The sequence below is a fragment of the Salmo trutta genome, chromosome 22 (genome assembly GCF_901001165.1).
Source record: "Salmo trutta chromosome 22, fSalTru1.1, whole genome shotgun sequence".
Classification (NCBI taxonomy): domain Eukaryota; kingdom Metazoa; phylum Chordata; class Actinopteri; order Salmoniformes; family Salmonidae; genus Salmo; species Salmo trutta.
Genome location: NC_042978.1, coordinates 31,609,014 through 31,680,616, shown reverse-complemented (window position 1 = coordinate 31,680,616; position 71,603 = coordinate 31,609,014). Strand labels below are relative to the sequence as shown.

General features: G+C 44.3%; 3 protein-coding genes across 9 annotated transcripts; 1 reads left to right on the top strand and 2 right to left on the bottom strand.

Annotated features, from left to right (window-relative positions):
• The first annotated feature begins 32,333 nt into the window (after positions 1-32,333).
• On the top strand, positions 32,334-46,555 carry LOC115158586 (glomulin-like). Its single transcript, XM_029707733.1, has 18 exons — positions 32,334-32,530; positions 32,722-32,850; positions 37,255-37,368; positions 37,489-37,597; positions 40,453-40,705; positions 40,875-40,977; positions 41,173-41,351; positions 41,459-41,512; positions 41,611-41,641; positions 41,742-41,831; positions 41,935-41,976; positions 42,072-42,145; positions 42,399-42,483; positions 44,241-44,350; positions 45,731-45,794; positions 45,906-46,041; positions 46,190-46,278; positions 46,372-46,555. The coding sequence occupies exons 1-18, from the start codon at positions 32,495-32,497 to the stop codon at positions 46,471-46,473; spliced, it is 1,800 nt and encodes a 599-aa protein (XP_029563593.1). The 5' UTR covers positions 32,334-32,494; the 3' UTR covers positions 46,474-46,555.
• Positions 46,556-46,575: 20 nt separating this feature from the next.
• On the bottom strand, positions 46,576-52,181 carry c22h1orf146 (chromosome 22 C1orf146 homolog). Its single transcript, XM_029707751.1, has 5 exons — positions 52,072-52,181; positions 51,778-51,871; positions 47,890-48,061; positions 47,544-47,622; positions 46,576-46,949 (listed from the first exon to the last, which is right to left on the bottom strand). Exons 1-5 carry the CDS (start codon positions 52,138-52,140, stop codon positions 46,836-46,838), a joined length of 528 nt encoding a protein of 175 aa, XP_029563611.1. The 5' UTR covers positions 52,141-52,181; the 3' UTR covers positions 46,576-46,835.
• A 312-nt stretch (positions 52,182-52,493) lies between these two features.
• On the bottom strand, positions 52,494-66,455 carry LOC115158582 (AP2-interacting clathrin-endocytosis protein). Of its 7 annotated transcripts, XM_029707722.1 has the most exons (8): positions 66,340-66,455; positions 64,905-64,966; positions 63,686-64,331; positions 58,783-58,870; positions 58,282-58,418; positions 56,140-58,134; positions 54,173-54,254; positions 52,494-53,841 (listed from the first exon to the last, which is right to left on the bottom strand). In XM_029707722.1, exons 3-8 carry the CDS (start codon positions 64,200-64,202, stop codon positions 53,832-53,834), a joined length of 2,829 nt encoding a protein of 942 aa, XP_029563582.1. In that variant the 5' UTR covers positions 64,203-64,331; positions 64,905-64,966; positions 66,340-66,455; the 3' UTR covers positions 52,494-53,831. The 7 variants fall into 7 exon arrangements, with proteins under 7 accessions (XP_029563582.1, XP_029563581.1, XP_029563583.1 ...); XM_029707721.1 differs by having other exon boundaries at positions 52,494-54,254; XM_029707723.1 differs by lacking the exon at positions 54,173-54,254.
• Between the last annotated feature and the right edge of the window lie 5,148 nt (positions 66,456-71,603).

Genomic DNA, 71,603 nt, shown 5'->3' with positions numbered 1-71,603 from the left:
CAGTGACCGTGGCTGTGTGGTCCCAAATCTGGGATTAAGGGGCTCTTTTCCAAGTTTAAAATTATAAGCATTCAACATTGGCCATTCTGTCAATGAAGCATGATTTGTGCCATGCTCAAAACAACTGTTAACTCGGAGGACCGCCGCTCCACCTTCCTGTTCAAGTGAGCACAGCATAAACAATGTGAGTCCAAAAATCTATTGTACGCTGCTTCATAAATTATGTAATATGCCAGAGAGATATGTATACTGTAGCTAAGAAAGTAATACTAAGTGTATGTTGTGTAGTAAAATGTTAGTAGCCCATGTGCCTCACCCTAATAATTTGGTCTATTTACCCCTCTTAATTTCATCAACTGTTTTGACTGTTCTACTGTAGCCTATAACCTATTTTAGAGAAATGTAATCATCGAATATTGTAAGAGCTTTCATTGTCTACTTATATGCCGCCTTTATTTATCCTACGGTTCTGACTTGGTGTACAGGGAGAACACTGTAAGATAGGCCCATGTTCTGAATTATGTCTCTGTACATTTCAAAAGTGCTAAACAAATAGTTATATTGACTAACGTTACGCCTATCCTAGCTCGCTCATTAATGTCTTAATCGAAATTATGGATTGCCTCTTATCCGCTTGTCGTCCCTTTATGCCATAGTTTGTACATCTCAATTGTCATTAGAAACCACATTTGTTTAAGCAAGTTTAAGCACGTTTTTTTTAAAGGCAGTAAATGAGTCTGAATGAACTGTTTTTCTGCCAAACAAGGCTCAGCTGATAGCCAGGTGTAGCAGTGGTAAAGTGTTGGGACTGCTGTTGGGACAGCTTTATGTAGGCCCTAACAGTTTGTGGGCACCGTTTGTCACCGTTATAGTACAATTAATGTATTGTTTAGTGTTGTGTTGTGTAGTGGCTTTGCTGGCATGCATTCCACTTTTATTTTTTTGCTCCACCAAGATTTCCTGGTAGAATTGCCACTGAAGGGAAGCATAACCATTGCTTTTGGCCAGCTGTTCTTCCAGGTAGAGTTTACTTGTGAAAGAATGATGATTAACCTGTGAGTATTTGTTCATGACTTTCCTCTTTTAAATCCATGGAAAAAGACCAGCACTTATCACGACAGCTACTGCATGTAATAAGTATTCCCTAGTTCCTATATCAATAATAATAATTCCGATTTGTCTATGTTTTATAAATGGCCAATAGAGAAGCGACCAATTGTGGACCTGCATTGAGGGAAAGATCATTCAAGTGTGCACCTATTACATAGGAAAGTCATAGTAAAACAAAGCAAAGAAATACAAAGTAAACTGTCAAGACTGATCCTACTCTACACAGATGATTCTTTCATCATCTGCCAAGTGACAGGATCCCTCTCCACCAGGGTGACCTTCTGATATCTCACTCTGACTGTTCTGATTGAGACACTATATCTGGTCTGAGCTGTGTCTGGCTCTAGGGACTTCTGGCAGAATGAACAGTAGTAAGCAGCTAACTAGCGCTCTATTATTATGTACCTTTAACACTTAGAGGCAGCCTGAAGCTACCAGGCTATTAAATGCTCCCATCCCACTATCATGCAGCTATACAGTATAACCCAGCCCATGTCCTATAGCGCCTAATGCCAAATGGATTCCTTAGGCATTAGTTAGTGATTCAGTTTACCTAAGTCAAAGGGCCTTACTGTCAGCCAGGTCAAGAGGAAAGTTTCATGGGTTGACTTTGAGTGAAAGTCAAAATGGCCAAGAACTTGATTGAATTTGCTAAGCACTCAATCCTGTGATGAATATGCAAGTCACACAATATCCTAAATACAACGTCACATTTCTTTGGGATGAATTGAATGAATTGCTGTTTCGCTCCACATAGCGCTGGTAGAGTTAAAAATGCTGTGAGATATGTTTGCATCAGCAGAAAGCATTGATAATAACTGAGTACAGTAAAGGATGTATTACTATGAGAAGGGAGAGCAGTCCTTCACCATCTTTTAGGCTGACTGACTGACTGATTGGCTGACTGATTGGCTGACTGACTGGCTGGCTGGCTGGCTGGCTGACTGGCTGGCTGGGTCTAAAAAAGACTCAGTTGCTTCTGTCCTGTATGGTTCATTCTGAAAGTAGACCGAGGAAGCTTTTCAAGCAAAGCCTTCAAATGAGCCATTAGTCTACCCAGATTTTCCTTCCAGGCCTCTGGCTGCTGCCTGGGCTAGAGTTTTAAAGCATTACCCCACTGCCCCGAGGCATATCAAATATGAATAGAATAAGTCCTGAAATTGTCTGATCGATTCGAGTGGGAAAAAAATCAGAGCACATTATGTTGATCAAATCTAGACCTGCTCTGAAGTTGTGTTTCTCTCGCTCGCTCGCTCGCACGCACGCACGCACGCACGCACGCACGCACGCACGCACGCACGCACGCACACACACACACACACACACACACACACACACACACACACAAAACACACACACACTTTCAATAGACAGCTGAGATTAACTCATTTAATCTCTCTTGACAAATAAAACATAGTTGTTCAATTAGAGAGTTGAGTGTGGTGGTTTTGGGCAGTTTTATTATTGATGTCAGATAACAAATGAAATATAAAAGTCATGCTTTGGTTTTGGATAAGAATCTTTGCATCGCTTATACGTCTAGAGCACAGCAGTAGCTGAGTTGGAGGGATGAAACAGCCTGTCACGCCCTGACCAGAGAGAGAGGGTTTGTTTCTCTATGTGGTTAGGTCAGGGTGTGGGGTGGGCATTCTATGTTTTGTATTTCTTTGTGTTGGGCCGAGTATGGTTCCCAACCAGAGGCAGCTGTCTATTGTTGTCTCTGATTAGGAATCATACTTAGGCAGCCTTTTTTCATCCTATGTTTGTGGGATCTTATTTTTGTATTGCTTTGTGTGCCTACAGAACGTGACGGTCGTATTTTCTTTGTTCTTTACATTTTATCGTGTTCTGAGTAAATAAATCACAAGATGAACATATTCCACGCTGCACCTTGGTCTACCTTGAACGACGGACGTCACACAGCCTCCATAACAGCTCAGTTTTGGGTTAAAACACTGTTCTTTCCAGGATCTGTTTCTCCCTTATCCATGTACAGTGAGGTCTGAAATTATTGACAACCTTGATAAAGACGAGCATAAATAATTCAAATACTGAGCTACATTGTATGCACACAAAAAACATACAGTAAAAACATAATTTCCCAATATTTTTGGAGCATACAATAAAAGGCCACTTTAAAATGTACAGTTTTATCACACAACACAATGCTACAGACGTCTCAACGTCGTTTTAGAGAATTTGGCAGTAAGTCTGTGTCACGCCCTGACCATAGAGAGCCCTTGGTTCTCTATGGTGTTGTAGGTTAGGGCCTGACCATAGAGAGCCCTTGGTTCTCTATGGTGTTGTAGGTCAGGGCCTGACCATAGAGAGCCCTTGGTTCTCTATGGTGTTGTAGGTTAGGGCCTGACCATAGATACCCCTTGGTTCTCTATGGTGTTGTAGGTTAGGGCCTGACCATAGAGAGCCCTTGGTTCTCTATGGTGTTGTAGGTTAGGGCCTGACCATAGATACCCCTTGGTTCTCTATGGTGTTGTAGGTCAGGGCCTGACCATAGATACCCCTTGGTTCTCTATGGTGTTGTAGGTCAGGGCCTGACCATAGATACCCCTTGGTTCTCTATGGTGTTGTAGGTTAGGGCCTGACCATAGATACCCCTTGGTTCTCTATGGTGTTGTAGGTCAGGGCCTGACCATAGAGAGCCCTTGGTTCTCTATGGTGTTGTAGGTCAGGGCCCTGACCATAGATACCCCTTGGTTCTCTATGGTGTTGTAGGTTAGGGCCTGACCATAGAGAGCCCTTGGTTCTCTATGGTGTTGTAGGTTAGGGCCTGACCATAGAGAGCCCTTGGTTCTCTATGGTGTTGTAGGTCAGGGCCTGACCATAGAGAGCCCTTGGTTCTCTATGGTGTTGTAGGTTAGGGCCTGACCATAGAGAGCCCTTGGTTCTCTATGGTGTTGTAGGTTAGGGCCTGACCATAGAGAGCCCTTGGTTCTCTATGGTGTTGTAGGTTAGGGCCTGACCATAGAGAGCCCTTGGTTCTCTATGGTGTTGTAGGTTAGGGCCTGACCATAGATACCCCTTGGTTCTCTATGGTGTTGTAGGTCAGGGCCTGACCATAGATACCCCTTGGTTCTCTATGGTGTTGTAGGTCAGGGCCTGACCATAGAGAGCCCTTGGTTCTCTATGGTGTTGTAGGTTAGGGCCTGACCATAGATACCCCTTGGTTCTCTATGGTGTTGTAGGTTAGGGCCTGACCATAGAGAGCCCTTGGTTCTCTATGGTGTTGTAGGTTAGGGCCTGACCATAGAGAGCCCTTGGTTCTCTATGGTGTTGTAGGTTAGGGCCTGACCATAGAGAGCCCTTGGTTCTCTATGGTGTTGTAGGTTAGGGCCTGACCATAGAGAGCCCTTGGTTCTCTATGGTGTTGTAGGTCAGGGCCTGACCATAGAGAGCCCTTGGTTCTCTATGGTGTTGTAGGTTAGGGCCTGACCATAGAGAGCCCTTGGTTCTCTATGGTGTTGTAGGTCAGGGCCTGACCATAGAGAGCCCTTGGTTCTCTATGGTGTTGTAGGTTAGGGCCTGACCATAGATACCCCTTGGTTCTCTATGGTGTTGTAGGTTAGGGCCTGACCATAGAGAGCCCTTGGTTCTCTATGGTGTTGTAGGTCAGGGCCTGACCATAGAGAGCCCTTGGTTCTCTAAGGTGTTGTAGGTTAGGGCCTGACCATAGAGAGCCCTTGGTTCTCTATGGTGTTGTAGGTTAGGGCCTGACCATAGAGAGCCCTTGGTTCTCTATGGTGTTGTAGGTTAGGGCCTGACCATAGATACCCCTTGGTTCTCTATGGTGTTGTAGGTTAGGGCCTGACCATAGAGAGCCCTTGGTTCTCTATGGTGTTGTAGGTCAGGGCCTGACCATAGAGAGCCCTTGGTTCTCTATGGTGTTGTAGGTTAGGGCCTGACCATAGAGAGCCCTTGGTTCTCTATGGTGTTGTAGGTCAGGGCGTGACTAGGGGGTGTTCTAGTCTTTTCATCTCTATGTTGGTGCTCTTGGTATGATTCCCAATTAGGGGCAGCTGATGTTCGTTGTCTCTAATTGGGGATCATTCTTAAGTTCTCCATTGTTCCCACCTGGGTTGTGGGATATTGTTTTGTGTTTGTGCATGTAGCACCATTACGTCCACGCTTCGTTGTTGGTTTATTTTTATTTAGAAGTTTCACTGTTTATTAAAAGATGTGGAACTCTAATCATGCTGTGCCTTGGTCCGTCTCTCATCACGATCGTGACAGAACATCCCACCACAAAAGGACCAAGCAGAGTGCAACGGAGGGAAAAGTGAGTTGGACCTGGGAAGAGATCATGGGAGGATGCGAGACCCTTCCTTGGCGGGAGTCACCAGGAAACCAGGAAGAACCGCGACGACGCCGGGGGCCGCGGCCACAGAAACCCCAAGATTTATTTTGGGGGGGGGCACGAGGGGTGGTCGGCCGAGCCAAGGAGAGAGCCAGAGCCCGCCTGGGAGTCGATGGAGCAGTGTGAGGAGGGATATCGGAGAATGACTTTGGCGAGGAGTATGCTGCAGCGCAGGCGTGCTGAAGAGCGTGACACCAGTCCGGTACGTCCTGTGCCAGCTCTCTGCACCCTCCCTGAAGAGCATGTCACCAGTCCGGTGCCACCTGTACCGGCTCCACGCACCAGGCCTCCAGTGCGGCTCCCCAGTCCGGTATGTCCTGTGCCAGCTCCCCGCACTCGCCCTGAAGTGTGTGTCACCAGTCCGGTGCACCTGTGCCGGCTCCACACATCAGGCCTCCAGTGCGCCTCCCCAGTCCGGTACGTCCTGTGCCAGCTCCCCGCACTCGCCCTGAGGAGTGTGTCATCAGTCCGGTGCAACCTGCGCCGATGCCCAGTCCAGGCACGGTGTCCAGTCCCGCTCCCTGGCAGGAGCCTTCCTTTGCGCCGGTGCCCAGTTCAGGCATGGCGGCCATCCCAGCTCCATGGCCGGAGCCTTCCTCTGCACCGATGCTCAGCCCAGGCACGGCGTCCAACCCAGCTCCATTGCCCGAGCCCTCCTCTGCGCCGGTGCCCAGTCCAGGCACGGTGTCCAGTCCCACTCCATGGCAGGAGCCTTCCTCTGCACCGGTGTCCAGTCCAGGCACGGCGTCCAGTCCCGCTCCATGGCAGGAGCCTTCCTCTGCACCGGTGTCCAGTCCAGGCACGGAGTCCAGTCCCGCTCCATGGCCGGAGCCTTCCTCTGCGCCGGTGCCCAGTCTAGGCATGGCGCAGTGAGTTGTTTAAAAGCAGGATTCATCTAAAAAATTAAACTCTTACATCTAGGCGTTCCGCTAGCGGTACCCCGTTCCGCCAGCGGAACACCTAGCCAACAGCCAATGGGATCGCATGGCGCAAAATACAAAAACAACTAAAATACCACAATTCAATTTTCTCAAACATACGACTATTTTACACCATTTGAAAGATAAACCTCTCCTGAATCCAACCACGTTGTCTGATTTCAAAAAGGCTTTACAGCGAAAGCAAAACATTAGATTATGTAAGGAGAGTACATAGACCAAAATAACCCCACAGCCATTTTCCAAGCAAGCATATATGTCAATAAAACCCAAAACACAGCTAAGTGAAGCACTAACCTTTGATGATCTTCATCAGATGACACTCCTAGGACATTATGTTATACAATACATGTATGTTTTGTTCAATCAAGCTCATATTTATATCCAAAAACAGCTTTTTACATTGGCGCGTGATGTTCAGAAAATGTATTCTCACCAAAAACTTCCGGTGAATATTCAAAAATACTCATCATAAACGTTGACAAAATACATAACAATTACTTTAAGAATTATAGATACAGAACTCCTTTATGCAATCGCTGTGTCAGATTTTAAAATACACATTTTTCAATATTCTGAGTACATAGCTCGCCGTGATGGCGAGCTATTCAGACACCCGCCAAGTTCGGGGCAACCTAAACTCAGAATTTGTATTAGAAATATTGTATTACCTTTGCTGATCTTCGTCAGAATGCACTCCCAGGACTGCTACTTCAACAAGAAATGTTGTTTTTGTTTGAAATAATCCATAGTTATGTCCAAATACCTCCGTTTTGTTCGTGCGTTCAGGTCACTATACAAAGGGTAACGCGCAAGCGCAATTCGAGACACAAAAAGTCAAATTGTTCCATTACCGTACATAGAAGCATATCAAACGCTGTTTAAAATCAGTTTTTATAGTATTTTTAACGTCAAATTGCGATAATATTCCAAACGGACAATAGTGTATTCATTCAAGGAGGAAAAGAAAAAACGGCGTGCTCGCGGGAACGTACATATCCAATCTCTTTGTCCTCAGGCAGACCACTCAGTAACTGAGCTCCTATACTCTGCCCAGAGACAGGAGAAGGCTCAATCCACTTTCTGAAGGCTTTAGACAGCCAATGGAAGCCTTAGAAAGTGCAACGTAACAGCACAGATACTGTAGTTTCGAAAGGGACTAGAAAGAAGAACTACATTTCTCAGATCCTACACTTCCTGGTTGAATTTTTCTCAGGTTTTTGCCTGCCATATGAGTTCTGTTATACTCACAGACACCATTCAAACAGTTTTAGGAACTTCAGAGTGTTTTCTATCCAAATCTACTGATAATATTCATATTCTCATTTCTGGGCAAGAGTAGTAATCAGTTTAAATCGGGTACGTTTTTTCATCCGGTCGTGAAAATACTGCCCCCTATCAATATCAGGTTAACAAGGTCACACACTATGTTACTCCCAGTGAACAGAGGTAAGACTTACTCAGACTGAAGGCCAGAATGATAGACAACAATCCTATCAAACTGTACTCTGCCTCAGACACAGAAGCCACACTGGAAAGAACATCTTTGCAAGCCTAAATCACTAGAAGGTGATGATGGACAGAAGAGTGGTACCTGGGACAGTACTATATCAACAGAGAACTGAACAATACAGACAGATAGTCATATTGTGTCTGGGCAAACATATTGTTGACAACCACACAATACAATTTTTACCAACGTGTCACATATGCAACCAGGGGGAAAAAAATCCTAGACCACCTTTACTCCACACACAGAGATGCATACAAAGCTCTCCCCCGCCCTCCACTTGGCAAATCTGACCATAATTCTATCCTCCTGATTCCTGCTTACATGGAAAAACTAAAACAGGAAGTACCAGTGACTCGTTCAATATGGAAGTGGTCAGATGACGCGGATGCTACACTACAGGACTGTTTTGCTAGCACAGACTGGGATATGTTCCGGGATTCATCCAATGGCATTGAGGAATACACCACCTCAGTCATCGGCTTCATAAATAAGTGCCTCGATGACGTCGTCGATGACGTACTGTACATATCCCAACCAGAAGCCATGGATTACAGGCAACATCCACATCGAGCTAAAGGCTAGAGCTGCCGCTTTCAAGGAGCGGGAGACTAATCCGGATGCTTATAAGAAATCCCACTATGCCCTCAGATGAACCATCAAACAGGCAAAGCGTCAATACAGGATTAAGATTGAATCCTACTACACCGGCTCCGACGCTCGTCGGATGTGGCAGTGCATGAAAACTATTACGGACTACAAAGGGAAACCCAGACGTGAGCTGCCCAGTGACGCGAGCCTACCAGACGAGCTAAATGCCATTTATGCTCGCTTCGAGGCAAGCAACACTGAAGCATGCACAAGAGCACCAGCTGTTCTGGAAGACTGTGTGATAACGCTCTCAGTTGCCGATGTGAACAAAACCTTTAAACAGGTCAACATTCACAAAGCCGCTGGGCCAGATGGATTACCAGGACGTGAACTCAAAGCATGTGCGGACCAACTGTCAAGTGTCTTCACTGACATTTTCAACATCTCCCTGACTGAGTCTGTAATACCTACATGTTTCAAGCAGACCACCATAGTCCCTGTGCCCAAGGAAGCGAAGGTAACCTGCCTAAATGATTACCGCCTCGTGGTACTCAAGTCGGTAGCCATGAAGTGCATTGAAAGGCTGGTCATGGCTCACATCAACAGCACCCTCCTGGACACCCTAGACCCACTCCGATTCGCATACCACCCCAACAGATACACAGATGACGCAATCTCAATTGCACTCCACACTGCCCTTTCTCACCTGGACAAAAGGAACACCTATGTGAGAATGCTGTTCATTGACTTCAGCTCAGTGTTCAACACCATAGTGCCCACGAAGCTCGTCACTAAGCTAAGGACTCTGGGACTAAACACCTCCATCTGCAACTGGATCCTGGACTTCCTGATGGGCCACCCCCAGGTGGTAAGAGTAGGCAACAACACGTCTGCCACGCTGATCCATAACATTGGGGCCCCTCAGGGGTGTGTACTTAGTCCCCTCCTGTATTCCCTATTCACCCACGACTGCGTGGCCAAACACGACTCCAACACCATCATTAAGTTTGCTGACGACACAACAGTGGTAGGCCTGATCACCGACAATGATGAGATGGCCTATAGGGAGGAGATCAGAGAACTGGCAGAGTGGTGCCAGGACAACAATCTCTCCCTCAATGTGAGCAAGACAAAGGAGCTGATCATGGACTACAGGAAAAAGCAGGCCGAACAGGCCCCCATTAACATCGACGGGGCTGTAGTGGAGCGGGTCGAGAGTTTCAAGTTCCTTGGTGTTGCATCACCGCCTGGTATGGCAACTGCTCGGCATCTGACCGTAAAGCGCTACAGAGAGTAGTGCGTACAGCCCAGTACATCACTGGGGCCAAGCTCCCTGCCATCTAGGACCTATATAATAGATGGTGTCAGAGAAAAGCCCATAAAATTGTCAGAGACTCCAGTCACCCAAGTTATAGACTGTTCTGTCTGCTACCGCACGGCAAGAGGTACCGGAGCGAAAGGCTCCTCAACAGCTTCTACCCCCAAGCCATAAGAATGCTGAACAATTCATAAAATTGCCACCGGACAATTTACATTGACACCACCTCCCCTCTGTACACTGCTGCTACTCGCTGTTTGTTTGTTACCTATGCATAGTCACTTCTCCCCCACCTACATGTACAGATTACCTCAACTAGCCTGTATCCCTGCACACTGACTCAGTATATAGCCTTGTTATTGTTATTGTTATTCTTATTGTGTTACTATTTATTATTACTTTTTATTTTAGTCTACTTGGTAAATATTTTCTTCTTCTTGAACTGCACTGTTGGTTAAGGGCTTGTAAGTAAGCATTTCACGGTAAAGTCTACACTTGTTGTATTCGGCGCATGTGACAAATAAAGTTTGATTTAATTTGAATACCATAATATGACTGTTTCAGTGTTATTATACGAAACAACAAAAGGGACATACATTTTACCCACAGTTGTAATTGTTAGACCTTTGCAAATCATCCTACATGTCAGAGAGTAAGAGAAGGTGACTTTTCTCTTCACCTGCCTCCTCCCCCCTGACACAAGAGGTAGGATGGGGGAGGACGGGGAGGTAGGATGGAGGAGGGAGGGCTCGTATAGAAGAACGACTCTGACTTCTTTTGTTGCAAGAGGTTATTCATTATTCACCTGATCTGAAAAATAGACTGAAGCCAACTGCACAGCTGTCATCAAGCAGCAAGTCTAAGGCACAAATTATTAATGATTCTGGAACGATAAAGGGAGGAGAATGAGAGAAAAATGATAACAAGAGAGGGTAGGGTGTGTGGGGAAAGCTGGCATCTACAGGGTATAAAGGCTTCTCTGCTCTGACAGGGCTTGGGTCAAACTCCATCTTTACTGGCTTAGACTGGAGTGGGCTTTATGCACTCTGAAACTCAAAATAAAAATGTAAATCTCCACGCAATTCAGCAGTCAATTAACATTATACAGCAGTGTTTTTAAGTCTACAGCAGTGTTTTAATGTCATGTATTGTGGAAAGATTTACATCTAAATCCATTACGTGATTTGCAATACAATAGCTTCAGAAAGGTCAGAGATGCTCAAGATTGTCTATAAAGTAAAGATGGCTATGAACCAGTGTCTCTCTATGGGTCTCCCTTGACGTGACGCCTACCTGCCTTCTCAAGAGGAATGGGGGACTTTCCAGTCAGCCTGCTCTGGGTCTGGTATGTCCAATGTGCACATGATGTGATCTACAATTTAGTTCTGAAGCTCTTGTTCTTTTCAGGCCTGTTTAACATGGCAAGTCCCCTGTGTGTGTGTGTGTGTGTGTGTGTGTGTGTGTGTGTGTGTGTGTGTGTGTGTGTGTGTGTGTGTGTGTGTGTGTGTGTGTGTGTGTGTGTGTGTGTGTGTGTGTGTGTGTGTGAGTGTGTGCGTGCGTGCGTGCGTGCGTGCGTGCGTGCGTGCGTGCGTGCGTGCGTTTTTGTTTGTGTGCATGCATTCGAGCCTGGGGGGCTGTCAAGCCAGAAGAATGGGCTGAGCCAGTGGCCAATGCCCGTCTGCAAGCAGCCAGTGACATCACATCAGAGCCAGGCAAGCAGAGGCCAAATGAGAGTGGACGTTTTTGTGGAGCATCATGCCTTGAAAGCTTTCCATTAGCCCTGCTGGGAGGGCTGAGATGGGGCCGAGAGTGGCCCTGAACAGCACGGCTCCTTAAGGAAAGACCCAACCCTCCCCCACTAGGCTGACTTATAAAAGGTGGAGGTCAGACTGTCTGCATCCCAAATAACACTCTATTTTCTTTATAGTGCACTACTTTTGACCAGATCCCTATGAGTCCTGGTCAAAAGTAGTGCACCATAAAGGGAATAGGGATGTTATTTGTGACACAGCTCTGACTGACTACAAGGTCGTCTGCTCATTTAAAGACATGTTTATCTGCTTGATTTACCATTACATATCACTACACTATTTGGATGTGAGCTGTCACTCACTCAGCCTGAAGAAAAGAGGGGGTTGGTCCTTCTGCTCAGCTTGCAGTCTACTGTATATCTTAGTCAGATTCCTTAGGTCTCACTGCTGCAGACACTAACAGTCAGGCCCTTTTACACGTTCATTCTCATATTATATTCTGTGTCATCATATTTCACAAAGCATAGATACAAACTTCATAACATGGGCGAGTAAAAGTGTAATGCGAAAAAGCTTTTTATTTGTCCAAATCCTTTTACCTTGTCTACAGTCGCACAATTTCTATCTCAGTGTCATGTAGGCTTTGTTTCATCTTTATTTTAAGTCCTGTTTAATGTGAGATGAATTCTGACTGTGGTGTTACATTTACATTTTAGTCATTTAGCAGACGCTCTTATCCAGAGCGACTTACAGTAGTGAATGCATACATTTCATATATTTTTTTCCATACTGTGTTAAAAGGATTAACATTGATTAAAAGGCTTAATAACAAAGTGTTTCTCTTCAGGGGATAAATAGCACACGGTAAGGAAATCCAGAACACATCAAAGTGTCAGTCAGGGAAAAGACCTTGAAACGCCTTTTGTTAGAGTCAGGGCAGTAGCTTGCTCATCATTCATAGCATAGATACAACTGGCACTCACACACCACTTACAATGGTGTGACTGCTCCCGAGTGGAGCAGCGGTCTAAGGCACTGCATCTCAGTGCTAGAGGCGTCACTACAGACCCTGGTTCGATTCCAGGCTGTATCACAACCAGCTGTGATTGGGAGTCCCATAGGGCAGTGCACAATTGGCCCAGTGTCGTCTGGATTAGGGTTTGGCCGGGGTAGGCCGTCATTGTAAATAAGAATTTGTTCTTAACTGACTTGCCTTGTTAAATAAAGATTAAATAAATAAAAAGAAACAATGTAATCTACCAGAGATCTCCCTGGGGTTCATCCCAACCTTATTTAATTACACAGCACATTACATTTCTGATCTTCACACACAGAGCACATCATGGTATTTCAACCCCCCCACACACCTCTTTCTCTCCATACCTGTAAAAATCCTGTCTATGCAAACAGCATGTGATTTGCAGAGAGAGAGAGAGAGAGCGAGATAGATAGGGAGAGAGAGAAAGAGGGAGAGAGAGCAGCAGAAGATGTTGCTTTGTGATACAATTAACCAGGCCTGATTGCAGCTATGAATCCTTTTGAAAAATTCATAGGATCCATTTCACAAACGTCCAAGCCAAGTGTGTGCGCGTAGGGGAGCTATAAGAGAAGAGAGATAAACAACTTTAGGAAGGAAGGAGAACAAAATCAGCTATTGATCAAATATTAATGCAGAGGCGTTCAAGTAAAGTAACTTTTTGTGCTCTAATGGCCGTTCAGGGGGCTGTGTGACTGAATCAAATCAAATCAAATCAAATTTATTTATATAGCCCTTCGTACATCAGCTGATATCTCAAAGTGCTGTACAGAAACCCAGCCTAAAACCCCAAACAGCAAGCAATGCATGTGAAAGAAGCACGGTGGCTAGGAAAAACTCCCTAGGAAAAACTCCCTAGAAAGGCCAAAAACCTAGGAAGAAACCTAGAGAGGAACCAGGCTATGAGGGGTGGCCAGTCCTCTTCTGGCTGTGCCGGGTGGATATTATAACAGAACATGGTCAAGATGTTAAAATGTTCATAAATGACCAGCATGGTCAAATAATAATAATCATAGTAGTTGTCGAGGGTGCAACAAGCACGTCTGGTGAACAGGTCAGGGTTCCATAGCCGCAGGCAGAACAGTTGAAACTGGAGCAGCAGCACGGCCAGGTGGACTGGGGACAGCAAGGAGTCATCATGCCAGGTAGTCCTGAGGCATGGTCCTAGGGCTCAGGTCCTCCGAGAGAAAGAAAGAAAGAGAGAAAGAGAGAATTAGAGAGAGCATATTTAAATTCACACAGGACACCGGATAAGACAAGAGAAATACCCCAGATGTAACAGACTGACCCTAGCCCCTCGACACATAAACTACTGCAGCATAAATACTGGAGGCTGAGACAGGAGGGATCAGGAGACACTGTGGCCCCATCCGATGAAACCCCCGGACAGGGCCAAACAGGCAGGATATAACCCCGCCCACTTTGACAAAGCACAGCCCCCACACCACTAGAGGGATGTCTCCAACCACCAACTTACCGTCCTAAGACAAGGCCGAGTATAGCCCACAAAGATCTCCGCCACGGCACAACCCAAGGGGGGGGCGCCAACCCAGACAGGAAGACCACGTCAGTGACTCAGCCCACTCAAGTGACGCACCCCTCCCATGGACGGCATGGAAGAACACCAGTATGCCAGTAACTCAGCCCCTGTAATAGGGTTAGAGGCAGAGAATCCCAGTGGAGAGAGGGGAAGCCTGCTCTAATGGCCGTTCAGGGGAAGCCTGCTCTAATGGCCGTTCAGGGGGCTGTGTGACTGAAGCCTGCTCTAATGGCCGTTCAGGGGGCTGTGTGACTGAAGTCTGCTCTAATGGCCGTTCAGGGGGCTGTGTGACTGAAGCTTGCTCTAATGGCCGTTCAGGGGGCTGTGTGACTGAAGCCTGCTCTAATGGCCGTTCAGGGGGCTGTGTGGTGATGTGTCTGACTGAGGAAGGATCAAAGCAGTGTAATGCCAGGGACCAGGCCGCGTGGGGAGCAGAGCGGAGCGGAGACGCACATCCGGTAAGTACTTCCACAGCCCCAAAGGCCCTTTCCTTTCTGCCTTGGCTCATGCAAAGCAGTAGAGAGGAGAGAGCACCCCTGAAAAACTGCCATGTTGGCTATAAGTCACCCACATGAATTGAGACACGCGTGCACACACACACACACACACACACACACACACACACACACACACACACACACACACACACACACACACACACACACACACACACACACACACACACACACACACACACACACACACACACACACACACACACACACACACACACACAGGAACAACAAACAATGCAATGGACACCAGTGAATTGAATCAATGTTGTGCAGTCATAGCAAAGAAGCGTTACCCCAGCCCTTCCCAAATATTGTCATTGTGACTAGGTCAAGGCAGCTTTAACATTTAAAAAAATATATATATTTAACATTTATTTAATGAGGCAAGTCAGTTAAAAACAAATTCTTTACAATTACGGCCTACCCCGGGCCAATTGGCACCGCCCTATAGGAGTCCCAATCACGGCCGGATGTGATACAGCTGAAGGAAGCTGAACTGAAGGCAGCTGAACTGAAGGCAGCTGAACTGAAGGCAGCTGAACTGAAGGCAGCTGAAAGCTGAAGGCATGTGGGGAGCAACAGCAGTGTTGCAGGACAGGAGGCATATCTCAGGTCACTGCTATCGTATAGCCATGTATATTTAATAGGCAGAACAACAACATTAAACAGCTGTGTAACCTGGCCATGCAGCTAACAGATTCAGCATGGCTCTGCAGGGTTACGCTCAAAGATGTGTGACTAGGATTTATTTTTTTATCTCTCCTGAAAATAACAATTAAAATATTTGAAAGAACAATTTCTTTATTAGGATGTGCGATTGATTAAGGAATTACAGTGATATAGATGAGTAATACATTGTTGAAGTTATAAGGTGTTTATAACATAATTTTATTTGTATATACAGTATAGTCTCTCCATGGAGAGATTCCCCCTTTTTCTTACTTTCTCCTTAGTGACCTCTTAGAGAACGTACACACAGTGGACCATTTACTAGCCAGCCAGCCACCCTAGCCCAACTCAGTGTGAAGGACCAGGCTCCCAGGGGCCCCTAACAGACTGCCTCTGCTACCACTCCTGCCTGCCCCAGACCCCCCCCCGAATGATGCGTCTGATTTCAAACCGATATTCTTCTGACATGCTGGCCTTGATTTGCTTCTTTGATTGGATGGCTTTTTCCCATTTAATCTCAGAGTACTGTAACCTAAAGGAGAGGTGTAGTAATTGACCACAGAGTCAATTAGCAGGAACCTCGCAGTTTCCTCTTCAATTCGTAGTTCCTTTTTAGCACTGATTACCTAAATAATGCGTAGAAATTGCCCACAGAGTAAATTGGAAATTTGTTGAATACCACAGGCTCTTCCTATTGCACAAGTAAAAGGAGAGAAGTTCCCCATAGTCAAATATGAACCCATAGATCACATTTTCTCAAGAATCTCCCTGCTTCAGTAGGTTTATAGCTATTTAGAATTGTGTAGGAGAAAGTGCTTTCTTGTACTTCCCAAATTGTGCTAATATACAGTGTCTTTGGAAAGTATTCAGACCCCTTGACTTTTTCAACATTTTGTTATGTTACAGCCTTATTCTAAAATTGATTAAATTGTTTTTTTCCCTCATCAATCTACACACAATACCAAATAATGACAAAGCAAAAGCTGGTTATTATACATTTTTGCAAATGTATTAAAAATAAAAAACTGAAATATCACATTTACATAGGTATTCAGATCCTTTACTCAGTACTTTGTTGAAGTACCTTTGGCAGCGATTACAGCATTGAGTCTTTTTGGGTATGACGCTACAAGCTTGGCACAACTGTATTTGGGGAGTTTCTCCCATTCTTCTCTGCAGATCCTCTCAAGCTCTGTCAGGTTGGATGGGGTGCATCGCTGCACATCTATTTTCAGGTCTCTTCAAATATGTTAGATCGGGTTCAAGTCCGGCCTCTGGCTGGGCCACTCAAGGACATTCGGAGACTTGTCCCGAAGCCACTCCTGCGTTGCCTTGGCAGTGTACTTAGGGTTGTTATCCTGTTGGAAGGTGAACCTTCACCCAAGTCTGAGGTCCTGAGTGCTCTGGAGTACGTTTTCATCAAGTATTTCATCAGTCCCTGCCACTGAAAAACAACCCCACACCATGATGCTGCCACCACCATGCTTCACTGTAGGGATGGTGCCAGGTTTCCTCCAGACGTGACGCTTGGTATTCAGGCCAAAGAGTTCAATCTTGGTTTCATCAGATCAGAGGATCTTGTTTCTCATGGTCTGAGAGTTTTTAGGTGCCTTTTGGCAAACTCCATGCGGGCTGTCATGTGCCTTTTACTGAGGAGTGGCTTCCGTCTGGCCTCTCTACCATAAAAGGCCTGATTGGTAGAGTGCTGCAGAGATGGTTGCCCTTCTGTAATGTTCTCCCATCTCCACAGAGGAACTCTAGAGCTCTGTCAGAGTGACCATCGGGTTCTTGCTCACCTCCCTGACAAAGGCTCTGTTTGGCCGGGCGGCCAGCTCTAGGAAGGGTCTTGGTGGTTCAAACCTTCTTCCATTTAAGAATGATGGAGGCCACTGTGTTCTTGGGGATCTTCAATGCTGAAGAAATGTTTTGGTACCCTTCCCGAGATCTGTGCCTAGATACAATCCTATCTCAGAGCTCTACGGACAATTCTACGGACAATTCCTTTGACCTCATGGCTTGGTTTTTGCTCTGACATGCACTGTCAACTGTGGGACCTTATATAGACAGGTGTGTGCCTTTCGAAATCATGACCAATCAATTGAATTTACCACAGGTGGACTCCAGATAAGTTGTAATAACATCTGAAGGATGATAAATGCAAACAGGATGCACCTGAGCTTATGTAAAAAGCTATTTCAGTTTTTTATTTTAAATACATTTGCAAAAAAAATCAAAAAACTTGTTTTTGCTTTGTCATTATGGGGTATTGTGTGTAGATTGCTGAGGATTTTATTTAATCAATTTTAGAATAAGGCTGTAAAGTAACAAAATGTGGAAAAATTGAAGGGGTCTGAATACTTTCTGAAGGCACAGTGAGCTCAAAAATTACTGGGACAGTGTCACATTTTGTTGTTTTGACTCTGTACTCCAGCACTTTGGATTTTAAATAATACAATGACTATGAGGTTAAAGTGCAGACTGTCAGCTTTCATTTTAGTGTATTTTCATCCATTTTGGGGAAACCGTTTAGAAATTACACTATTTAGTTTAGTATTTGATCCCTTATTCCTAGCGCACAATGATTACATTAAGATTGTGACTCTACAAACTTGTTGGATGCATTCATGTATTGTGTCATTTTGGAGTCACTTTTATTGTGTAAGAATATAATATGTTTCTAAACACTTCTACATTAATGTGGATGCTACCATGATTACAGATGGTGCTGAATGAATCGTGAATAATGATACACTATATATACAAAAGTATGTGGACACCACTTCAAAGTAGTGGATTTGGCTATTTCAGCCACACGCGTTGCTGACAGGGGTATAAAGTGAAGCGCACAGCCATGAACTCTCCATAGACAAACATTGGCAGTAGAATGGCCTTACTAAAGAGCTCAGTGACTTTCAAAGTGACTTCCAACAAGTCAGTTCGTCAAATTTCTGCCCTGGTCAACTGTAAGTGCTGTTATTATGAAGGAGCAACATTTTGTCTAGAAGCAACAACGGCTTAGCCGCAAAGTGGTAGGCCACACAAGCTCACAGAACAGGACTGCCGAGTGCTGAAGAGTGTAGCGCGTAAAAATTGTCTTTCCTTGGCTGCAACACTCCAAACTGCCTCTGGAAGCAACGTCAACACAAGAACTGTTTGTTGGGAGCTTCATGAAATGGGTTTCCATGGCCGAGTATGGGTTTCCATGGCCGCACAAAAGCCTAAGATCACCATGCGCAATGCCAAGCGTCAGCTGGAGTGGTGTAAAGCTCACCGCCATTGGGCTCTGGAGCAGTGGAAACGCGTTCTCTGTAGTGATGAATCACGCTTCACCATCTGGCAGTCCGACGGACAAATCTGGGTTTAGCGGATGCCAGGAGAACCAAACCTGCCCCAATGCATAGAGCCAACTGTAAAGTTGGGTGGAGAAGGAATAATGGTCTGGGACTGTTTTTCGTGGTTCGGGCTTGGCGGCCCCTTAGTTCCAGTGAAGGGAAATCTTAACGCTACAGCATACAATGACATTCTAGACGATTCAGTGCTTCCAACTTTGTGGCAACAGTTTGGGGAAGGCCCTTTCCTGTTTCAGCATGACAATGCCCCCGTGTACAAAGAGAGGTCCATACAGAAATGGTTTGTTGAGAGCAGTGTGGAAGAACTTGACTGGCCTGCACAGAGCCCTGACCTCAACCCCATCAAACACCTTTGGGATGAATTGGAACGCTGACTGCAAGCCAGGCCTAATCGCCCAACATCATTGCCCGACCTGACTAATGCTCTTGTGGCTGAATGGAAGCAAGTCTCCGCAGCAATGTTACAACATCTAGTAGAAAGCCTTCGAAGAAAAGTGGAGGCTGTTATAACAGCAAAGGGGGGACCAACTCCATTTTATTGCCAATGGTTTTGAAATGAGATGTTCGACAAGAAGATGTCCCCATACTTTTGGTCATGTAGTGTATCATACTCCCAAGACATGCTAACCTCTCACCATTACAATAACAGCGGAGGTAAGCATTTTTGGGCGGGTATGATATTAATGCCTCTGTAACTTTCTCACTCATCATTATTCACGATTTATTCAAGATTATCCGTAATCAAGGTAGCATCCACATGAATGTAGAAGTGTTCATAAACATATTTTATTCTTATTTACAATAAAAGTGACTCCAAAATGACACAATACATTATCTACCATTAATTTCTATTGGGCACTAAATACATACAAAAAGTGCTGTCATTTCTAAACGGTTCATCCAATATGTATCATTTCAAATCCAAAGTGCAGAGCCAAAACAACAAATGTGTCACTGTCCCAATACTTTTGGATCTCACTGTAGGAAGAATTGTGAGTTTCACTGTCAAGGTAGGTTTTACGAATAGGGTTTTGAAGGGCAGGACTAGTTTTAACAGGGATAAAGAGAGATTCCCAAGTGGACTGAATTAATGGAGCTCCAGGTCTCACAAGGGAACATCCTGACCCTCCCTGGGCCCATTTTGTAAAAGCTTTGCCCCCCATATGGCCCATACCAAACAATTAAAGGGAGGGGCTGTGCTGCTGTGAGGGAGCAGAGCACAGCTCTAAGTGTGTCAATGTGTTTGTGCGCATTTCTGTGTACTTTGGTGAAGGCTACCGTGCCATGGTGCGCATGTTGTCTGGCCTTTTTTTCACATCTTTCAACAGGCCTTAATGCTGCTTTATCCCGCAGAGTAGAGAGTAGACAGCACCCAAGGCACAGGGAAACCCAGATGACGAAGCAGGCCTCACTGTTTCCTGGACACTAGCATCTGCCTGTTGGCTTGTTGTCTGGGGCTGCTGGGGGTAACACACAACAACAGATCCATACTGACTGTCACTGTCACTGTACTGCGCTTCCTCTACCAGCCTCTGCTCTGCTCACCTGTTTGTAAATCGGCATATTGATGACAATTACCAGTTTTTAGTTGTTCCCCAATCAATACAGACAGAGAGGGGACTTTAATTGACAGGGATAGACACACGGCTGTCTGTCGGCTGTGTCTCTGAGACTGACACACTGTCTGGCTGTGATCAATAATCTACTGTGTGTCTCGATTCCCAGACAGGGGCTACAATCAAGACCGGCCTCTCTCTCTGCTATGGTATGCACAGCAACTTTGGCGTGCACAGTGCACACCAGTCCCGTCTCCCCGGCATGTCCCCAAGGTGGAAGCATTGGAGATGTTACATGTGATCCGGCTGTCAAAGCAATTTTGACAGCCGTATCACAATTCCAGTGTTTTGAGATGCTGACACTCTATGTTCGGGGTTCCACTGTCTTGTTGGAAGTGATGGAGGCTTTTAGCCTTTTAGAAAAAAAACTCTTTATCTGTTTAAGTGCTCGCTCAAGTGTTAAAACATCTATTAGACCTGTCACAGACGTTTTCCAGCCCCTTCCTATCTCCTCTGTGACAGACAGACAGACAGACAGACAGACAGACAGACAGACAGACAGACAGACAGACAGACAGACAGTGTGGCAGAGTTACATATTCTGAAATATCTTTCATTTAGGTATTGGTGAGTAATATCACAATCTGCATTTTGAGCATGTATGCCTATATCTATAATATATAACTTAATAATGCAGTATAACATTTTATTTGTCAAAACACTTAAATGACTAAGCTTATTGACTTTCCTGCTATTTTGTAAATATATCAGATGTCATTCATAGTTTTCTAAATAAAAGTCTATCATCAACACAAAGTGCTGTATTTTCAGTACAACTCATCCTGGCCCACAGGCTTCCTATCCACTGGCCTCCTTTCCAAGCAGTGATGTTGTCAGAAGAGAAGGCTGTAGCTGGGTGGGGCGGTGGTTGGGAGGAGAGCTGTGAGTTGCGGTGGCCAGGCAGATCACATTCTCCTGGTGATCATTAATGTTTCAGGCCATGCCAGAGGGGGAATGGGAGAGTCACTGCACTGCCAGAGACACAGGGAGACCCTGCCTGGATCACTTTCCTCTACTGGTCTATTGTCATCTGGGAAGAATCCTAACAGTAGGCCTACACAGTGGACTACACAGTGGCAATCATGGCAACAGCCATGGCAACCAAACCTAGTCCAACCTTTGACTGTTTCAGGGCACTTTTCAAGACAGATAATCTGTTTGTCGCATTTCACTAAGCCTGTGATTTGACAGCCACAAAAAGAAAGTTTCCAATAACACAGTTGGTTTATATAATGACAATTGTGAATAATATTGACAGTTTATTATATAGGTGGATAACCAACACTTTACCAGAACTACAAATACAATTAAACTTTTCAGCAGCTCATCTTACTTATGTCTGTCTCAGTGTATTCCATGTGTCACCTTTATAAGGTTGCTTGAGATGAACAATCATTGGTCACCAACACAATAGCTAGAGGACTCTCAATGTCTATGTGTTTTAACATATCTCATCAAGCTCTTCAAATCACTGTACAAACTGATTTATATTCTGAAATCACGAGCTGAATTTATCTTACACATACAGCACCGGTCAAAAGTTTGGACACACCTACTCATTCAAGAGTTTTCTTTATTTTTACTATTTTCTACATTGTAGAATAATAGTGAAGACATCAAAACTATGAAATAACACACATGGAATCATGTAGTAACCAAAAAAGTGTTTCAAAAATCCAAATATATTTGAGATTCTTCAAAGTAGCCACCCTTTGCCTTTATGACAGCTTTGCACACTCTTGGCATTCTCTCAATCAGCTTCATGAGGTAGTCACCAGGAATGCATTTCAATTAACTTGTTAAAAGTTAATTTGTGGAATTTCTTTCCTTCTTAATGCGTTTGAGCCAATCAGTTGTGTTGTGACAAGGTGTCACGACTTCCGCCGAAGTCGGTCCCTCTCCTTGTTCGGGCGGCGTTCGGCAGTCAACGTCACCGGTCTTCTAGCCATTGCCGATCCACCTTTCATTTTCCATTTGTTTTGTCTTGTCTTCCCAAACACCTGGTTTCAATTCCATCATTACATGTTGTGTATTTAACCCTCTGTTCCCCCCCATGTCCTTGTCCGGAATTGTTTATTTGTAGTGCTTGTACACGCTATGCTGGAGTGTAATGAGTTTTGTTTACCCATTCATTTATTGTTCTGTTTACGGTGGTTTTATTTATTAAACTGCGCCGTTGTAAATCAGTTTTTGCTCTCCTGCGCCTGACTTCTCTGCCGCCAGTACGCACCCCCTACAGAATTCCGGACCAAACTTATGGAGTCAGCAGGAGCAGGTACCCCGGGTATAGGGGTGGAGGAGCCTGTCCGGAAGCACGCAGAAATGCTCCACCATCTTGGCACCGCCATGGACCGCGTTGTCCAGACAATGGACCGCTGGGAGAGACAGTTCTCCCAGCGCCTCCACCAGCACAACCGGGGTCTCCACGACGCGCCCCTCCTTCTCCTGGACCCAGTGGGATTCGTCTCTCCCTTCCCCAGGAATACGACGGGACGGCTTCGAACTGCCAGGTGTTCTTGTTGCTGCTGGACTTATACCTGGCAACCGTCCACCCGGCTCCTTCGGGCCGTGAGAGGGTGTCCGCCCTCGTCTCGTGCCTCACCGGGAAAGCCCTGGAGTGGGCCAACGCCGTGTGGAGAGAGGGAGATGCGGTGTTGGACCAGTTTGAGGAGTTCACCCGCCGCTTCCGGGCAGTCTTCGACCACCTGCCCGAGGGTAGAGCGGCGGGTGAATGTCTCTTCCATCTGAGGCAGGGGACGAGGAGTGCCCAGGAGTTCGCCCTGGAGTTTCGGACCCTGGCTGCCAGCGTGGGATGGAACGACAGGGCCCTGATCGACCATTATCGCTTAACCCTGTGCGAGGACGTCCGTCGGGAGTTGGCCTGCAGAGACACCACCCTCACGTTTGACCAGCTGGTGGACCTGTCCATCCGGTTGGATAACCTGCTGGCTACCTGCGGACATTCAGATCGGGGTCTGTTGGTGCCATCCCCCCGTACCCCGTCTCCAATACCCATGGAGCTGGGAGGGGCTGGGAGGGGCGGTGCGCAGGGAGACCGGAGGGGGTTCCAGCTCGTGCACCTTCTGTGGCCGCAGAGGTCACACTGCCGGTCGGTGCCGGGTTGGTTCCTCTGGGTATCGAGGCAGCAGGCAGGGCACTCTGGTGTCCCCCCAGGTGAGCCGGCACCATTCTCACCCAGAGCCCTCTGTTGCACATATGTTTGTGTATGTCACTTTTCCTGAGTTTTCCCCGCATTCCCAGCACACGGCGCTCGTCGAATAAGGCGCGGCTGGGAATTTTATAGATAGATCGTTCACCCATAGCTTAGGGATCCCCATTGTTCCCGTGGCTGTGCCCTTCCCCGTTCACACCTTAGATAGTCGACCATTAGGGTCAGGGTTGATCAGGGAGCCCACCGCTCCTCTGGGCATGGTGACGCAGGGGGGGTCACAAGGAGAGAATTAGTCTCTCCCTTATTGACTCTCCTGCGTTTCCCGTGGTGCTAGGCCTACCCTGGTTAGCTTGTCATGACCCCACTATTTCTTGGCCACAGAGGGCTCTCACGAGTGCTCGGGTAGGTCTTTAGGGGTTTCCGTTGGTGCTACTACGGTGGAAAGTCCAGACCAGGTCTCCACCGTGCGCATTCCCCCTGAATATGCCGATTTGGCTCTCGGCATCTCCAAAAAGAAGGCGACTCAATTACCACCACATTGACGGGGCGATTGTGCGATAAATCTCCTGGTAGACGCTGCACCTCCCAGGAGTCATGTGTATCCCCTCTCCCAGGCGGAGACGGAGACTATGGAAACATACAGTGCCTTGCGAAAGTATTCGGCCCCCTTGAACTTTTCGACCTTTTGCCACATTTCAGGCTTCAAACATAAAGATATAAAACTGTAATTTTGTGTGAAGAATCAACAACAAGTGGGACACAATTATGAAGTGGAACGAAATTTATTGGATATTTCAAACTTTTTTAACAAATAAAAAACTGAAAAATTGGCCGTGCAAAATTATTCAGCCCCCTTAAGTTAATACTTTGTAGCGCCACCTTTTGCTGCGATTACAGCTGTAAGTCGCTTGGGGTATGTCTCTATCAGTTTTGCACATCAAGAGACTGACATTTTTGCCCATTCCTCCTTGCAAAACAGCTCGAGCTCAGTGATTGTGTCCCACTTGTTGTTGATTCTTCACAAAAAAATACAGTTTTATATCTTTATGTTTGAAGCCTGAAATGTGGCAAAAGGTCGAAAAGTTCAAGGGGGCCGAATACTTTCGCAAGGCACTGTATGTCTCCGAATCCCTGCGTCAGGGTTACACTTCACCCGCCTCCTTGAGTTTCTTTTTTGTGAAGAAGAAGGAGGGAGGTCTGTGCCCGTGTATTGACTATTGGGGTCTGAACCAGATCACTGTGAGGTATAGTTACCCACTACCGCGCATAGCCACAGCGATTCAGTCACTGCACGGGGTGCGCTTCTTCACCAAACTAGATCTCAGGAGCGCTTACAACCTGGTGCGTATCCGGAAGGGAGACGAGTGGAAGACGGCTTTCAGTACCACCTCAGGGCACTATGAGTACCTCGTCATGCCGTACGGGTTGATGAATGCGCCACCAGTCTTCCAAGCCTTTGTAGACAAGATTTTCAGGGACCTGCACGGGCAGGGTGTAGTGGTGTATATTGATGACATTCTGATATACTCCGCTACACCCGCCGAGCATGTGTCCCTGGTGCGCAGGGTGCTTGGTCGCCTGTTGGAGCATGACCTGTACGTCAAGGCTGAGAAATGCCTGTTCTTCCAGCAGTCCGTCTCCTTCCTAGGGTATCACATTTCCACCTCAGGGGTGGAGATGGAGAGTGACCGCATTTCAGCCGTGCGTAATTGGCCGACTCCCACCATGGTAAAGGAGGTGCAGCGGTTCTTAGGGTTTGCCAACTACTACCGGAGGTTTATCCGGGGTTTTGGTCAGGTAGCGGCTCCCATTACCTCACTGCTGAAGGGGGGCCCGGTACGTTTGCAGTGGTCAGCTGAGGCGGACAAGGCTTTTGGTCACCGAGGGCTCTGTTTACCTCGGCTCCCGTGCTGGCCCATCTGGATCCCTCTTTGGCGTTCATAGTGGAGGTGGACGCGTCCGAGGCTGGGATAGGAGCTGTGCTCTCTCAGCGCTCGGGTACGCCACCGAAGCTCCGCCCCTGTGCCTTCTTCTCGAGGAAGCTCAGCCCGGCGGAGCGAAACTATGACGTGGGGGACCGGGAGCTGTTGGCTGTCGCCAAGGCCTTGAAGGCGTGGAGACATTGGCTTGAGGGGGCTAAACACCCATTTCTCATCTGGACTGACCACCGCAATCTGAAGTACATCCGGGCAGCGAGGAGACTGAACCCTCGCCAGGCAAGTTGGGCCATGTTTTTCACCCGTTTTGTGTTCACCCTTTCCTACAGACCAGGCTCCCAGAACGTGAAGGCAGACGCATTGTCCCGGCTGTATGACACAGAGGAGCGGCCCATGGATCCCACTCCCATACTCCCCGCCTCCTGCCTGGTGGCGCCGGTAATGTGGGAGCTGGACGCGGACATTGAGCAGGCGTTACGTGCAGAGCCCGCTCCCGTCCAGTGTCCCACTGGGCATCTGTACGTCCTGTCTGCTGTTCGTGACCGGTTGATCTATTGGGCCCACACGTCACCCTCCTCTGGTCATCCTGGGATCGGTCGGACAGTGCACAGTTTGAGTGGGAGGTACTGGTGGCCTACCTTGGCTAAGGACGTGAGGGTTTATGTTTCCTCCTGCTCGGTGTGCGCCCAGTGTAAGGCTCCTAGGCACCTGCCCAGAGGGAAGCTACACCCCTTACCCGTTCCACAACGGCCTTGGTCGCACCTGTCGATGGACTTTCTTACCAATCTTCCCCCCTCACAGGGTAACACCGCGATCCTAGTCGTTGTGGATCGGTTCTCTAAGTCCTGTTGTCTGGGTTCTGGTCGAGGACATGTTGGATCCTTTAATGCTGCAGGAGTTCCACCGTCTTTGTCCGGATCGCCCTGCGCCTCGCCCTCCGGGTCGTCCCCGAGGCCGTTGTTGGCGCACTGCTGGAGCCGCCCGTCAAGGGGGGGTACTGTCATGACTTCCGCCGAAGTCGGTCCCTCTCCTTGTTTGGGCGGCGTTCGGCGGTCGACGTCACTGGTCTTCTAGCCACCTTTCATTTTCCATTTGTTTTGTCTTGTCTTCCCACACACCTGGTTTCAACTCCATCATTACATGTTGTGTATTTAACCCTCTGTTGCCCCCATGTCCTTGTCCGGAATTGTTTATTGTAGTACTTGTGCACGTTATGCTGGAGTGTAACGGGTTTTGTTTACCCATTCATTTATTGTTCTGTTTATGGTGGTTTTATTTATTAAACTGCGCTGTTGTAAATCAGTTTTTGTTCTCCTGCGCCTGACTTCTCTGCCGCCAGTACGCACCCCCTACACAAGGTAGGGGTGCTACACAGAAGATAGCTCTATTTGGTAAAATACCAAGTCGATATTACGGCAAGAACAGCTCAAATAAGCAAAGAGAAATTACTTTAAGACATGAAGGTCAGTCAATCCGGAAAATCTCAAGAACTTTGAAAGTTTCTTCAAGTGCAGTCACAAAAACAATCAAGCGCTATGATGAAACTGGCTCTCACGAGGACCGCCACAGGAAAGGAAGACCCAGAGTTACCTCTGCTGCATAGGACACGTTCATTAGAGTTAACTGCACCTCAGAAATTGCAGCCCAAATAAATGTTTCACAGAGTTCAAGTAACAGACACATCTCAACATCAACTGTTCAGAAGAGACTGCATGAATCAGGCATTCACGGTCAAATTGCTGCAAAGAAACCACTACTAAAGTACACCAATAAGAAGAAGAGACTTGTGCCAAGAAACACGAGCAATGGACATGAGACCGGTGGAAATCTGTCCTTTGATCTGACTAGTCCAAATTTGAAATTTTTGGTTCCAGCCGCCGTGTCTTTGTGAGACGCAGAGTAGGTGAACGGATGATCTCCGCTTGTGTGGTTCCCACCGTGAAGCATGGAAGAGGATGATGCGGGGTGCTTTGCTGGTGACACTGTCAGTGATTTATTTAGAATTCAAGGCACACTTAACCAGCATGGCTACCACAGCATTCTGCAGCGATATGCCATCCCATCTGGTTTGCGCTTAGTGGGACTATCATTTGTTTTTCAACAGGACAATGACCCAAAACAGACCTCCAGGCTGTGTAAGGGCTATTACACCAGGAATGAGAGTGATGGAGTGCTGCATCAGATGACCTGGCCTCCACAATCACCCGACCTCAATGCAATTGAGATGGTTTGGGATGAGTTGGACCCCGGAGTGCTCAGCATATGTGGGAACTCCTTCAAGACTGTTGGAAAAGCATTCCTCATGAAGCTGGTTGAGAGAATGCCAAGAGTGTGCAAAGCTGTCATCGAGGCAAAGGATGGCTACTTTGAAGAATCTCAAATATAAAATATATTTTGATTTGTTTGACACTTTTTTGGTTAATACATGATTCCATGTGTTATTTCATAGTTTTGATGTCTTCACTATTATTCTACAATGTAAAAAATAGTAAAAATAAAGAAAAACCCTTGAATGAGTAGGTGTGTCCAAACTTTTGATTGGTACTGTATATTTCTCCCTTATGGCTCTACACTCAGCTCCACTTGAACCCCCACAGCTTACATGTTGAAAACAGTGCCCTCTACAGTGGAGTTTAGTCATAGGTTTCTATTGCGCAGAAAAGAGTCTGGCTTTTTACTTAGGTACAATAAAATATTGATGTGAAGTTGAGATGATTTCCCCTCTGGAAAAGAGAACAATTCTTCAGTGTCAATCTTTATTGTGTCCAGGAGTGTGAAGACACCAAGTGATACTGGGCATTGCATTGCATTTCAATGCAAATAATTCATAATTTGGCTCCACTTCTCAACGCAACATGTAAAGTTTTGCTTCCATGTTTCATGAGCTGAAATAAAAGATCCCAGAAATTTCCATATGCACAAAAAGCTTATTTATCTCAAATTTGGTGCACAAATTTGTTTACATCCCTGTTAGTGAGCATTTCTTTACAAAGATAATCCATCCACCTGACAGGTGTGGCATATCAAGAAGCTGATTAAACAGCATGATCATTACACAAGTGCACCTTGTGCTGGGGACAATAAAAGGCCACTCTAAAATGTTCAGTTTTGTCACACAACACAATGCCACAGATGTCTCAAGTTTTGAGTGAGCGTTCAATTGGCATGCGGACTGCAGTAATGTCCACCAAAGCTGTTGCCAGAAAATTGAATAGTAAAATTTAAATGTTAATTTCTCTGATCTAAGCCGCCTCCAACGTCGTTTTAGAGAATTTGGTAGCACATCCAACCTGCCTCACATCACAACAGACTACGTGCAACCACGCCAGCCCAGGACCTCCATATCCGGCTTCTTCAGCTGTGGTCTGAGACGAGCCACCCAGACAGGTTATGAAACTGTGGGTTTGCACAACCAAAGAATTTCTGTTAGAAACCGTCTCACGGAAGCTCATGTGCGTGCTGGTCGTCCTCACCTGGGTCTTGACCTGACTGCAGTTCGGCGTCGTAAACAAATTAATTGGGAAAATGCTCACCTTCGATGGCCACTGGCATGCTGGAGAAGTGTGCTCTTCACGGATGAATCCCGGTTTCAACTGTACCGAGCAGATAACAGACAGCATGTATGGCATCATGTGGGCGAGCGGTTTGCTGATGTCAACATTGTGAACAGAGTGCCTGTCACGTCCTGACCATGGTAAGTTGTTATTTTCTATGGTAGAGTGGGTCAGGGCGTGACAGGGGATGTTTGTCTGTTTCTGTATTTCTATGTTCAGTTTCTAGTTTTGTATTTCTATGTTGGTGTTGTTTGGGTTGATCTCCAATTGGAGGCAGCTGATCCTCGTCATATTTATGTTGATGTTTGTCTCACCTGTGTTTGTGGGTGATTATCTTTTGAGTAGTGTGTTTTCCTCTCTGCGTCCCGGTTAGTTGTTTTTTGTGTTTCAAGTATTTAGTGTCTTTGCATTTTAGTTTCACAATAAAGAAAATATGTGGAACTACGAACACGCTGCATTTTGGTCCGATCCTTCAAACAGCCGTGACAGTGCCTTATTGTGGGGTTATGGTATGGGCAGCCATAAGCTACGGACAACGAACACAATTGCATTTTATCGATGGAAAGCTGAATACACAGAGACACCCTGGGCCCATTGTTGTGCCATTCATCCGCTTCCATCACCTCAAGTTTCAGCATAATAATGCACGTCCCCATGTCCCAAGGATCTGTACACAATTCCTGGAAGCTGAAATCTCCCAGTTCTTCCATGGCCTGCATACTAACCAGACATGTCACCCATTGAGCAGTTTGGGATGCTCTGGATCGACGTGTAAGACAGCCTGTTCCAGTTCCCACCAATATCCAGCAACTTCGCACAGTCATTGAAGAGGAGTGCGACAATATTTCAGAAGCAACAATGAACCATATTGACTGGTTTTCTGATCGTCACCCCTACTTTATTTTTTTAAAGGTATCTGTGATCAACAGATGAATATCTGTATTCCCAGTCATGTGAAATCCATTGATTTGGGCCTATTTCATTTATTTCAATTGACTGATTTCCTGTAACTCAGTAAAGTCTTTGAAATTGTTGCATGTTGCATTTATAAGTATTTGACTGTCTGAGTCTGCATCATCTCAATGTATAGTGAAAACGAATTACCCAATGTATCATTGTGGTTGTCTTTGATATCGAGTGAGTACAGTGCTTGAAAAAGAAGTGCTACTTTCTTTTATAAAGTTATCCTCTACAACTGATTATTTTCAAATTCCCTCTTTCCCCTCTCCTTTCCAGATATTTGTTAGACCTACAGAGATTTTTCATACAGTTGCAAGAAAAAGTATGTGAACCCTTTGGAATTACCTGGATTTCTGCATAAATTGTACGTAATATTTGATCTGATCTTCATCTAAGTCACAACAATAGACAAACACAGTTTGCTTAAACAAATAACACACAAATTATTGTATTTTTCTTGTCTATATTGAATACATAATTTAAACATTCATAGTGTAGTTTGGAAAAAGTATGTGAACCCCTAGGCTAATGACTCCTCCAAAAGCTAACCTGGAGAACAATCAATGAGACGAGATTGAGATGATGTTGGTTAGAGCTGCCCTGCCATATAAAAAACACTCACAAAATGTGAGTTTGCTACTCACAAGAAGCATTGCCTGATGTGAATCATGCCTCGAACAAAAGAGATCTCAGAAGACCTAAGATTAAGAATTGCTGACTTGCATAAAACTGGAAAGGGTTACAGAAGTATCTATAAAAGCCATGATGTTCATCAGTCCACAGTAAGACAAATTGTCTATAAATGGAGAAAGTTCAGCACTGTTGCTACTCTCCCTAGGAGTGGCCGCCCTGCAAAGATGATTAAAAGAGCACAGTGCAGAATGCTCAATGACGTTAAGAAGAATCCTACACTGTCAGCTAAAGACTTACAGAAATCTCTGGAACATGCTAACATCTCTGTTGACGAGTCTACGATACGTAAAACACTAAACAAGAAGGGTGTTCATGGGAGGACACAATGGAAGAAAAACATTGCTGCATGTCTAAAGTTCGCAAAAGAGCACCTGGATGTTCCACAGCGCTACTTGCAAAATATTCTGTGGACAGATGAAACTACAGTTGAGTTGTTTGGAAGGAACACACAACACTATGTGTGGAGAAAGAAAGGCACAGCAGACCAACAACAAAACCTCATCCCAACGGTAAATTATGGTGGAGGGAGCATCATGGTTTGGGGCTGCTTTGCTGCCTCAGGACCTGGACAGCTTGCTATCATTGATGGAAAAAATGAATTCCCAAGTTTATCAGGACATTTTGCAGGAGAATGTAAGGCTATCTGTCTGCCAATTGAAGCTCAACAGAAGTTGGGTGATGCAACAAGACAACGAACCCATTCCTCTTTGTTTTGTAAAGAGGAATGGTCCAAAATTCCTCCTGGTCGTTGTGCAGGTCTGATCCGAAACTACAGAAAATGTTTGGTTGAGGTTATTGCTGCCAAAGGAGGGTCTACCAGTTATTAAATCCAAGGGTTCACATTTTTCCACCCTGCACTGTGAATGTTTACAAGGTGTGTTCAATAAAGACATGAAAACGTATAATAGTTTGTGTGTTTTTAGTTTAAGTAGACTGTGTTGGTCTATTGTTGTAACTTAGATGAAGATTAGATCAAATTTCATGACACATTTATGTAGAAATCTAGGTAATTCCAAAGGGTTCACATAATTGTTCTTGCAACTGTATATTGTTGTAAGCAGCTTTGACGTACAGTAGGTTACATGTAACCGTCACAACAATCATCAGTCTCCAATTAAAGATGACTAAATCAGAGTCAACACAGCACACTGTCTATGCATGTATTTGCTTTGTGGCTTTTGTTCAGGCCTTTGCTTTCATCACGGCCCAATACAGAGAGCAAACCTATCCTATCCAGCAGCCACTGGCTAAATCCTACCGTCAAACATGCTCCTGGCTAACCCTATCTATTTATCTCAACTAGCTACAGCCGTGTGTGTGTGTGTGTGTGTCTGTCTGTCTGTCTGTCTGTCTGTCTGTCTGTCTGTCTGTCTGTCTGGGGCAGCAAACTGATACAGCTTAGGCCAGTGCTCAGTAATTGTTCTTAGAGTAACAGAGTCTGTTATGCATTTGATGTACAAGATATGAACTTCACTTCCCTACAGGAGCCTACATTTGTGGTTTATTAAAAGAAAACAAACCCAGGCCACCAGCATGCAGTTAGTTCTAGCGGTTTAAGATTGATTGAGTCTCCCTCGACTCAGCTAGAGCCTTCCAGACAGTTCTGTTGTCTGCCGTGACTATGTAGCACTGCTTTAATCCTATTATAGCTCAGGCACAAAGGGCTTGATAAGAGGTTTACTGACTGAGGTCTCTGGACAGTCCACCTTCACCACAAGCAATTTCAACCCGCAACAGTAACTATCTGGTGTCCTATTTTTGGCAGAAATTTTGATATTATCATTATTTCATCTATAATCTGAATATTCACACTCTTATTTTTTGGACCCCTCCACGATTGTTATTCAAGACAAACGCTGAGGATGGCTGATCAGCTGCAGGATGTCATCCAGAGATGGGTAAGCTAACATGCTAACAGTGGCTCATATAAGAATGATAAGAACTAGCTATGCTTATAATAATATCATTGATGACATTTTCAACAATAATGACTAATAATGACTAATCAGATGCATAATACTGTCAGAATTACTACTTTGAACTAGCTGTCTCTGTGAGTGGTGTCAGTTGGTATCTTGTTTATCTACAGCGAAAAGCCGTGGTGGAAGATGGTTTAAGGCCAGAGGACCATGAACTGTTCCAGAATGCTGGATTGGTGTATATTAATCAGGGTGACACGACACAACTGCTAGACTTCATTCAGGATGAGAAGAACCAGGTAAATGCATCGATCACCATCACATTCGCAAGCCCTCCAATGAAAACATTTTAGTCATTTTTAGTAATTTAGCAGATGCTCTTATCCAGAGCAACTTACAGTAGTGAATGCATACATTTCATACATTTTTTTTCCGTACTGCTCCCCCGTGGGAATCGAACCCACAACCCTGGCGTAGCAAACACTATGCTCTATCAACTGAGCCACACGGGACCTAAACCCCTCTCATGCTTCGCTAAGTGAGTAATTAAATTCAAAGATATCCTAAGAAGAATCACACCTTACTGTTACAGAGTGAACCGGAAGGACATTGGGTGCTTTTACACTGCTCTATTTGTGAAAATTGTTGTAAAATATACCTCGTTTTTGACACATTTTTACACATTGACAGTGTAGTGTAGTAGATTCCAGTCCCAGAGGCCGATAATGGTGATGACAGACACATGCACACTCCAGTCTCCTCTGTGACAACATCAGCAAGTCTACTACTACAGCTAACAGTACAGGCCACTTTGCTACATTGCCACCATAGACATATAGTGTGCATCCCAAATGGCACCCTATTCCCTACATAATGCACTACTTTTGACCAGGGCCCATAGGGCTATAGTGTGCATCCCAAGTAGTGCACTATGTAGAGAATAGGGTGCCATTTGCGATGTATACATAAAATAATGATCACCTCTCTGCCACTACCCAGAGCTTGTTGTTGGGCTGTTGACCTGAAGGTGTGAGGACTGAACCAGCCGATATCCAGTCAGATTTCTCGCTCCAGTGATGGTGACCCTGTTTGGAAAGGCTCTTCTCTAAGTGCCCTTGGTTGTCCCTCCTCCCCACGCCTTCTTTTGCTCTAAACCCTACACTTACAGGAGCATGTGTCAGGGTGGTTTTTCAAAGTCTTTATGGAGCTAAGGACCCTCAAGAGGTTTCTGGGTTGAAGATATTGAATTGACTCACAAATGAGAAATCTGTGAGAAAGCACACAATTTGGACATAAAGTATTATCTAACTGTAGTGAAGGGATATTCACTTTAAAAAGAGAATATGGAATGGAAATGTAGTTAATTTTGATGGAGTCATAACAGGGTCTATAGCTACCACGCTAGGACATTATGGAGTCATAACAGGGTCTATAGCTTCCTCTCTAGGATGTCATGGATTCATAACAGCGTCTATAGCTACCTCGCTAGGACGTCATCGAGTCAGAACAGGGTCTATAGCTACCTCGCTAAGATGTCATGGAGTCATAACAGGGTCTATAGCTACCTCGCTAGGATGTCATCGAGTCAGAACAGGGTCCATCGCTACCTCGCTAGGATGTCATGGAGTCATAACAGCGTCTATAGCTGCCCCGCTAGGATGTCATGGAATCATAACAGGGTCTATAGCTAACACACTAGAACATTATGGAGTCAAAACAGGGTCTATAGCTACCACGCTGGAACATTATGGAGTCATAACAGGGTCTATAGCTAACTCGCTAGGACATCATGGAGTCATACAAGGGTCTATAGCTACCTCACCAGGACATCAAGGAGTCATAACAGGGTCTATACCTACCTCGCTAGAATGTGATGGAGTCATAATAGGGTCTATAGCTACAACGCTAGGACGTCATGGAGTCATAACAGGGTCTATAGCTACCTCGCTAGGATGTCATGGAGTCATAACAGGGTCTATAGCTACCTCGCTAGGACGTCATGGAGTCATAACAGGGTCTATAGCTACCTCGCTAGGATGTCATGGAGTCATAACAGGGTCTAAAGCTACCTCGCTAGGATGTCATGGAGTCAGAACATCGTCTATATCTAGCTCGCTAGGACGTCATGGAGTCATAACAGGGTCCATAGCTACCTAGCAAGGACATCATGGAGTCATAACAGGGTCCATAGCTACCTCATTAGGACATCATGGAGTCATAGAATGGTCTATAGCTACCTCGCTAGGATATCAGGGTCTTTAGCTACCTCGCCAGGATGTCATGGAGTCATAACAGGGTCTATAGCTACCTCACTAGGATGTCATGGAGTCATAACAGGGTCTATAGCTACCTCGCTAGGACGTCATGGAGTCAGAACAGGGTCCATAGCTACCTCGCTAGGATGTCATGGAGTCATAACAGCGTCTATAGCTGCCCCGCTAGGATGTCATGGAATCATAACAGGGTCTATAGCTAACACACTAGAACATTATGGAGTCATAACAGGGTCTGTAGCTACCACGCTGGAACATTATGGAGTCATAACAGGGTCTATAGCTAACTCGCTAGGACATCATGGAGTCATACAAGGGTCTATAGCTACCTCACCAGGACATCAAGGAGTCATAACAGGGTCTATAGCTACCTCGCTAGGATGTCATGGAGTCAGAACATCGTCTATATCTACCTCGCTAGGACGTCATGGAGTCATAACAGGGTCTATAGCTACCTTGCAAGGACATCATGGAGTCATAACAGGGTCCATAGCTACCTAGCAAGGACATCATGGAGTCATAACAGGGTTCATAGCTACCTCATTAGGACATCATGGAGTCATACAAGGGTCTATAGCTAACTCACTATGATGTCATGGAGTCATAACAGGGTCAAAATCTACCTCGCTATGACATCATGGAGTCATACAAGGGTCTATAGCTACCACGCTAGGACATTATGTAGTCATAACAGGGTCTATAGCTACCTCACTAAGATATCATGGAGTCATACAAGGGTCTATACCTACCTCGCTAGGATGTGATGGAGTCATAACAGGGTCTATAGCTACCTCACTAGGACACCATTGAGTCATACAAGGGTCTATAGCTACCTCGCTAGGACGTCATCGAGTCAGAACAGGGTCCATAGCTACCTCGCTAGGATGTCATGGATTCATAACAGCCTCTATAGCTACCTCGCTAGGATATCATGGAGTCATAACAGTGTCCATAGCTACCTCGTTAGGACATCATAGAGTCATAGAATGGTCTATAGCTACCTCGCTAGGACATCAGGGTCTTTAGCTACCTCGCCAGGATGTCATGGAGTCATACAAGGGTCCATAGCTACCTCACTAGGATGTCATGGAGTCATAACAGCGTCCATAGCTAGCTCGTTAGGACATCATGGAGTCATAACAGGGTCTATACCTACCTCACTAGGATATAATGGAGCATACAAGGGTCTATAGCTACCTCGCTATGATGTCATGGAGTCATAACAGGGTCTATAGCTACCTTACTAGGACATCATGCAGTCATAGAATGGTCTATAGCTACCTTGCTAGGATGTCTTGGAGTCACACAAGGGTCTATAGCTATCTCGCTAGGACATCATGAAGTCACAACAGGGTCTATAGCTAACTCGCTAGGACTTCATGGAGTCATACAAGGGTCTATAGCTACATCGCTAGGATGTCATGGAGTCATAACAGGGTCTATAGCTACCTCACTAGGACTTCATAAAGTCATACAAGAGTCTATAGCTACCTCGCTAGGACGTCATCGAGTCAGAACAGGGTCCATAGCTACCTCGCTAGGATGTCATGGATTCATAACAGCCTCTATAGCTACCTCGCTAAGGATGTCATGGAGTCATAACAGGGTCTATAGCTACCTCACTAGGACTTCATAAAGTCATACAAGAGTCTATAGCTACATCGCTAGGATGTCATGGAGTCATACAAGGGTCTAAAGCTAGCTCGCTAGGTTGTCATGGAGATTCAACAGCCTCTATAGCTAACTTGCTAGGACATCATGGAGTAATAATAGCTACCTCGCTAGGACATCATGGAGTCATACAAGGGTCTATAGCTACCTCGCTAGGACATCATGAAGTCATAACAGGGTCTATGGCTACCTCGCTAGGATGTCTTGGAGTCATACATGTGTCTATAGCTACCTCGCTAGGACATCATGAAGTCATAACAGGGTCTATAGCTAACTCGCTAGGACTTCATGGAGTCATACAAGGGTCTATAGCGACCTCGCTAGGACATCATGGAGTCATAACAGGGTCTAGAGCTACCTCACTAGGATGTCATGGAGTCATAACAGGGTCTATAGCGACCTTGCTAGGACATCATGGAGTCATACAAGGGTCTATAGCTACATCGCTAGGATGTCATGGAGTCAAAACAGGGTCTATAGCTACCTCGCTAGGATGTCATGGAGTCATACCAGGCTTTATAGCCTCCTCGCTAGGACGTCATAACAGGGTCTATAGCAACCTCGCTAGGACATCAACTTAGCTTTCTTGACCGAAGTGAGGGGGTAGTCAAGGTGGTCATAAGCAAGATAGCCCACATGCAACCAACAATTTGTATACCTTCCCATAAACTTGCACAACTGTTTTTCATCATCATTCTTTCTAAATGTAAAAAGTAGACAACATGACACAGATGTTTTTGGTTATTTTATCTGACCCAGGGAATAGTAGAATCTATGGGCTGTGGCCTCCTTGCGTCCCTGGTGGCCGAGGTACTGAAGAAGAAGAAGAAGAGTTCCTCTACCTGTCAGGCCGTTATCACACACCTGGCCGAGGTAAACTATAAGCATTATGAATTACCCTTGACAGAATTTCATGGCAGAAGGCTAAACAGCAGGTAGATTCACATGGCATGGCATCAGAGTTAACAGTAATGTATAAATCTTGTCTCTCAGACATGCAGCCCGATGGAACTCATGCTGATTTTTCTCGGCCAAGTGGATGACCTTCATCCGGACCTCATCGCTGATACCATCGTACTTATGGCCCCGCATCTTCAAACAGGTAATACTTAGCAGTGGTATTGTGAAGGCTATCTCCTGCAGATGTTGTTTGCTTCCCTCTACTGGACACTTACTGTAACTTAATCTTGATGACGTTCCCTTTCATTTTTTTATACCGATATTTTTTACATTTATAAATGCAAACAGAACAGAAAAACAACACAACCACCACAACATTCCCAGACCTGTCCAGAAACGTACAAAAACTCAGTAGCCTTTCATTTCAATACACATATACATCAAATTCAAACACAATTATGTATGTTGTTAAATCTTACACTCCTCAAGATTGCCAATGTGAGGTTTCCAGATTATATCAAACATGTCTTTTTTTTTGCTTAATTTCATAAAACACAATCTAATGGAATGTAACTACCTTCAGTTTGTTAATGAAGATGCGTGTGTATGATGCTTTCCAATTGATAGCTACACATATTTTTGCAGCAATTAGACCTAAATTACAAAACCTTTTTTGATATTGGTCAAGAATATTTACATTCCGCAACAGACATAATCATGGAGATGGATGGATGTAAAATCCTTGACACAATGATATGATGGCACAGACATTATCCCAAAATGGTGTCCATTTCTCACAGGACCACAGCATATGTAATAGGGTTCGTTTTAGTTTTTTGCATCTCCAACAGCGATATGACATTTCTGGGTACATTACATGCATTCTAGCAGGAGTGTAGTAAATCCTATGGATTATCTTCAATTGCAATAATTTATGGCTAAGATTGTAGGAGCAAATATTAACATTTTCCCATAGAGTTGAAGTCCGAAGTTTACATCAAATCAAATCACATACACTTAGGTTGGAGTCATTAAAACTAGTTTTTCAACCACTCCACAAATTTCTTGTTAACAAACTATAGTTTTGGCAAGTCGGTTAGGACATCTACTTTGTGCATGACACAAGTACTTTTTCCAACAATTGTTTACAGACAGATTATTTCACTTAATCATAATTCCAGTGGGTCAGAAGTTTACATACACTAAGTTGACTGTACCTTTAAACAGCTTGGAAAATTCCAGAAATGTATGTCATGGCTTTAGAAGCTTCTGATAGGCTAATTGACATATTTTGAGTCAATTGGAGGTGTACCTGTGGATGTATTTCAAGGCCTACCTTCAAACTCAGTGCCTTTTTGCTTGACATCATGGGAAAATCAAAAGAAATCAGCCAAGGCTTCAGAAAAAAAATTGTAGACCTCCACAAGTCTGGTTCATCCTTGGGAGCAATTTCCAAATGCCTGAAGCTACCATGTTCATCTGTACAAACAATAGTACGCAAGTATAAAACACCATGGGACCACGCAGCCGTCATACAGCTCAGGAAGGAGATACGTTCTGTCTCCTAGTGATGAACGTACTTTGGTGCGAAAATTGCAAATCAATCCCAGAACAACAGCAAAGGACCTTGTGAAGATGCTGGAGGAAACAGGTACAAAAGCATCTATATCCACAGTAAAACGACTCCTATATCGACATAACCTGAAAGGCCGCTCAGCAAGGAAGAAGCCACTGCTCCAAAACCGCCATTAAAAAGCCAGACTACGGTTTGCAACTGCACATGGGGACAAAGATCGTACTTTTTGGAGAAATGTCCTCTGGTCTGATGAAACAAAAATAGAACTGTTTGGACATAATGACCATCGTTATGTTTGGAGGAAAAAGGGGGAGGCTTGCAAGCCAAAGAACACCATCCCAACCGTGAAGCACGGGGGTGGCAGCATCATGTTGTGGGGGTGCTTTGCTGTAGGAGGGACTGGTGCATGTTACAAAATAGATGGCATCATGAGGAAAGGAAAATTATGTGTATATATTGAAGCAACAACTCAAGACATCAGTCAGGAAGTTAAAGCTTGGTCACAAATGGGTCTTCCAAATGGACAATGACTCCAAGCATACTTCCAAAGTTGTGGCAAAATGGCTTAAGGACAACAAAGTCAAGGTATTAGAGTGGCCATCACAAAGCCCTGACCTCAATCCTATAGAAAATGTGTGGGCAGAACTGAAAAAGCGTGTGCGAGCAAGTAGGCCTACAAACCTGACTCAGTTACACCAGCTCTGTCAGGAGGAATGGGCCCAAAATTCACCCAACTTATTGTGGGAAGCTTGTGCAAGGCTACCCGAAACGTTTGACCCAAGTTAAACAATTTAAAGGCAATGCTACCAAATACTAATTGAGTGTATGTAAACTTCTGACCCACTGGGAATGTGATGAAATAAATTAAAGCTGAAATAAATCATTCTCTCATTTCACATTCTTAAAATAAAGTGGTGATCCTAACTGACCTAAGACAGAGAATTTTTACTAGGATTAAATGTCAAGAATTGTGAAAAACTCAGTTTAAATGTATTTGGCTAAGGTGTATGTAAACTTCTGACTTCAACTGTATCTGTGACCAATAGTTCTCATCAATGTCTTCTTTGAGATCTGTTTCCCATTTTTACCTTAGGTTCTGAACCATCAGCTAAAAATTCAGTCAACCCTTGATATAACTTGGCAATCAACTTCTTTGGCGTTGCAACTTCTTTCAGTATTTGTTCTATGCTACTGTTAGATGCTTTAGGTTAATCCAGATTTTGTTGAAGTGATTGAATAAGATTTCTTAAATAGTCTTAGATAACCCACATTTTTCATGTAATTGATTGAATGACAGTAGAGAGACATTTTAATACATTCCTTTCCAAATATTTATTAATACATTACCCCAAAACAAATCAGAATGCAGTAAAACAACCTATACATAATGCATTCCTTCAATTACTTTTTAATAATGTATCCTTGCCTCTCCTAGTGCTATTCATGTTGGTGACTTTTGAATGTCTCCGTCCATCTCCTAGTGCTGCTGCGTCTGGGTGAGGAGAAGGCTCCCTGGGTAGGCCTGGCTCTGGCTGCCCTACAGAAGCAGGTGTCCAGGCTGCCAGTGCCTTACACCAAGGAGCAAGAAGTGGAGGATGCATATGGTCTGTGTCGTTGCTGCTCAGCCCTGGCCAGGTTCATGGAGCCATTCGTGGAGGAAGTGAAGAGGAGGGACAACAGCGAGGATGGTGGCACTGCTTCAGACAATCAGCTAAAGACTGAGCTTCTCAAGTTGTAGGTGTCTGTCTGCCTGTCTGTGTGCTTTGTTGGATATTAATGTTGCTAAAAGGAGCACCAAAATGTATCAATCAGATGTAGTTATTGGCCAGGTTATAATCAGGAGAGTAGAAGATACTGACACCGGCTTGTTGATCTGTAATGCATATTATTCTTCTCTCTACAGTTGCATGGGGAGCTTGAGGGAGCCACTCCTTCAGGCACAGCTTGACCAGGCTATAGACATCCATAAACAGTCTCCCCTATGGCACTTTGCTACAGACATACTGGTAAGTAATCCGGGCCTACTTGGTTGAGGGACGACCTTTTGAAATTGCTCTGCCCACTACACTAAGGGTTAGCTCTTTTTCTACTGCATCTTCCAGCAAGTCCAGCGAGACTACCAAACAAGGCAATCAACCTCATAGAGCCAATTTTAATAAGAACCTAGCTAAAACAAGACTACCATGTGTTTTTGATCCTAGGCCACCCTACCAGCCATCCAGGAGCCTCTCCCAGGCCTCCTGTTCTACAAGGCTCTGAAGAAGAGGGAGGAGTCTGGCCTCCTGACAGACAGTACTGAAGCCCAGGAGTCACGGGCCTGTCTGGCATACCTGCTCTTTGTCCAGTTCATCACCATCAAGAGCTTTCCAGCAGTTTTCAGGTGAAACACAGTTGAAAGGTTCTGAATAACCGTATCATTGAAGATATGGGGTGATAACTATGTTTGAAACATATAATAGTATTAATATTATTTTGTTGATCTCTCAGCCCTGTGTTTGTCCTGCAGTGTAATATGGAATATATTGACCTCCTACTGAGTAGGTATGTTTTCAGAGCTATACTGTTCTTACATGATAATAAAACATTGGTTCAAGATATAGTGTGTTCCTCTAAACAAGATGTTTTCTTTCCTAAAATAGAAAGAAGGAATCGTTCCTACTCAAAGGCCTGGTAAGGATAAATTGATTTCAAATCTTCCCAATACTATATTGAGTGAACTCTCTTAGTAGTACGTATTGCTAAGTATTCTTCTCCATGCTCTATCACTCAGGAATTATATACAAAAAGCTTGGAGAGAGTGGAGGATAACAGCCTCCCAGTTGAACTGCTGGACCTAAAGTCATTTTACAGTGTTCCACAGGTGAGTCTGACTACATACCAGAAGCAGCTAAACAGATGCATATGTAACAGACGTAATAATGATCATTTGTGATATGTGTTTTTGTTGTTGTGTGGAAGTGCAGCACTTGGTGCAGATCCTGACTGTGTGTCCAATTCAGCATTTGGTAATTGAATAAAACTCCTGCATGAATAAAACCAATTTAAATAATTTTGGGTCTATGTACCTGCTAGCCTAATAACTCCTTTCTCCCATTACCAGAGAGAACGAGGGTTTAAAGTGTTACAGCTCTTCATAGATAAATTGGGACCTGAGGCTAAGCACAAATTCTTCAGGTGAGAATGCTGTATAGCCCGTATGTGGTCCGCAATGGATGAATCTGTCGTACTCTATAGCAGTACCCCCCGTGCATGTTTAGTTTTTGCCCTAGCACTACACAGCTGATTTAAATAACCAACTCATCATCAAGCTTTGTTTATTTGAATCAGCTGTGTAGTGCTAGGGCAAAAACCAAAACGTGCACCCAGGGAGGGCCCCAGGACCACATGGTATTACAAACATCTTGAATATCCTGATTTCTTATCGTAGGTGTATGATAAAAACCAGTTGCCATGCCGGAGTAGAGGGTTACATTATAAAGAACATCAAAAATCAGATTGAGCTCTCCTTGAAGGTAAGATATACAGTGCATTCGAAAAGTATTCAGATCCCTTCCATTTTTCCACATTTTGTTACGTTGCAGACTTATTCTAAAATTGATTAATTAAGAACTATTCCTCCAATACCCAATAATGACAAAGCGAAAACAGGTTTTTAGATTTTTTTTGCTAATTTATTAAAAATGAAAAACAGAAATACCTTATTTACATAAGTATTCAGATCCTTTGCTATGAGACTCTAAATTGAGCTCAGGTGCATCCTGTTTCCATTGATCATCCTTGAGATGTTTCTACAACTTGATTAGAGTCCACATGTGGTATATTCAATTGTTTGGATGTGATTTGGAAAGGCACACACCTGTCTATATAAGGTCCCACAGTTGAAGAGGTCCCACTCCCTCAACATGATCAAGACAATGGAGATGATTGTGGACTACAGGAAAAGGAGGACCGAGCACGCCCCCATTCTCATCGACGGGGCTGTAGTGGAACAGGTTGAGAGCTTCAAGTTCCTTGGTGTACACATCACCAACAAACTATCATGGTCCAAACACACTAAGACAGTCGTGAAGAGGGCACGACAAAGCCTATTCCCCCTCAGGAGACTGAAAAGATTTGTCATGGGTCCTCAGATCCTCAAAAAGGTTCTACAGAGAGCATCCTGACTGGTTGCATCACTGCCTGAGCAATCAGGGGAGGAGGGCGGAGGGCCTTGGTCAGGGAGGTGACCAAGAACCCGATGGTCATGCTGACAGAGCTCCAAAGTTCCTCTGTGGAGATGGGAGAACCTTCCAGAAGGACAACTATCTCTGCAGCACTCCACCAATCAGGCCTTTATGGTAGAGTGACCAGATGGAAGCCACTCCTCAGTAAAAGGCACATGACAGCCCACTTGGAGATCGCCAAAAGGCACCTAAAGACTCTCAGACCATGATAAACAAGATTCTCTGGTCTGATGAAACCAAGATTGAATGCCAAGCGTCACGTCTGGAGGAAACCTGGCACCATCCCTACGGTGAAGCATGGTGGTGGCAGTATCATGCTGTGGGGATGTTTTTCAGCGGCAAGGACTGGAAGACTAGTCAGGATTGAGGGAAAGATGAATGGAGCAAAGTATAGAGAGATCCTTGATGAAAACCTACTCCAGAGCATTTAGGACGTCAGACTGGGGTGAAGGTTCACCTTCCAACATGACAAGTACACAGCCAAGACAACGCAGGAGTGGCTTCGGGACAAGTTTCTGAATGTCCTTGAGTGGCCCAGCCAGAGCCCGGACTTAAACCCGATCGAACATCTCTGGAGACCTGAAAATATCTGTGCAGCGACGCTACCCATCCAACCTGAGAAAGTTTGAGAGGATCTGCAGAGAAGATTGGGAGAAACTCCCCAAATACAGGTGTGCCAAGCTTGTAGCGTCATACCCAAGAAGACTCAAGGCTGTAATTGCTGCCAAAGGTGCTTCAACAAAGTACTGAGTAAAGGGTCTGAATACTTAGGGAAATATAATCTTTTTGTTTTTTAATTTCTAAAAAGCTGTTTTTGCTTTGTCATTATGGGGTATTGTGTGTAGATTGATTGGGGGGGGGCAATTGAATCCATTTTAGAATAAGGCTGTAATGTAATAAAATGTGGAAAAAGTAAAGGGGTCTGAATACTTTCTGAATGCACTGTAGTAGGAGACATTTTGATAAACAGGACAGTAGCTCCATTTCATTAGAAAAGGTGTATACAGTGCAACCTATAATTGTGTTATTCTCCTGGTTATCTCTAGCCAGGTCATGAGAATGAATGGTTTATGGGAATCCAGGTTCTGCCCCTACTGAGACTGGTTCTCTGTTTCCCACGGGGCCCAGAAACAGACCTGCTGAACAGTATGGACAGGTTAGTACCGTTTGTCCTCTCCCTAAATTTAGGGCCGGTTACCTGGATACAGATTAAACCTAGTCCTGGACTAAAAAACACTGTCAATGGAGAGCAGTGTGCATACTTTTTCTAGGACTAGGCTTAATCTGTCTGGGAAGCTGGCCCATAGGATCTGATACCTCTCTGTAGTCTAAAATACAAACCCTGGACTGGTGAGCCTGCCTTGCTCCTCTACAAGCTGTGACTGTTCCCTTATCTAGTAATTAATACTGCAGTAGAGAGCTGCATATTCTAGCCACATATATCTGGTGCCCAGCATAAGGCAGATGGAACATGGACTACGGCACAGATCTACTCTCTAATGAAGTTCAGGTTTCATTCCTAGAATCCCTTTCTTTCTAACAATGGAGATAGCATTCTTAGCCAACAAGATTTAATTGATTAATCAACTCTCCATCCAGTTTAAAACATAGACAGTAGTAAGTAGGTCAACATCAGCTGACTGTTGTCAACTTGTAATACCCGATTGAAACACAGACAATATAATATACACTGAACAAAAATATAAACGCAACATGTAACATTTTTATTTATTTAATGTTGGTCCCATGTTTCATGAGCTGAAATAAAAGACCCCAGAAATGTTCCATACGCACAAAAAGCTTATTTATCAAAAATGTTGTGGACAAATTTGTTTAAATCCCTTTTAGTGAGCATTTCTCCTTTGCCAAGATAATCCATCCACCTGAAAGTTGTGGCATATCAAGAAGCTGATTAAACAGCACGATCATTACACAGGTGCACCTTGTGCTGGGGACAATAAAAGGCCACTCTAAAATGTGCAGTTTTGTCACATAACACAATGCCACAGATGTGTCAAGTTTTGAGGCAGCGTGCAATTGGCATGCTGCCGGCAGGAATGTCCACCAGAGCTGTTACCAGAGAATTTAATGTACATTTATCTACCATCTGCCTCCAACGTTGTTTTAGAGAATTTGGCAGTACGTTCAAACAACTCACAACCTCAACGCCATACAACCATGTGTATGGCGTTGTGTGGGCGAGCGGTTTGCTGATGTCATCGTTGTGAACAGAGCACCCCATGGTGACGGAAGGGTTATGGTATGGGCAGGCATAAACTAAGGACAACGAACACAACTGCATTTTATCGATGGTAATTTGAATACACAGAGATACCGTGACGAGAAGGTATCTGTGACCAACAGATGCATTTCTGTTTTCCCAGTCATGTGAAATCCATATATTAGGGCCTAATGAATTTATTTAAATTCACTGATTTCCTTATATGAACTGTAATGCAGTAAAATCTTTGAAATTGTTGTATGTTGCGTTTATATTTTTGTTCCGTATAGTATTCTTTGTCCATCTCTACCTTAGGGTAATGGAGTCTCTCAATCTGTTACGATACCTGCTTATGCGGGACATGGACTGGCAGCAGACAGTGAGTGTTTTTGACACATTCATATAACTCAGAAGATTAAACCTCGCTACTAGTTAGTTGATGTGGTTAAGACAAGACAGCATGTTGATGGCCTAACGCTGATGTTTTCAGTCAAGTATATGGCCGGAGCTGTTCAAGATCAAAGAGGACTACCTGAAGATGCTGAGGGTGTGTCTGGCCCTCTCTAGAGCCTACTACGCAGGGCAGGTTAAGAACATGAGAGAGGACAAGAAGATTCAAGCACAGGGTAAGAAAGCAGATCTCTCTACACTACAGTACTCCATCTATTAAAATGTATTACATGTAAATACTGTGTATTATTCTGGGAACAATGTACAACATGTTATACTGTGTACACAAATCAATGTATTATTGTGACTCTCATCCACTAACAGAAGCCAGAGAGGCTAGAGGTGCATTAGTTCAGACTATGACTGTGAAGAACAAGAAGGTATCAGATATGACCCCAGAGATGCAGTATCAGGTAACTACAGCCACATTACCACTGCTGTTTTTGCTTGCTTGTCACATTGAATTTAATCATTTGAATTGGCACTGAGTTATTTGGACTTCACAGGTACTGCAGTGTGCTCTGGTGACCTTTGACCTGATGGAGAGTCTAGTGATCCGTATTGAGGAGATATCAGAGGAGAAAGTGAAAACTGGGACTGCTGTCTAACAATGGCTCAGAGTCTTATGCTTTTAAAAATGATTGTTTCAGGTTAATAATAAATAATAAATACACAATCTACAAAAAAATATTTCTTTATTTAAGCCTCATTTCACTTATTTGCAATGCTGGATTTTCAATTGACTTTCTACTGAATCTATACAGTTAAAGTATTCTGCTGGATACAGGATTGGATGCATTGAGTACATCAAGCACACTAAATACATGCCAGTTGGGTTAAAGCCATTCTGTGCTTGTGACCGTAAACACAGAGGATGCCAGACCTAGCATAAATAAATCATTAGAGTCACTAACCTATCATGAACAGGTAGGTTTGAGGGGACCTGGCATCCCCACTCTGCACCAGCTGCTCACCCCAGCTTAATGTCCCTGAGCATCTTCCAGACAGAGCTGCTCTCTATAATGTGGGCCCTGGCCAGAGACATCCGATCCCGCATGCTGTCAACATGGGGCTTACTGGTGGCCTGGAAGATGAGATCACTTTCATTATCACAGGGGGAAAACTTGATGAACTCTCAATTTTAGCCAGCTGGCAAAAACCTGGCACATTGACAGAAATGTTTATTAATGTGCATTGTCCCTGATGAACCTAGCAAAGTAAAGTAGCCTAACTTTGTATCAACTTTATCGTTATAAACAATATTTGTATCGACTATATCTTATCTATGCATAGTCACTTTACCCCTACCTACATGTACAAATGACCTTGACTGACCTTTACCCCCGCACATTGACTCGGTACCGGTTTCCCCTGTTTATAGCCTTGGAATTGTTATTTTATTGTGTTACTTTTTATTTTATTTTTTACTTTAGTTTATTTAGTAAATATTATTTTTTTCTTGAACTGCATTGTTGGTTAAGGGCCTGTAAGTAAGCATTTCACGGTAAGGTCTACCTGTTGTATTCAGCGCATGTGACAAATAACATTTGATTTTGATTCGATTTTTTTATCAACTAATGCCAAGTATCTTAATTTTCGTTTTTTCATTATTCTTATTACCTAATATCCATGTCAATATAATGTGTGAGGACTTAGGGGTGTCTTCTTTCATCCTTACTTTGGCTATAGTCAGCATCCCCTTGACTATCTCTGTGTTGTTACGTACAGGTAGAACTCTGAGATTGCTGCCAAGGAATCTGCAATAGACCACAGGATCACTCAGTTACAAAGCACAGCACTAAGATAGCCATGTGACCGGAAATATTGTTGCATCATTCAAAACTACTGGTCATTTGAATGTATTTGGGTCTGTACAGTAGGATAATCGTTTAGAGGAGGAGTGATCATTACTGTGAAACTACACTAGTCCACATTGGCCTGTAATGTATAACATTTGCACATGTTAGAATCGTTCCAGACAGGAATAAAATTGTCTGCTATAAAGTATAATAAAATAACTATACCTGTGCTGTATCACTGACATGATGTCCAGTTCCTTCTTCCCATAAAAAGGGGCTTGCAGGAGAAGGAAACTATTGCGGTGAACCGTCACAAACTTCTTGATCTTGTCAAACAGTCCTGCTTCCTCAAGGTTCTCTGGTAGTTCTTGTGGGTTTATTATGAGGAATGCAATACCTGGACAACCCACACATACATTAATTTATAACACAACTTTGGTTTTGCAGACTGGCCTTGGGCTTATGTGCTTTATTTGCTAGATTATGAGGGAGTCAATGGATTATCACAAAATATCTAGGTAATGCCCGACAGAAGTCTTCTGCAGCCTTTTAATAGGAGCAAAATCCTGCAGTTTTTGAAGTTACGACCACATTAGCTGAAAGGTATCTGATGTCATGACAGGCCCAGGGGACAGTGTATATGGCGGGAACCCCCTTACAACAGGTGTTAGGTGGCACTGTGACATGGTCCTCTTGGCATTGGCAATGTAACAGCCTAAAGACACCAACTGCGGATCTCTAGTATAGGCTAGGGTGACCAGACGTCCCCGTTTTCCGGGGACAGTCCCCGTTTTTGGCTGGAGCTGTCCCCGGAAATGTCCCCTTTTTTAACTGTGTGTTAAAAACAGATCGCAAAGTGAAATATCTTACTTGGCAAGAAAGACCGGGCAGCACAGCCTACCGGTTGACGTCTCAATCGCGTTGTGCTTGTTTAGGCCAAGAGAGGGGGCTGCTCGCTATAGCAGCTTCATCCACTCTTCTTCTTCTACTAACTACTTGCTCGCGATAGTTTTAGAGAAAACTGCTGTGGAAAACTCGACCAGAAGCTAGCAAGTGTCAAGTGAATCCACAACATCACCACAAACGTCTTTTCAAGCCAGGTAAGTTACAATTGTTTGAGAGCCTAGCTAGTGATGTTATAATGTCACAATTTATTATATAGATAGATGATCTGCTCTATAAGGTTTTAAATAGGTTATGCTAGCTAACATTAGTCTACATAGCTAAGTTAGCTAGCTAAGTTAGCTAGCTACTGTTATGGTAGCTAGGTAAAAAACGTTCACATGTAAACATGCAGTGGACGGGCTATTTTGGAAATATGATTATATTAAATGAATGCACAATTAATTCTGAGAATATTTTTGTAGATTACAATTTGAATGGTTTGGCATTATAATAAGTAGTGTGAAAATATATTTAGAAATGTTCATGGATAACATTAGCAGTGGAGTGGAAGGAGAGGAGGAAGACTGGATAGGAAGAAGACTGAAAGGGATAGAGGAGGAAAGGTAAAGATATGATTACAGCCAATTTATTATTCTAAACAATGTTTTTGAGATAAAATATAAAAATGAGGCAAGCAATGGGAATCTGTTAACCAAAGTACTTTATCTAATAGTATGCTGTTTATTAATACAGATTGGAGAGGAAGGAGAAGGGAAAATTAAGGGAGTAAAAAGAGTGACGCAAGGAGAGAGTAGAAGAGTGAGGTGGAAAGGTGAAGAGAAGGAAAGGAAGAAAGAGAAGGAAGATTGGAGGAGAAGAAAAAGTTAGAGAATAAGAAGAGTGACACAAGGAGAGTGAAGAAGAGCAGACAGAGGAGATACAATGACTCTTTCCAAGAAACAGAAATGCACTTTTTATGAAAAACATAAGAGAATTTCCATTTATACGCTCAGGTCAAGAAGATAGAATGGTTCACTGCACCCGTTGTAATTCCTCTCTTTCAGTTGGCAGCCAGAGAAGAACGGCAGTGGTAGAACATCAGCAGACGAAAAACCATAAATACTCTCTGATTGCCCGTGTTGGTATGCCCTCTGTCACCACATTCTTCAAGAAGGTAGAGCCTTCCCAAGAAGAATATGGTTTAGCTGTGCAGGAGGGTGTCTTTGCGTACCACACTATGCGACACAATCATAGTTACAGATCTATGGACTGCACAGCACAACTGGCACGGAAGCTTTATGAGCCAAAGTTTACATGTGCTGGGACAAAATGTGACGCCATAGTGAGTAACGTGTTAGCAACATGGGCAACTACTTTGGTAACACAGGACCTAGACCAGGTTGAATTTGTGTCCCTGTCCATTGATGCGTCCAATCATGGACACGTAAAGCTGCTGCCAAAAGTAGCCAAATATTGTAAGATATATGATGGCAGCACATCTGTGGAATCAAAACTGTTTGATTATGTTGAATTGAACAGCGAAACAGCAGAGGAAATTGCAGCTGAGGTCCTGGTGGTCATCCAAAAATGTAACCTGGAAAACATTCTCTGCCGACAACAAATACCAACTTTGGAGGACTGAATAGGCTGGAGAGGGTCAATGTCCATACCAAAGTTAAAAATGCACTGCAGCGGGAGGTGATTGGCTTAGGTTGTCCTGCCCACATCATTCATAACACGGCCAGAACAGCTTTGGATATGATTCCACTTGGACGTTGAGTACCTGCTCACAAAGATATTTGGATATGTTCATATTTTCACTGTCAGAGTAGAAAGACTGAAGGGCTTTTGTGAGTTTGTTGGCCAGGAGTACCATAACATTTTAGGACACAGCAATGTTCGCTGGATGTCCATGCTCCCTGCTCTAGAAAGAGTGCTGAAAATGTATGTGCCATTGAAATCCTTTTTTCTTTCTGAAGACAAATGCCCTGTTGTCCTGCGAACAATGTTCGAAGATCCACTGACTGAACTTTGGCTGGCCTTTGTCCATGGAAACTTGACCGTTTTCAGTGACACGATCAAGATGCTTGAAGGCCAGGACCACTGTGCTGTGGAGTCCGCTGCAATTCTGAGAAACATTGAGGCAAAATTGACTGCAAGACGTGATGACAACTTCATTCCAGTTTTGGTCAGAGGACTTCTGAGAGAGCTAGAGGAAAATGGAGCCATGTCTAAAGAGAGCTTTCTCAAAACATCTCAATCATTCTTCACTATGGCTGTAAACTACTTGCAAGCATGGGGAAAGCACACAGATAATCTAAAAGATTTACAATGTCAACTTTTAAAAAGGCAACCTCTGCGTGAAGAGATCCAGAAGGCAGCAGCCACACTGCAGGAAAAATGCTCCAATGTGACCATCAATGAGGATGCATTGTGTGACAAGGTTATTGGCCTGCAAGAGTTCCTAAAGGGGGGATCGCTTGAAGAATGGAAAACATCTGAGACACCGCTTAGTCAGAGATGGAGCACGGTGGTTACCCACTTCAAAGAGAATGACATCCCACACACTAACCTGGCTAGATTAGCGTCTGCTGTCATGTGCTTACCTGGAAGTAATGCACCAGTCGAGAGTGTTCTCCCAAAATAATGATATATGGACAGCAGCAATTAATAGGTTCACTGTTCCTACCATCAAGGCCATGCTTATTGTGAAGATAAACTTCAACCTCCCCTGCCAGGAGTTGGCCAAAGACTGAGCAATCCTGAAGAAAATACATTCTTCTGAGAAATATACAGATTAGGTTGATATGAGTATATTATGTAGTTACCAATCTCATCAGCATCTTATTTCTTTATTATGTTGTTAAGTATTTCACATATACTATTGTCTGTTTTTCAATTTTGCTCATGTTCTCTTCTGCTCTTATTCTACCAGGACCACTGAATGGCTGTTCAGATCGGACAGTTCTGTCTTGTCTGTAGTGTTTCTGTAATATAGTTGTTTTCTCTGTCTATCACAGTGTGCCTGTTAGACTAAATACATGAAACTGGAATTGTCCCCCTTTTGTATTTAATAGAAAATAAAATGTGATATTTTAATTAAATATTGACCGCCTAACTGGAAATGTCCCTGGTTTTCATTTCAGAAATCTGGTCACCTTAGTATAGGCATACATACTGTACCTTTGAAGCATGAATCAAATAACGTAATGTCAAATTGATGATTACCTGACTGCGGGAAAACAATGGATCCCGACTTCACAGCGTCTGAGAATCGGATACGATGGTGCTGTGCAAGAAGCATCCTGGATGTGTCATGATTCTGTGTGTTTTAGTAGGGTAATGTTTTAGATGGGTAATGTCTTGATGAAATCTAATAAGCTGTAATAATCAAATTGTCAATATTGTGACTTCATATCAATATCGGGAAGAACTCAATTATACAACAGAAATTGACAATTTTGGCCCAACTTCTTTGGCTAGCAACTTCTTTGGCTAGCCATTTGTGGTGTTAAACGTTACCTGAAGTGATGTGCTGACTATAATTGTTGTTTTCCATTGAGTTGTCCTGTCATTACCGTTGGTAGTCATTATTGGTGGTAGTATGTAGCTAACTGTATTCACCCAAAATAAGATAGGGTGCGAAGTTGGATAACAAACCAAGTCTGTTTTGCCCGAATGAGCGGTGCTGAGTTGACTGGAATCTAACGAGATCAAGGAGGCACGCGAAGGAGGTGTGAGCAAGACGTCACGGGACCCCAAAAAGGTGACGCAATTATGTCATTTCACGTACAGCAACAAACGCCCAAGTGTATCCCTCATTTTAACCCGACATGTACAATAAAAATCTATATAATTTCACAAATTCTGTTAATTAAAAAAAATGATCTACTATTGTATTTTCACTATCACCAAACCCCCCCCCCAAAAAAATTAAACCGTTGTATTTAGAACCAAGCATTTTAATTTTCATATACACAATGAATATAAAGCCAACAGACCAACATGTTCTCTAGTTTCTGTGAACTCCACTGTCTAACCATCATCATGAGTAGAGAGCCATGAGAAAGACATTTTATTTTCTTCTTTCTAAAGGTTGCAAACACCAAGTAAACAGTTAAACTTACACAAATTGTCCACATGCACAACAGCTTATTTGTGTCTAAACTCTCAGTCCATTAAGTATATAACTGAAGATGAAGGGGCAGTGCTTGACTTGGGCAGGAGCTCACTGGAGCTGAGTTCTGGCACCTAAAATGTTCTACGGCTTGAGCTCCTGTTCATCTTATCGAAAGGTATTGTGGAGCTCCTTTAACTAAATATAAACTGTACTGGCACCCAAAATTAGTACTGGAACCTATTTCAGTCCAAGTCAAGCACTTTGAAGGGGACTGAATGCGAACAAACAAGCTCAGTTTGAGAGTCCGAAAAAACTCAAAGCTCATAAAAAGCAGCATAAAAGCATGAGACAGTCAACCAATAAATAGAGGATGACTCAAACATCAAGACAGAATAATTGTGGTACTGTAGATGTCAGTAAACCGAAGACATGTTGCAGAAGTCCAGAGAGAAAGTGTAACAGGTCCCGCTGATAGATAGTACTGAGTGTCTGTCTCAGAAGAAGTGTTGTTTAGTTGATGAATCCAGAGAGAAGGTTGATAAATCCAGAAAGAAGTTAACATAGTGTCTTCTTAGTCCTTAAACCTGTCAATCAAGTGATGTGTTTCTAACTCCAAGATGATCCATTAGTCCTTAATTCTGTATAGGCTTTGTCAGTGATACGTTTCTAGCTCCACTACCCCTGCGGAGAGGCAGCATCCTCGGGCGAGAAGCTGGTCACAGTGATGCTGGTTGTGGAGTCCTCCAGGGGTGATATGAGCTCTGCCCAGCGTTTAAATGTCACCTTCTCGTGAAGCAGGAAGGTTTGCTGGGTGTCCAGGCAGTCCCGGGAGACGGACAGGGTCTACTTGATGAGATACTGGGCTAGGTTCAGGTCCTCAGGGACTGGGTTTATGACGCCAAGACTGGACTCCTGGTCCGAGAGGAGTTGCTTCAGCATGCTCCAGTCACGCTCCGCAAACTTACCACTCTCTTCATTGTAATCTTCCTCTTTGTCGTTCTCCTCCCTCACTGTGCTCCTCCTGCTCCTGTTGTCAGAGGAGCTGAGGTGCTCAAAAGCTTGTCTCACGTTCAGTTCGTAGTTGGTAGAGAGGGCTTTGGAGGGGCGTCAGTCATGTGTACAGGTTGGGGTTGTTGTTTGATCCAGTCGGTCTCATTGTCCTTCAATGTCCCCTAAAAACAGTTGACAATGACATAACGATTCATCTTTCCATAAGTCCATAGTCATTACACAGGTATTCTGCAGGTCACTTCTTTCCGTTATTATCCCAACATTTAGATGACTAAAGTTTCACCCTTAATGCAACTGTGTCCTCTTAACATCCATTTAATAATCAAATGACAGGATGAGTCAATAACCTGTCCTCTATTCCACTAGGAGAGAGGCGGGAGGCCCTCATTTCACCATTATTGGTACCTAGTTACAGACCAATGGATTATAATATGAAATTGTTGATATAATGTAGAATTATATCATATGCATAAGTCATGAGTAGTCACTGACCTGGACTGTGGGTGATAGATAGGATGGAAAGCTGCCTTAAAGGTCAAGCACAGAGGGATGTAGTTGTCTGGATGTGTCTCTTCTATCCACCAGTAAAAAACACAGTAAGCCATTCATTGCATTGCATTGCCAGCGCTGGTTAGTGAACTCTGAATAACTCAGTTTGCTCAGGCACCAGTGATATGTTTGAAGAAATAAACCGTGCAGGTATCTTTAACTAATGAATAGAACTATTGTATTGTACAGATATGATTATAATACTGTCACAAAAACCTAAATTCAGGCAGAAATGATTTACTTTGCAGCACAAAGGGAAGTACATAGGTTAATCTAACATTTCCCATCTGGTTTTATGTACAGTTTCTTTGTTATTAACACTGCTTCCATATCACTGTAAATAACAGATCCATGCTGGCAATGGATGATACAATTGATGACAGCAAAAACAAGATTGATATGTTTTGCACTGGGATAGAGCCTAACTAGGATGCATCCCAAATGCCACCATATCCCCTGTATAGTGCACTATATGAGGAATAGGGTGCCATTTCAGACGTGACCCCTAACTAAGTAATAGCTTTGCTGTATCATATGAGTGAAAAAAGAGAGACATGGAATATAAAGATTGTTCTAGACACACCACATACAGAAAACTACCAGGCAATACCACACGTCTATTGAACCAAACCAGCATTACAGAATAAAACAAGTAAAAAAAGAATGAAGTAAAAACAAACATATTGGGTGGAATAAATAAAAAGACACAACAAATGGCATGTACTACTATCATGCAGATGTCTTTATAGATAAGCAGACTGATGAGAAGATACAGGTTAGAAGGGTCTGACGGGTCTGACAATAAATAACAAAAACAAGCCGATCCTGGGTAGGCAAGAGTCCCTGTAGGTAAGTAAAACAAAGATTGACATCTTTCTCAAAAGCAATCTGGTCATAATGACAGCTTAGTATTTGTGGATTTACCCTCCAAATCAACTGGCCACTTTGCATATTATTGTGTAATTTGATTTAAAAAAATCATATCTTGGTTGCACGTCTTCTGCATGAAATACAAATTATGGAAACATCAATCTAATAAATAATATCATCAGCTGTGGCTTAAAAAAGGCCAGGAGCTGTTGGATTTAGTTGCATTCACTAAAAGAAACAATGAAAAATCATTGAATATTTGCATTTTTATGTACATCAAAGTGCATTAGTACAACTAGGACTACATCAGTCCGCCACACCTTGTCAGAAGGCAGGGGGTTTCTAACCAACACATGACACACTACTTTACACTAAGGTTGCATCCCAAATGGAACCCTATTCCTTACACAGTGCACTACTTTTGACCCTATGGGCCCTGGTCAAAAGTAGTGCCTTATAAAAGGGAATAGGGTGCCATTTAGGACTCAAACTTAATATTTTAGTATCAGTTCTCATTGAAATCAACATTGCTTTTTTTTCATAAGTAATCTAAGTAGTCAAGGTCAGAATGGCTCTGAAAAAAGGTAGTTCAGTTGTTATAAGATGATTATAGCTAAGCTACTTCTGCACGTTTCTTGATTGACCAATCTCCATTTATTTTATTTTTTTTACAGATATTGGTGTTACCAATTCAACTCAAGGGATTGGTACACAGATGTTTTGCGCATTTATAACAAGCTTTCAGCTACAGTATATGGGCATATCAAAAACGATTCAATTTGAATTTGAACTAGTTAAGTCATCTGTATTATATTCATTTTGAGAGGAAGGGGATAAGTGTACGTGTCATAATGCAAATGAATAGTCTGAACATCATGTTATATCAGACAGAGGAGATTGTATCTTGCAAAGGGAGAACTAATTAACTAACTATGCCTTGACTAATGGAGTTTGGCTGGGTGGGGAGGGAGAATGGGTGAGGGGTTTGGCTACAGGGTTTAAATTAGGTGGGTTCCTAGATGTAGATCATTATACATTACCTGCTGGGGATTGTGGGATAGCTGCATGTACAGGAGAGCCCCCTTTCTGCTGAGGGTAATTTAAGTCTGATCTCTTGCTGTCTACATGCACAGGTACAGATGCTTGGCTAGGCTTGGTTGAGGGGTTCTTGCGTGGTAATCCTCCATTGCTGTACTGTTCAGCAGGCCGGAGGTCTAGGTGGCAGGGTCTCTCCCGTTCCTGGGGAGGCAGGTCAGTGGGGTCATGGTCCAGAGAAGGGCAACCAGGGCTGGGCTCTACTCCCTCCACTTTGGTGGGGTTATGGTCATCTACCAGAGGATCCTGGATCTCAGTGAGGAAAACAATGGGTTTGTTTTTGGACTTGTGCTCGTTGCCTTGTTCCTGCTGCTGCTGTGTGCTTTTGGGAAAGTCTGATGCCAGGTGCCCCCCAGAGTGAGAGACAAAGTTGGGGACTGACTGAGGGGCCGGAGAAGGGTCGCTCCCGAAGACGTTGTAGGGCGTGAGGGGGTCATCAGGCTGTTGCTGGGGCGGAGTCTGCACCCCGCACTCCTCTGATCCCAGCTCCTCACACTCGTCAACAGAGATCAGAACAGAGCGGCGGAAGTTAGAGGCTGATTGGTAGTCCAGTTGCTGCTGCTGTTCGTTGTCTTGACCAGGGTCAACTCCGTCCTCGAAGGCCATGTTCACAATGCCCTGAAACTGAGAAGAGGGGTCGGCAGGAGGCAGAGGGGCCTGGTGACCAGGAAGAACCTCCACCTCTGATCTCTCATCCTCTTCCTCAGACTCCTCGGACTCCTCAGAGGAGAAGAGCTGGCTGTCGGGGACCTGCTTCACCGTAATATTGGCCTGCACCTCCTCCTCAACAGGGACCTCGTCTCTGTCCCTGCTCAGCCAGGAGCGCGGCCGTTGCTTCACCCCTTCCTCCTCGCTGGTGGTCTCTACCTCGCACCCCTTCAGCCTCACCTCGACCCGCAGCCCACCATCCAGCATCTTCAGCTCCTCAGGCGTACTTGTGTCGCTACTACTGCGACCCAGGAAGTCATGGCAACGCATGGTGCCGCCCCCCTTGGATTCGCCGCGGTCGTTGGAGCAGCAGTCATCCACATCGTCCTGGGAGCCCCCGGCGTCGTAGTCCTCAGAGCGAGGCTTGATGTCGTCTGATGAGGTGGTGGCACTGCCGGATTCTGACTCGGGGCTGACCTGGTGGTGCAGGCTGCTCCACGAGTCCTCCAGAGGGCTGCTTGGGGTTGGGGTGTCCAGCGGAAGGTCTGTGGCTGAGCCAGGAGTGTGTTTACATGTGTGTGTCCCCTCTGTGTGCTTAGCAGGCTCTCCATTTACGAGGTCATTCCCATTAAATATGTGGTTGATTGCTGGTGGCTGACTGGACAGAGCCCTGACTCCTCTTGTGCAGTTAGGTTTACCTGGTTGTTTGGCAGACTTCTGAGGACTTAGCGTAGGGCTGGCGTTCAGGGGTAAGGAGAGGGAGTCCCCTCCTCCACTGTGGCCCTGGGGGCCTGGTGGTAGTGGGATGTTATGAGCTGGACTCTGCTCTGTGGATGTTGCTACTGGCTCTGAGGCCTTCTCTCTGGGATCTGAATGTGAGGAGACCCTCTCTGCTCCGGAACCAGTGTCATTAGCCTGCTGTGTCTCTGCAGAGGTTTTACCATTAGATCCCTCTTTCTCTTTAGCTGCAGGCTTTTTGGATGAAACGACAGAGGATATGTTTTTAACTGGCCCCGCTGACTTGGTTGAGGTTTTCTCTGTAGGAGATTCAGAGGTAGCATTCTGCTTTGGTCCAGGTTTGGCTGTTGCTAGTGGAGGCTGTTTGGAAGGAGAGGAGCTGGAGCTGGCTTTTACTGGTTTAGAAGTAGATTTGGCCGTGGCTGCGGTAGCTGGGGTGGTTTTTGTGGTCTTCCTGGCTGCTTTGTCTACTGAAACTTTGGAGCCATCCTTATCCTCCTCTTTCCTGGGAGACGCAGGCTTTCTGGTAATCAGGGATGACCCAGGTCTAGAGACTGCATGAGAGGAGAAACATATTTCAATACTTTGGCCCACAGTGAGATGATGTTAGGATTTGTATTGGAAAAACACACATGCACGCATGGACGCACACACGTCCACACACACACGTGCGTGCACACACACACGGTTCTGCCTCTCACCATGGTTCTCAGCTGAGCCTGTTGGTGTGCTCATCCCCTTTGTGTCTGCTCTGGCTCCTGTTCCTACAGTTGTTGTTCTTCCTGTAGCGGGGAGCTTGGCTTTATTGGCCTCTCTGGTGCTGGGCTTATTGGTAGGGCTGATCAGGGAGATGAAAAAACCATCAAATCAAAAGAACAGCACCGGAGAACAGAAAATTAATCCTGACACTCACAAAATGAAAGCCATTTTAATTGCTTAAAAATATGTTTAATTTAGGACAATAACAATCATTCAATAATGGATACAAAATCAAAGGGTCTGATAACACTAAGGGAGGAAAGCGCATAAACCTCAAAAGATCGTGGCACTAACAAGTACTGCAATGTATCGTTTCACCGATCTCTGTATGGACTAGCAATTACCACTATATAACAGTGGGGGGCAGCACAGTTATTTCTACCATTTCTCAGGGATGGTCTACCAAAATCGGATGTTCTGATTTCGGGTGCAGTGCTGCTTACCTGTTGGTCTTTGTGGTGTCTGTTTTCTGGGGAGGTTTGGTCAGTGGAGATTTGGTCAGAACTTTAGCCTGGGTTTTTGTCTTAAGATCTAAAACATAGAGGATTGTTAGTGTGTTTAACCAAACACTGATATTTATTGTTGGAAACTGTCTCATTTCAGAAAATGAAAACTGCTCACTTAGAATGAGGGATTAAGAGGCAGAATTAATTTATACAGCTTACTGGGGACAAATAGAGCAACAATAAACACAGTTTTGAGGGGAGAAATGCTAAGTGCATTCATGAAATCCTCAAACAAAGTACAGAGATGATTCCATTATAAGGAGAGCTAACAGGGATGTGAGAGCTAGAGGCTAGGAACTGATAATAGTACTGCACATCAGAGTCAAAATATTGCACAATCAGAGCCAATAACATAGAGCTGGAGTAGAGTAGATAGATGGGATGACTGGGCTGGTTAGAGGGAGGGAGGGAGGGAGGGAGAGCATATGGCACTCTGAGTCTCTCCCTTTCTCTGTTGCATGAAAAGGAGGGACAGACCGGCTGAGGCCCTATACTCTGATCTGCACCTTATTGAGTCCTTTTCACACACATACAGTGAGGGAAAAAAGTATTTGATCCCCTGCTTATTTTGTACGTTTGCCCACTGAAAAATAAACGATCAGTCTATAATTTTAATGGTAGGTTTATTTGAACAGTGAGAGACAGAATAACAACAAACAAATCCAGAAAAATGCATGTCAAAAATGTTATAAAATGATTTGCATTTTAATGAAGGAAATAAGTATTTGACCCCTCTGCAAAACATTACTTAGTAGTTGTTGGCAAAACCCTTGTTGGCAATCACAGAGGTCAGACGTTTTTTGTAGTTGGCACCCAGGTTTGCACACATCTCAGGAGGGATTTTGTCCCACTCCTCTTTGCAGATTTTCTCCAAGTCATTAAGGTTTTGAGGCTGACGTTTGGCAACTCGAACCTTCAGCTCCCTCCACAGATTTTCTATGGCATTAAGGTCTGGAGACTGGCTAGGCCACTCCAGGACCTTAATGTGCTTCTTCTTGAGCCACTCCTTTGTTGCCTTGGCCGTGTGTTTTGGGTCATTGTCATGATGGAATACCCATCCACGACCCATTTTCAATGCCCTGGCTGAGGGAAGGAGGTTCTCACCCAAGATTTGACGGTACATGGACCCGACCATCGTCCCTTTGATGCGGTGAAGTTGTACTGTCCCCTTAGCAGAAAAACACCCCCAAAGCATAATGTTTCCACCTCCATGTTTGATGTTGGGGATGATGTTCTTGGGGTCATAGGCAGCATTCCTCCTCCTCCAAACACGGCGAGTTGAGTTGATGCCAAAGAGCTCCATTTTGGTCTCATTTGACCACAACACTTTCACCCAGTTGTCCTCTGAATCATTCAGATGTTCATTGGCAAACTTCAGACGGGCATGTATCTGTGCTTTCTTGAGCAGGGGGACATTGCGGGCGCTGCAGGATTTCAGTCCTTCACGGGCAGTGTGTTACCAATTCTTTTCTTGGTGACTATGGTCCCAGCTGCCTTGAGATCATTGACAAGATCCTCCCGTGTAGTTCTGGGCTGATTCCTCACCGTTCTCATGATCATTGCAACTCCACGAGGTGAGATCTTGCATGGAGCCCCAGGCCGAGAGAGATTGACAGTTCTTTTGTGTTTCTTCCATTTGCGAATAATCGCACCAACTGTTGTCACCTCACCAAGCTGCTTGGCGATGGTCTTGTAGCCCATTCCAGCCTTGTGTAGGTCTACAATCTTGTCCCTGACATCCTTGGAGCGCTCTTTGGTCTTGGCCATGGTGGAGAGTTTGGAATCTGATTGATTGATTGCTTCTGTGGACAGGTGTCTTTTATACAGGTAACAAACTTAGATTAGGAGCACTCCCTTTAAGAGTGTGCTCCTAATCCCAGCTCATTACCTGTATAAAAGACACCTGGGAGCCAGAAATCTTTCTGATTGAGAGGGGGTGAAATACTTATTTCCCTTATTAAAATGCAAATCAATTTATAACATTTTTGACATGTGTTTTTCTGGATTTTTTTGTTGTTAATTTGTCTCTCACTGTTCAAATAAACCTACCATTAAAATTATAGACTGATCATTTCTTTGTCAGTTGGCAAACGTACAAAATCAGCAGGGGATCAAATACTTTTTAACCTCACTGTACAGTGCATTCGGAAAGTTTACACATTTTGTTACGTTGCTGCCTTATTCTAAAATTGACTAAATAGTTTTCTTCTATCAGTCTACACACAATACCCCATAATGACAAAGCAAAAACATGTTTTTAGAAATGTTTGCAAATGTATTAAATTATAAAAATTCTGACCTTTACTCAGTACTTTGTTGAAGCACCTTTGGAAGCGATTGCAGCCTGAAGTCTTCTTGGGTATAACACTACAAACTTGGCACACCTGTATTTGGGGAGTTTCCTCCTATTTTTCTCTGCAGATTCTGTCAAGCTCTGTCAGGTTGGATGGGGAGCATCGCTGCACAGCTATTTTCAGGTCTCTCCCGAGATGTTAGAACGGGTTCAAGTCCGGTAATGCTGCCACCACCATGTTTCATCGTAGGGATGGTGCCAGGTTTCTTCCAGTTGTGTCGCTTGGCATTCAGGCCAAAGAGATCAATCTTGGTTTCACCAGACCAGAGAATTTTGTTTCTCATGGTGTGAGAGTCATTTGGTGCCTTTTGGCAAACTCCAAGCGGGCTGTCATGTGCCTTTTACTGAGGAGTGGCTTCCGTCTGGCCACTCTCCATAAAGGCCTGATTGGTGGAGTGCTGCAGAGATGGTTGTCCTTCTGGAAGGTTGTCCCATCTCCATAGAGGAACTCTGGAGGTATTTCAGAGTGACCATTGGGTTCTTGGTCACCTCCCTGACCAAGGCCCTTCTCCCCTTATTGCTCAGTTTGGCCGGGCGGTCAGCTCTAGGAAGGGTCTTGGGGGTTCCAAACTTCTTCCAATTAAGAATGATGGAGGCCACTGTGTACCTGGGGAGCTTCAATGCTGCAGAAATGTTTTGGTACCCTTCCCTAGATCTGTTCCTTGACACAATCCTGTCTCGGAGCTCTACGGACAATTCCTTCGACCTCATGGCTTGGTTTTTGCTCTGACATACACTGTCAACTGTGGGACCTTATATAGACAGGTGTGTGCCTTTCCAAATCATCAACTGAATTTAGCACAGGTGGACTCCAATCAAGTTGTAGAACCATCTAAAGGATGGTACATTTAAACAGGATGTACCTGAGCTCAATTTTGAGGCTAATTGCAAAGGGTCTGAATATTCATGTAAATAAGGTATTTCTGTTTTTTATTTTTAATACGTTACAAAAAATTCAAAAAATCTGTTTTCGCTTTGTAATTGACGGGTATTATGTATAGATTGATGAGGAAAAAGTTGTATTTAATACATATTAAAATAAGCCTGTATCGTAACAGAATATGGAAAAAGTCAAGTGGTCTGATTACTTTCCGAAGGCACTGTACACCCACACACACACGCTCACACAAAAACACAAACACAAGCTCTCTCTCACACACACACACAGACACACAGACACACACACACACACACACACACACACACACACACACACACACACACACACACACACACACACACACACACACACACACACACACACACACACACACACACACACACTGCTGCTGTCCCATGCATTTAGACAATCAATGCTTCCCATTTCTATACTGTTTAGACACACTGTGTCTGTATATATTGTATACTTGACATAACTCACTGTAATATATATATTGTTGTACATATCATTCATAGTATATCTTTGTGTACATTAATCCCATGCACATACGCACAGATAGTTTTTTTGATTATTGTTATATTGTTATTTGGATTGTAATTTGGATTTGTTTTCCGATTTTTCTAGATTTAAAAAAAGATTTTGACTTTCGCTGCACCTGATATAACATCTGTGTAACTGTGTATGCAACCAATAAACTTTGATTTTAGTCTACAAACTAGCATACACCGTCACCACAGGAGCTAGGACCAGACTTGCGGTGGAGAAACAATTGGTCACACCCCTGTGTGTGAGCTGTGTGGTTTTGACCTTCAGCTCTGCGGCTTTTTTGGGTGTCTGTTGCCACACAGGCTGTGCTACCTATATGGATGTTAATTTCCGTGGTGCTACCATTGAACTGATTAATACGTATGAAAGGAGGGCTTTCTGATTCATCTTTATACACACCACTACTGCAATGCGTTTCTACTTCAATGTATTCTCTCCGTCTCCCTGTTTTATTTATTTTACCTTTATTTAACTAGGCAAGTCAGTTAAGAACAAATTCTTATTTTCAATGACGGCCTAGGAACAGTGGGTTAACTGCCTTGTTCAGAGACAGAACGACAGATTATTACCTTGTCAGCTCAGGGATTCAATCTTGCAACCTTTCGGTTACTAGTCCAATGCTCTAATCACTCGGCTACCTGCCTAACTCATGTAAATCACTCTGCTACTTATTCTTCACAAAACCTACTACCATTCATTTCTGAATCAAGCTAATTTTTCAGACACTCTAACTTTCTGCCATAAAATGAAATGAATGTCATCATAACAATGAGTGAATTAACCCAGCGGCAAAACTGGTTAGAATGACGTCATTACAGCGTCATTATCACAACGTCATTACAATGTAATTACAACATCATCTTTTCAACAATTTCTTCCCTGCTGGGAGGCAACTTAATAACATTGGATGTTAGACAAGGGAAATACAGTTTCCCAGCTGGCAAAATGAGTTGAAAATCATTACAAAGTCATTATAATGTATTTTCAACCAGTTTTGCCCACTTGGGAGCAAGTTAATTATGTTGGATGTTAGACCAGACCTGGCATGGTGGGGCAGTTGCGTGGGCTTCCGGAACTGTTGTCAGGAGAGGCACTGCCTGAAGTGGAGGGGGTGGTAGTGGCAGGGTGGGCCGTGCTACTGTCTGCCCCCTGAAGAGAGTCACCCTTCCCTGCTGTATTCTTCTGCAGCTTCCCTGGCCTGGCCTGAGCTGTGGAGGTGGTGCCTGGGGGAGAGGTCTTGGGCCTGGCTCCAGGGTTAGGGTTAGGCTTCCTGTCCTGGTCCATAGTCCCCTTCCCCCCTGTTGGGGACCCCCTGGGTCCGTTAGCGGTGGCTACCTCCCTCCTAGCCCCCCCTGGGCCAGCCGTACCGTTGAGCACTGGTTTGGCTGATGTGGAGGTTGTAGTCTTGGCTTTAGCCGTGGTGCTCTGGTGGTCGCCTGGCTGCTTGGTCTTGACGTTCTTTGCCCTGAATGGGCCAGTGTCTCCAGGCTTGGTAGCACCAGTCCCTCTCCCTGCGGTGGAGGGGAGGCCTGGCGTCCCCAGCCCATCTGACTTCATGGTGGCTGATGATGCAACCGCAGTGCAACTTCCTGTCTCTGTGTTCCTGATGACCCAAATGGTCCTGTGGACAAGAGGTCTCTCACAAGGAGCTGCAGGAACTCAAGGGCATCTTACACCCCTCGGCTGCTAGAGAGAGAGAGGGGAGAGGTTTGAATGGAAAGATCAGATCACACAACATCATTTAGGATAATGGAGTAGTAGTCTACAGACTTGATTCAACAACTAAAGACTGGGATGAATCAAGTTTGATCTAACCTGTAATTACCTGTAATTAACCTGTGATAGAGAAAGTGATTAGCACTGATTTTGCAGATAGCGGCTAAAAGGTTTTTCATGATATGTTGGTTTACCTACATTAGTTGAATCAATGCACTAATTGTAAGTTAATCGCAATAAGAGCATCTTCTAAATTCCCAAAAGCAAATGTTAATTCGATAGGCTTGAATAATACTGGTGAGGATGCCTGCATGTGACTGAGCTGTACTGTACACTCAGGCTTGTAAAACAAACGCAACCCCCATCACATCTTTCCAGGTTCTGTCTGCCTTGTGTTACTGTTCATCAGTCTGATACAACACAAGGTCTGTGTGTTAATCACTCTGAGGGGCTGAAAGGTAATTGCTTTCTGTGTCAATGATGAAACTACAGTCATCAGCTTTTATCATGAAACTACAGTCATAAGCTTTTATCATGCATTACCTGTGAGCTGGTGAATACAGGCTTTTTCCCAAGTCTTCTTCTGTCTCTTTTATCAAGAGCAGCTATGGGAGAGGCATAATTAAATGAACACATAATTAAAACAACACATTTAAAACTTGGTTAAATTACAATCACATTCAAAAACCTTCAATGCACAGTACTCATTCAAAAAACAGGTTGCCACAAACATCTTTCAAGACACATTGACCTGGTTCTGTCTTGCATTCTCAACACAAGGAGCATTCGATTTGATGGGTATTTTCCATGTGAACTGTAACAACATGTCCCTGAGATATCAAATCCATGACATGTCCATTGAAGAGACGATACTGTAACGAGGCTATTCCACCTAAGGCTTCCTGATTTTGATTTAAATGAGATACAGAAGGTGAAACAATGTGGAGAGGCTTTCATTTAATCAATGAAACATCAGTCAACTGTGACTTCTGACCAAGAAAAGACTTCACAGCACATCCTTCTATTTCCCCAGAGATACTCCAAATAAAGACCAAACCGATGCACCGGAATGTAGTTGAGTGTGTGTGTGACTGTGTGACTGTGTCTGTGTTGGATGTGTATGATGTGACGTGTGCGACTACATTACCTTATGCAACTATGCATATTAATTCTATGTGCCTTGTCGTGAGTATGCGCATGCGTATGTGTGAGCTATGTTAGTGACAGAGAGAGATTTCGACAGTATGGAATGTCAGTGGAATTTTAAAACCAAGTTCAATAAATAATTCATGCCATGCATTTCAATGGATCACAAAGCTATACAGTCAAAACAAAGCAGTGCATTATTTGTTTCTCAGCGAATGCATATAGTTATGTGTAAAATCCACAAATCCACAAATTCAACCCTCCACCCCACCCCTTTATTATAATACAGAAGAGAACATGGTGCAGTTTTAGCCTAGTTGCTAGCTACAAATTGGCTTAAAATGGGGTGAGTGACTGACTGACCCTCTTCCTCGCCCAAACAACAGATGGACCTCAGGTCGTGTCTGTTTGTGCTCTGTTTTGTTCTGCAGCTGTGCTGAAAGAAGCCATTTAATGTCTGATGTTACCCAGAGGCAGCAGCAGCAGTAACATATGCTTCATGGGCTTTGGTTCCTTCCTCTCGAATCATGCAGAGACAGAGCCTGTGCTTCATCACTGTAGCCTGGTCCCAGATCTGTTTGTGCTGTCTCTTGCCGTCTCCTATGGTCATTGTCACTGTAGCCTGGTCCCAGATCTGATTGTGCTGTCACTTGCCATCTCCTATGGTCATTGTCATGCCAAGCAAGATCAAACACATTGAACATATCTGTAATATCCCATCTGAGCTTAGAGAAACAGAGCTCTGGCTGTCTTCTGCAGTGAGAGACAGATCAGATCACCTCCCAACTACAGCTAAAGCCCCGTAGAATAAAGATGTCCTCCCTTCTCTTACCTGCCAGTATCCTCTCTCTGTGCTTGGAGGGCAGGGTCTCCCATCCCTGCATGTGGCAGACAGAGTAGAATGACTGGAGCAGGAAGGTCCACAGCCTAGCGCGCAGAGCACCAATCTCTCGCCTAAATGGCTGGTTGAGAGAGGAGAGGAGAGGAGAGAGGGAGAGAGGAGGAGGAGGAGTGGGAGGGAGGGAGGGAGGGGGAAGAGAGTGAGAGAGCTCGAGCAAATCAGCAGCTGCTTAAAAGGACCCATCACCATGGTAACCACCCCTCCTTTCCCTCTCTCACTCTCCCTCTCTCTCCCTGTCTCTTACAGAATCCACTTGAACTCCCTTGAGCTAAATGGATGATGTCATCAGCTGAGGCTACTCCTACCTCCTCCACATCGCCTCAATGTTTATAAAAAAACAGAGCTGGAGGGTAGGGAGAAGCTCTCTTTCATACACAAATCCTCCCTCCCGTCCTCACTCAATTCAATTCAATTCAAGGCGCTTTATTGGCATGACAAACATATGTTAACATTGCCAACGCAAGTGAAGTAGATAATATACAAAAGTGAAATAAACAATGAAAATGAACAGTAAACATTACACTCACTCACTCTCTCCCCTCCTCTCCCACTCTCTGGCTTTCATCCCCTCTGACTACTGGCCACAAGTAACACAGAGACAGATTAGAGAAGGCCACTCCTATGCCTCATCATGCTTTCTCTCTCTCTCTCTGTCTGTCTCTCTCTCTCTCTGTCTGTCTCTCTCTCTCTCTCTAATCCATCCTGTAATATTCCCTGTAGGGATGTATGATTTAACCCAGACAGCCTAACCCTGCCTGCAGCCTATACAGCTCTAACCAAGCCAGGCTGTCTACAGTCTGCAGCCTTTAGCGGTGTCACACTCCCCTGGGAGTAATTACATAGGCATAATGTGGCTCTGGAACTACACTACATGACCAAAGTATGTGGACACCTGCTCGCCGAACATCTCATTCCAAAATCATGGGCATTAATATGGAGTTGGTCCCCCCTTTGCTGCTATAACAGCCTCCACTCTTCTGGGAAGGCTTTTCACTAGATGTTGGAACATTGGTGCTGGGACTTGTTTCCATTTAGCCACAAGAGCATTAGTGAGGTCGGGTCCTGATGTTGGGCGATTAGACCTGGCTCGCAGTTGGCGTTCTAATTCATTCCAAAGGTGTTCGATGGGGTTGAGGTCAGGGCTCTGTGAAGGCCAGTCAAGTTCTTCCACACCAATCTCAACAAAACATTTTTGTATCTCCCTCTCTTTGTGCACAGGGGCATTGTCATGCTGAAACAGGAAAGGGCCATCCCCAAACTGTTGCCACAAAGTTGGAAGCACAGAATCGTCTAGATGTCATTGTATGCTGTACATTTATGATTTCCCTTCGCTGGAATTAAGGGGCCTAGCCCGAACCATGAAAAACAGCCCCAGACTATTATTCCTCCTCCACCAAACTTTACAGTTGGCACTATGCATTCGGGCAGGAAGTGTTCTCCTGGCATCCGCCAAACCCAGATTCGTCTGTCAGACTGCCAGACGGTGAAGCGTGAGTCATCACTCCAGAGAATGAGTTTCCACTGCTCCAGAATTCAATGGCGGCAAGCTTTACACCACCCCAGCCGACGCTTGGCATTGCGCATGGTGATCTTAGGCATGTGTGCAGCTGCTCGACCATCGAAACCGATTTCATGAAGCTCCTGACGAACAGTTCTTGTGCTGACGTTGCTTCCAAATGCAGTTTGGAACTCGGTAGTGAGGGTTGTAACTGAGGACAGACGATTTTTTACATGCTACCAGCTTCAGCACTCGGTGGTCTCGTTCTGTGAGCTTGTGTGGCCTACCGCTTAATGGCTGAGCCGTTGTTGCTCCTAGATGTTTCCACTTCACAATAACAGCACTTACTGACCGGGGGCAGCTCTGGCAGGGCAGAAATTTTACAAACTGACTTGTTGGAAAAGTAGCATCCTATGACGGTGCCACGTTGAAAATCACTGAGCTCTTCAGTAAGGTCATTTTACTGCCAATGTTTGTCTATGGAGATTGCAAGGCTTTGCGCTCGATGTTATACACCTGTCAGCAACGGGTGGCTGATATAGCCGAATCCACTAATTTGAAGGGGTGTTCACATACGTTTGTATATGTAGAGTAAGACTCACTCCCTTTTACCCAATGTATGTGTGAGATTTGGAAGAGAGCATAGCAGGCAATGGGGGTCGGTGCCGTTTAAGATGAAGGAGGACAATATTTTTTTTTATGCTCATGGCATTACACCTGTATTCAAAAGATTACTGATCTAGGATAAGGTTCACTTTCCATATATACTTTTTCATTATGATCTCTAGAAGGCAAAACTTATCCTATATCAGTACTCATACTCCGAGACTCTTTGAATACTGGCCAGAGGCAGAGAAACCCCCAGCTAAAAACAACAATTATTACACATTATAAACTGGGTGATTCAAACCCTGAATGCTGATTGGCTGACAGCCATGGTATATCAGAGCGTATACCACGGGTATGACAAAACGTATTATTACTGCTCTAATTACGTTGGTAGCCAGTTTATAATTAAGCAATAAGGCCCGAGGAGGTGTGGTATATGGCCAATATACCACTGTTAAGGACTGTTCATAGGCACAGCCCTTAGCCGTGGTGTCTTATTTCTGTTAAATTGCTTAAGTAGAACACTTTTTACACCATACAGATCATAACAAAACTTGAAAAACAACTATAACCAACAATTATTATCAATCAGTCAATGCTAGTAGTAATGCACTAGCGTTACTAGCGTTGCCCCCACTACCCTTGCCACCACTGCTGAAAAAACTCCTAGGGGCAACACTGCATTCGGCTAGATTATAATCACATCTCAGACTCCCATGCCAATACATTAACTAAATCAGACTAATTTCAGAGGCTGATTAGGATAATCCTTTAGGAAACTCATCGTCACCACAGCTGTATACATGAACTGTGACTGTGATAACAGTGTGGAATGATTCTAGAGGTTGGCGACTAGGCAAGGGGATTGTAATGTGTATTCCGATCAGGGCAGTCAGACACAGTAAATTGGCATATTATGAGGACAGACACCCACTGAATTAAATAGAACACTTAAATCATATATGCAGATACCAATGATACAAATATCTGTGACTGGGACTGCACCTAGAACATCTAGTGCTGTCTCAGCATGCAGCAGGATGTTTACTGGGAAGTTTTCATGCATAGCATTAGCCTCATTGGACCGTCTACAACTGATAGAACGAGAGTCATTTCTCTCTTTCTGTCTCTGGGTGTGTTTGCATGTGTGTTTGCGTATGTGTCTGTCGCATGTTGTGTGTGTCTGTCCTATGTTGTGTGTGTGTCTGTCATATGTTGTGTGTGTCTGTCCTATGTTGTGTGTGTCTGTCCTATGTTGTGTGTGTCTGTCGTATGTTGTGTGTGTCTGTCGTATGTTGTGTGTGTCTGTCGTATGTTGTGTGTGTCTGTCGTATGTTGTGTGTGTCTGTCGTATGTTGTGTGTGTGTCTGTCGTATGTTGTGTGTGTCTGTCGTATGTTGTGTGTGTCTGTCGTATGTTGTGTGTGTCTGTCGTATGTTGTATGTGTGTCGTATGTTGTATGTGTGTCTGTCGGATGCTGTGTGTGTGTCTGTCGTATGTTGTATGTGTGTCGTATGTTGTGTGTGTGTCGTATGTTGTGTGTGTGTCGTATTGTTGTGTGTGTGTCGTATGTTGAGTGTGTCTGTCGTATAGTGCGTTTGTGTCTGTCATATGTTGTGTGTGTGTCAGTCCTATGTTGTGTGTGTGTATGTATCGTATGTTGTATGTGTCTGTCGTATGTTGTGTGTGTCGTATGTCGTGTGTGTCTGTTGCATGTTGTGTGTGTCATATGTTGTGTGTGTGTCGTCTGTTGTGTGTGTGTCATATGTTGTGTGTGTGTCATATGTTGTGTGTGTCTGTCGTATAGTGTGTTTGTGTCTGTTATATGTTGTGTGTGTATGTATCGTATGTTGTATGTGTCTGTTGTATGGTGTGTTTGTATCTGTTGTATGTTGTGTGTGTCTGTTGTATGTTGTGTTGTCTGCCATATGGTGTGTGGTCATATGTTGTTTGTGTCTGTTGTATGTTGTGTGTGTCATATGTTGTGTGTGTCTGTTGTATGTTGTGTGTGTGTGTGTCGTATGTTGTATGTGTCTTTCGTATGTTGTGTGTGTATCATATGTTGTATGTGTCTGTCGTATGTTGTGTGTGTCGTATGTTGTGTGTGTCTGTCGTATGTTGTGTGTGTCGTATGTTGTGTGTGTCTGTCGTATGTTGTATGTGTGTGTGTGTTTGTCATATATTGTGTGTGTCTGTCGTATGTTGTGTGTGTGTCTGTCGTATGTTGTGTGTGTGTGTCGAATGTTGTGTGTGTGTCTGTCGTACGTTGTGTGTGTGTGTGTTTGTCGTATATTGTGTGTGTCTGTCGTATGTTGTGTGTGTGTCGAATGTTGTGTGTGTGTCTGTCGTACGTTGTGTGTGTGTGTGTGTTTGTCGTATATTGTGTGTGTCTGTCGTATGTTGTGTGTGTGTGTCGAATGTTGTGTGTGTGTCTGTCGTACGTTGTGTGTGTGTGTGTGTTTGTCGTATGTTGTGTGTGTGTCTGTCGTATGTTGTGTGTGTGTCTGTCTTATGTTGTGTGTGTGTCGAATGTTGTGTGTGTGTCTGTCGTACGTTGTGTGTGTGTGTGTGTGTGTGTCTGTCGTATGTTTTGTGTGTGTGTGTGTGTGTGTCTGTCGGATGCTGTGTGTGTGTGTGTGTGTATGTCTGTCGTATGTTGTGTGTGTCTGTCATATGTTGTGTGTGTCTGTCGTATGTTGTGTGTGTCTGTTGTATGTTGTCTGTGTCTGTCGTATGTTGTGTGTGTCTGTCGTATGTTGTGTGTGTCTGTTGTATGTTGTTTGTGTGCGTGTCGTATGTTGTGTGTGTGTCTGTTGTATGTTGTCTGTGTGCGTGTCGTATGTTGTGTGTGTCTGTTGTATGTTGTCTGTGTGCGTGTCGTATGTTGTGTGTGTATGTATCGTATGTTGTGTGTGTCTGTCGTATGTTGTGTGTGTCTGTTGTATGTTGTTTGTGTGCGTGTCGTATGTTGTGTGTGTGTCTGTTGTATGTTGTCTGTGTGCGTGTCGTATGTTGTGTGTGTCTGTTGTATGTTGTCTGTGTGCGTGTCGTATGTTGTGTGTGTATGTATCGTATGTTGTGTGTGTCT

Excerpts from the sequence above, each read along its gene's own strand:
- LOC115158586 (XM_029707733.1), top strand. The coding sequence starts at position 32,495 with ATGGCTGATCAGCTGCAGGATGTCATCCAGAGATGG. Across the intron at positions 32,851-37,254 it reads TTCAGGATGAGAAGAACCAG|GGAATAGTAGAATCTATGGG; the intron begins GTAAATGCATCG and ends TATCTGACCCAG. Across the intron at positions 46,042-46,189 it reads CAAGAAGATTCAAGCACAGG|AAGCCAGAGAGGCTAGAGGT; the intron begins GTAAGAAAGCAG and ends ATCCACTAACAG.
- LOC115158582 (XM_029707717.1), bottom strand. The coding sequence starts at position 64,202 with ATGAAGTCAGATGGGCTGGGGACGCCAGGCCTCCCCTCCACCGCAGGG. Across the intron at positions 58,135-58,281 it reads AGGCTCAGCTGAGAACCATG|TCTCTAGACCTGGGTCATCC; the intron begins GTGAGAGGCAGA and ends CCTCTCATGCAG. Across the intron at positions 55,073-56,139 it reads TATCCCACAATCCCCAGCAG|GGACTCTTGCCTACCCAGGA; the intron begins GTAATGTATAAT and ends ACTTACCTACAG.
- c22h1orf146 (XM_029707751.1), bottom strand. The coding sequence starts at position 52,140 with ATGACTACCAACGGTAATGACAGGACAACTCAATGGAAAACAACAATT. Across the intron at positions 48,062-51,777 it reads CATTGTTTTCCCGCAGTCAG|GTATTGCATTCCTCATAATA; the intron begins GTAATCATCAAT and ends TGGGTTGTCCAG. Across the intron at positions 47,623-47,889 it reads ATGTCAGTGATACAGCACAG|ATTCCTTGGCAGCAATCTCA; the intron begins GTATAGTTATTT and ends GGTCTATTGCAG.